The 56814-nt window shown below is 39.1% G+C and overlaps 2 protein-coding genes across 4 annotated transcripts; both read left to right on the top strand.

Moving 5' to 3' along the window:
* The first annotated feature begins 10211 nt into the window (after nt 1-10211).
* LOC149068340 (uncharacterized) lies at nt 10212-36447 on the top strand. Of its 3 annotated transcripts, XR_016195172.1 has the most exons (3): nt 10218-10322; nt 13116-13276; nt 14153-16437. XR_016195172.1 is itself a non-coding variant. In XM_089251463.1 (2 exons), exon 2 carries the CDS (start codon nt 33440-33442, stop codon nt 35741-35743), a length of 2304 nt encoding a protein of 767 aa, XP_089107589.1. In that variant the 5' UTR covers nt 10218-10322; nt 33268-33439; the 3' UTR covers nt 35744-36447. The 3 variants fall into 3 exon arrangements, 1 of the variants encoding a protein (XP_089107589.1); XR_016195171.1 differs by lacking the exon at nt 13116-13276 and having other exon boundaries at nt 10212-10322; XM_089251463.1 differs by lacking the exons at nt 13116-13276; nt 14153-16437 and adding an exon at nt 33268-36447.
* A 7576-nt stretch (nt 36448-44023) lies between these two features.
* On the top strand, nt 44024-54462 carry LOC149068339 (uncharacterized). The gene is made up of 2 exons (XM_089251845.1): nt 44024-44218; nt 50859-54462. The coding sequence occupies exon 2, from the start codon at nt 51552-51554 to the stop codon at nt 52812-52814; it is 1263 nt and encodes a 420-aa protein (XP_089107971.1). The 5' UTR covers nt 44024-44218; nt 50859-51551; the 3' UTR covers nt 52815-54462.
* The last annotated feature ends 2352 nt before the right edge of the window (nt 54463-56814 follow it).

Here is a 56814-nt window from a genome sequence, read left to right as displayed (position 1 = left end):
GGTATAGGTAGTGCTCGCGACTGAAAGGAAGGTTGATACACAAGGATTCACTGGATTCATCCAGAACATCTTAGAGATAGAAGGCCTCCACACGCTGCTTGTGACGTCAGTAAGTAGTCCATTTTTCCTCAGGATATTCCAGGGTAAAAATTCCCTGTTCGTGCTAGTATCATCGTTATGTGGAAAAGAAATGATCGGGCTCAGAATTGGTGATTTCGATGGCCTATTATATTTGTGAGCCAATCAGGAACATTCTACGCCAAAATAAGAAGAAACGAAATAGGATGCTGTGTTTCAAAATATGGCAAACTTTCTAGGTGGTCTGAATGACGTGTATGGCAATCCGTGCGGAGGCCTTCTAAGCGAACTCAATATTTTGAAAATCGAGAATTCAGTTCAATTTTAAAAATTATTGGTGTAGCGGAAAACCCATTTTTACGGTTAAAATTGGCAATTTTAACATTGATTTCTATGGAGATCATCCTGTGTCTGTCCCTCAAAACGATGCTGATGATGATTATGACGTCTATTCAAAAAGCCTCATTGTTTGGGAACCCCGGCAACCAAAGTAAACATTCCGAAAGTCATTGTTGAGACCCCACGAACCATTGTTGCTCCACAATGGTTTTTCGCCCATTTCGGGCATTTTCCCTTCTCTCGCGAACTTTTAGCCTGTCCTTCAAGTCCGATCCCGTTTAGTATACATGCGAAATTTGGCGACGATCGATTAAAAATTGTATATTTTTATGGAGAACATGCACACACAGACAGAAAACCAATTTTATTTATATAGATACCACCTGCACATATCAGTGACACTAAAAAAAACCTTCGATTAACGCCAATTCGTGAATTAAATGGGCTGACCATATTTCCTCGAGGAAAATACGGTTGATTTGGTTCGCTGCTGTGGTGGTCGAGTGGTCATAGTGATGGACTCGCATCGCGAGGACCCGGGTTCAAATCCCACCGTCGCCATAGTGGTGGTCGGCTGAAGTTTGTTTCTGTGGTTGTGGTTTTCCCAACTTCAAGGCGCGGATGCGAGCCGATCTCCCCGTTTAAAAGTCTCGCCACAGACCTACAAAGATACAATTATTCAATCAAAGATATACGGAAGACTGGATGTTGTGAAGATATTTATTATTTGAGATGTTAATTTTTTAAGGAAGGAAAAAATTCATCTCTGCCTCTACCGGGAGTCGAACCCGGGTCCCTCGCTTGCCGGACGAGTGCTCTGACCACTAAGCTACAGAGGAGATAGAGATTTTCCTTCGCTAGAGCGTATAATTATTCAATCATTACACACCAGTCATAGTTAGAAAAAACTGGTGGCAGATGGCAGCACTACACATAATCACTTTGACTCAGATCGTCAGCGACGCACGGGAAATATGAAGCATCTTAATGGAAATAGCTATAGTAGTGGCAAAAACTATAGACGGCAGGCAAATTATGATAATGGCAGATCTTGCCAAGAAGCTGATCGTTTCCGATTCGGTGCCCAACTCTATCAATATAACTTCCCGTCGATCCTCGATTTCAGGAGAGAAGGAAAGGACCGATGTGTGGAGTGCTGTTTCCAAAACCTAGCACATGGCACAAATCTCGATGTCTATCACCGTGCCAATGATCGTATGTGCACCAGTTTTCTTCTTATCAAGGGTAGACGAAATATCATGAAATAGATTGTGTAATGGCCAATAATAGTTTACTGAGTAAAGAGCAGGGAATTAGATTACTTCAGATTAACTTAGATCACTGTAAAGCGGCTACTTATCAATTGGAAAAAACTGCCAACGAAATGAACGTGGACATAGTACTGGCCCAAGAGCCCTGGGTCTGGTCCACAGCGCAAGGTCCGGAACTCAAGGGTCTCCCCTTGACTTGGTCACGCTGGACATCAAATAATGGGAAGGCTGCGATCATGATCCGCAACAGAGCACTTCATGGAGCTGTGCTGTCGGTTATGAATAACTCGGTGGCGGTGCAACTGCATGTAGACGGAAGGGAGCTGATCGTGGCTAGCTCATATTCCTCTCCATACAAGGACATAAAAGAAGCCATCCAGGAGATTGAGGAGATCGTGGTAAAGAATGGAAGGCACGGGATCATTATTGCCGTAGACTGGAATGGACACAACTCTCTATGGGGTTATTCCGATAATAATGAAAGAGGTGAAGACATCCTAGACTTCCTTATGTCCAAAGACCTCTTCCTTTTGAATGGCGACAACAGCACACCGACCTATGGACACACTGGATCCTTCGGCTGGCCGGATCTATCTATATGCAATCACGTGTCTCTAGCAAATGCCATACAATGGTCTGTGGGAGAGGAATATTCGGCAAGTAGTCACTCCTATATTCACATGGTGATATGTGACTCATCTCCATCAACTAGAACCCCTTGTTTCAAAACAACGCAGCGTAAGCTCTTCAATTTTATTCGTATCCTCAGAAGTACAACACCAGTCCTGATAAGGCAGATTCGTGAGTGCCGAACGTATGATCAACTTCAGCATATTACAAAAACTGTGCATCAAGTAATAGAAGAGGCAGGCAATAGGTCGTTGCTTCCTGGGAGCAACGGATCGCAGATGCCAGTTAAATCCAAAAGCACATGGTGGACAACTGAACTGGAAGTGTCACGCAAGAAGCTCAGAGCTCTGAAAAGACGATATATACGAGCAAAAGATCAGGATGACAAAATTCGCCTGCGCATGACATTTAATAAATATCAGGCTCAGTACCGTAAAGAGATTCGTAAAACAAAATTATCTGCCTGGCGTGCACTATGTGAAAAAACAGCCTCTGAATTTGGTACCGTATATCGTGCTTCTATGTCCCGCAAAACGAAGCCGCAGCTGACTATGAGCCAATTTGGTGACGAAACAATTTTGCAGGCGGGGGAAAGACACCTTAATGACATTTACCCCGATGTTGACTCCGATGACTATGGTCCTCCTTATATGAGCTCTGGTATGTACTTCGAGCCGGATTTGAATATGAGAGCAGTATCTAAGCAAGAGATAAAAAGAATCGTTGACCAGCTTAATATGCGGAAAGCCCCGGGTCTAGACCGGGTGAACAACAGGATGGTCAAGGCGATAAATAAAGCATTTCCAGATCTTTTACATTCCCTATACAATAAGTGCCTGCAACTGGGATGTTTTCCAAATCATTTCAAAGAAGGTAAGCTACTCCTTTTATTGAAGAAAGGAAGACGTCCAGGAGACCCAAAAGCTTACCGCCCTATCTCTTTACTCTCTGGCTTCGGGAAGGTACTGGAGAAAATTTTGGTACAACGAGTCATGTTTTACACGGAGAGGCAAGGATTCTGGCATGCCAACCAGTACGGATTCCGACAAGGTCGTTCAGCAGAAATGGCGCTTGCAGACATGATGGAAGAGGTTAAGACGCAAAGAAATCGAGGTAATGACGTAGCCATCATATCCCTGGATATAGAAGGGGCGTTCGATAACCTCAGATACTCGTCTATACGCCGCCGTCTAGCAATAGCGCCCATACCACAACAGCTCAAGGTAATTTTATCGGATCTTCTGTACCACCGTCGAGCGGTGTTGGTCACGGATGCGGGAAAAGCTGTGAAAGAGCTTCAAAAGGGTGCACCTCAGGGCTCATGTTCCGGCCCCTTGTTATGGAATCTTGTTCTGGATGAGTTGTTGAAAATTAATTGGCCCTCAAACGTCAAAGTTCAGGCTTATGCTGATGACCTTTTAGTAATTGCATCGGCCCCTACTGTCAAGGGATCAGGTGATCTAGCAGAAGAAGCCCTTAGAACAGTGTCAAATTGGCTGCACATGCATAAGCTCACTCTCTCTATCGCTAAGACAAAATTCTTGTGGATATCAAAGAAAAGGCCTCCCACCATCTGGTTCCAAGGGAAAACCATCAAGAAAACGGACGTGCTATGTTATTTAGGCGTTTTTATCGATAAGCAACTTAGCTGGGACGATCACATCAAAGAACAGAAGAGAAAGGCGTCACGTGTTCTTCAGAAGATGCGCCTGATGGCTGGACCACAGTGGGGACTGACACGGGCTCTGAGGAGATCCCTCTACTTGACAGTGGTTGAGCCTATGATAGCTTATGGAGCTTCAATATGGCATTCTCCCAAGGTCCAGATGTTCAGACGGCTCGATTCTATACAAAGACCCTTCCTTCTATATATCTCTGGTGCGTATAGAACTACACCTACGAATGCTCTTCAGGTGATCTTGGGGCTCCCGCCATTATCTCTCAAGATAGAATTCCTGGCACGAGTCACACGTCTTCTAAAGCTTCACAAGCCATGTCCATTGTTAGAGGAAACATTAGTCCCGGACGCCTTCGAGCAAAAAACTATAGGCTGGACCTCGCATCCTGCAGAATCTCTGCAGGCCAATCAAGTATTCCTAGAATCTTCGGAGGATGATACACCTGAGGAGAAATCCGTCGTATATTACACGGATGGCTCTAAACTGGAATCAGGTACAGGAGCTGCCTGTATAAAAACCGTGGGAACGGAGATCGTGCGTAAATGGGCTGCTAAACTAAAAGAAAATAATTCAGTATATCAAGCTGAGATGCTCGCTATATTTACAGCAGCTCTGGATGCAGCTACAAACAGGAGGCAGACTGTAATAAGATCGGATAGCCGTTCAAGTCTCCAAGCCATTCTAAACCCGCTCTCTGAAAACGCAATGGCGAGAAAGATAAGGAGTATACTTGTATCTCACCCATCAATACGCATCTCCTGGGTAAAAGCCCACAACGGCCAGTGGGGAAACGAGCTTGCGGATGCGGCGGCCAAAGAAGCGACCAATACCGGAGTCTTTTACGACGAACTCTTATACCCAGCTTCTCACGCAAAATCACTCCTCTGGAGGGACATGATAGCAAATTGGCAATTGCATTGGGATATGCCGGAGGCGTCAGGAAGATCAACTCACGAAGTTATAAAGAAAGTAGATACTAGGAGCAGGGGCTGGTCACGAGAGCTCATCTTATTTGTCACCGGTCATGGGCCTTTCCCAGCAACCTTACATCGCTTTAAAGTGATTGCCAGCGATAAATGCTCTTGTCTTGAGCCTGGCACGCCCCTGCACTACGCCACATGCTGTCCAGAAACGACGCCCTTTCACTTCTGTTCGCCGGCTGCCCATTTACACAGACCATGGATGCTTGGCATACTACGTCGAGAAGAATCAAAGGAAAAGATAAGAAAAATGGTGAAATTCCTTGAGGAACATCCCGAGAAGATAAGGGATCCGTCTCCTCCAGCTCCTGCAACTCCGGTACCAGCGCCGGTAAGGAGATCGCCGCGTCTTCACCCTGACAGTGCGCTGGTGGCACTGTTTGCGAGCGAGGAGCAGGATGAATCCCAAACCTAATTAATGACGTCTCGGAGAAATTAGACTGACTGTATTGAACTGCCGGAGTGCAATGAGATGCTCTGCCCTTCTTGTCATTTGATTCAATCCTTGATCACTCAAATTTCTGATTGCGCCTTTTGCGATACGATTTTTATACAACTTTCCATGACTATTTATTATCCGTGCCCGTTGCACTTTACTTTAACTTGATTAATTTGATTCTTCGATTTACATAATTTTTGATTTCCTTTCACTATATGTAATCTTTGACGAATCAATAAATTTTGGTTTTACCGGAGATGCCCTGTTCCCCCCCCCTCGGGGGGGGGGGGGGCAAAGTGCTTGCGTTGCTTCTTGCGACAGAGCCTGGGTGTCTCGCGGTTTCTCCAGTTCTCCAGCACTACACATAACAAGCATTACACAGAAACAAACTTCACGTCAGGTTTCACTACACGTACACGCACATTTCCAACATGTACCAATTCGTTAGAGGTTCAGCAGAGGAATATGGACGAGGTACATGTATGGTTTAGTAGTGGTTGATTTGGTTCACGAATACGGGAAAATAATACGATTGTTACCAAATTACAGTGAAACTGCTGATTATAACATAAAACTGGTTAAAATACCATAAACATCTGTTTTCAACAATCTCCAAGTTTGAAAATGTTTTCAGAATTAGAGTTCTTTTGTGGTGATTTTCGAGCTTTTTGAATAGACGTCATAATCAGCATCGCGTTGAGGGACGGGCACAGGATGATTCCCCATAGAAATCAATGTTACAACTGCCAATTTTACCGTATAAATGCGGAAATTTAGTGGGGTTTTCCGTCACTTCAATCATTTTGAAAATTGAATTGAATTCTCGATTTTCGAAACATTGAGTTCGCTTAGAAATATGAAGCCCAGAACTTAAATATAAAATAATTAGCCGGACCTATACTTTTGAGTTGGATACGCATGCAATAACATTGATTTCTTTTATTTATATCTTCTGAAGCACGAAAATGAAAATTAATGTCTCCGTTTGTCATATTATATCCAACTACATCTCAATCTATATAGTTTAGGATGTTTTGAAATTAAGTATGGGTCCATAAATTACATTGAAGAAATTTCGCAGCTTTAATCAAGCATTTTTTCGAAGCAATAACAGGCAGATCGATAACTTGAGCTTCAAGAAAATTTTCGAAATATCTAGAACCCATCAAAAAGAAGAAGAAAAAATATTCATTTCTACGTTTCTCTAATTTAGGTTTGTGTCTTACATGTCTAGCCGCTGTGGTGGTCGAGTGGTTATAGTGCGGACTCGTGATGCGAGGATCCGGGTTCGAACCCCACAGTGGTGGTCGGCTGAAGTTGGTTTTCTGTGGTTCCCAACTTCAAGGCGCAAATGCGAGCCGATCTCCCGTTAAAAAGTCTCGCCACAGAGAGCAACAGTCCTACAACGGTAAATCATTCAACCATAACACTTCACTCATAGTTAGAAAAACTGGGGGCAGATGACAGCACTACACATAACAAGCATTACACAGAAACAAAACTTTACGTCAGGTTGCACTACACGTACACGCACATTCCCGCATGTACCGATTCGTTGGGGGGGTTCCGCGGGGGGGGGGTGCATTTGGGGGTGTAGCAGTAGTGGGTAGGGCCTCCAAAAAATGGCTCGGGGATCCATGATGTTCTTAAGTCAGCCACCTCGTTGGGCAATTTGCCTGTTGTGGCGTCGTATTTGTATTTGTATTTGTATTGGTTACCTTGGAAGTCGCCATATTGGTTACCTTGGCTACGGGTTGTATGTCCCTCAGAAGAAATATCACGGCTTTTTGGAATGTTTGGTTTTCTCATTAATTGATTAATATCTTGTTTCTCATTAATCGATTCAAATTCATTTTTTTTTCATTTTACACCCAACCTTTTCATCCACAAGTGAAGGAAAAAGACTGCTACCAGAATATTTCCATATTTATTTACATTTTTACTTTGTGCTCTGAATGTATTTTCTCTGCAAAATACTGCATACAAATAAAAAAAAGTTCGGTGAAATTCGCAAGCTATGTGATTGCATAACCACATAGCCTGTGCGAACTAGCCTCAAAACCGAGTATAGCATCAGGATATGGGAGCCATGGTTGCCTGACTTGCCGTTCCGTATATATGGTATTGAAGGGGGTAAGCCATGAAAGGTGACATCCGTTATGTTATATACTCATAAATTTCTGTGGGGGGTGGGGGGGGGGGTAACTTAAATACTCATAGTCTCATAATATTGTTGTGTTTACGCTTCTACGAACAGTCGACCCTCGTTTTACGAACTTACAAATTCGTTCCGGATGTCCGTTCTTAAACCGAACTAATTTGTTCCCTACAGGAATCTATGTAAAATTGATTAATTCGTTCTCTAAGGAATATAAATATTTTCAGTATGAACTTTCACAGAAGTGCTTTACGCTCAAGTGGCAACGTAAAACCGATTGAAATCATTACACTAATACTGGAAACGATTTTCCCAAGATAATATAATTCTAACCTTACGAGATAAAAGGCATCCTATAACATCCCCTGTCGGATGTCAAGGAGGGGCTATGTCTGGTTTCTTTAACACATCATCTATAATCTCAGTGTCAAAGCCCTCGAAATTTCTGCCTGCAATATGACCACAATTGCTTCAAAATTTCTTTCATTTCTAAACGGGCCTGCAATGGGAATAAAATGCCAAGCAAGTTTATATTCACCAAACACTACCTTCATTCAAGCCACAATATTGCACATGTAAATGGGGCTAAAATGTTTCAAAACTTGTTCGGCGTCTTTTGGTTTCATAAAATATTAACATGGCAAAAATATAACAGTGGAATAATAAATTTATAGCATAATATTTAACCTAGGTAAAATGGTAAAAATATTCAAAATAATGCTATAGCATTGTGCAAGCGAAACCGAGACAAACAGGCATCCCGAAAGCCTTTTTCGGGACAGCGCAGAAAATAGCGAAAAACCGGGACATCTGGCCACCCTAGTTTACAATTATTGAGTCATAAAAATTACCGGTATTAACGTTTTTGATAAAAATAACAAAAGTTCAAGAAAACCCTGACAAAAAGACGGATATTTTTAGAAAAAAGTTGGGATAACCCGAAAAAACAGAAAGAATAGGCTGACCATATTTGCTCGAGAAATTTACGGGGAATTGAGCTTCGAAATACGGAAAATACGGGCCATTGCCAATTATCGCCAAAAAGTAACTTGTACTAAAATCGCACAAAAGTCACCAATCGTGGCTACATGAAGCGCCACTTCAATTGCAGTGATTTAAAAAGAAAAAAACGACAAATATGTGAGATGAATGTTCTTATTCGTAGTTGTAATTATCGTAATGTAATTTTTGAGTTGAAAAAAGAATTTTAATCGTTAATTTTAAGAATAAAAAGTCAACTTGGCTTCATTGAAAATACGTAAAAAACCAGGATATTTTGCAAAATAGTCGGGACCAGCCAGAAAAACAAAAAAAACAGGGAAATACGGGATGTATGATCATCCTAAGAACCGTCACCGTGCCGATAAATACAGAACGTATGGTCACGGTAGTTGATTGAAAAGAAAAAAAAAGCAATAACTAGTAAAAATGTTTGAGGACTTATTTTGAAAAGTAGATGGTAGCACATTCACCGTAGATGTTACTTCTGGAATGAGGTTGCCTCAGGGTGACCATACATCCCGTATTTCCTGGGACAGTCCCGGTATTTTCTGTTTTCTTGGTTGTCCCGACTTTTTGTCCCGGTGTACGGGTTCCCGGTTTTTCCCATATTTTACCGGAAGCTTACTTGAATTTTTATTTTTTATTGAAGTCAAAGACTGGCATTATTTTTCAATTCATAAATTATTTTATGATAATTACAACTATACATGAGAATATTAATCTCCCAAATATGTCTCGGTGAAGGTTTTTTTTTTTCGTGAAATTCATTTTAATCCACTGCAATTTGCAGTAATGGTTCATTTCCCACCATTGCGATTTTTCCTAGGCTGACCATATTTCCTCGAGAGAAATACGGGACATTGGGATTTCAAATACGGGAAAATACGGGACATTACCAATTATCGCCAAAAATGACGCTAAAACCGAAAAAAGTCGCCAAATATTGTTGAAATAACGGAGAAATCACAATGGCGGGAAATGCAGCATTACTGCTAATTGCAGTGGATTAAAATGAATTCCACGAAAAAAAAATTTCACTAAGACAAATGTGGGAGATTCATATATAGTTGCAGTTATCATAATATAATTTATAAGTTGAAAATAATTTCAATCTTTGACTTCAATAAAGAATAAAAATTCAAGTAGGCTTCGTGCAAAATACGGGAAAAACCGGGACACTTTTGCTAAAAAGTCGGGACAGCCAAAAAAACAGAAAATACCGGAACTGTCCCGGGAAATACGGGACGTATAATCACCCTAATTTTTCCGTAATTTCAACAATATTCGGCAACTTTGTTTGGTTTTGGCGTAATTTTTGGCGATAATTGGCGGTGTCCCGTATTTCGAATCCCAATTTCCCGTATTTCTCTCGAAAAAATATGGTCAGCCTAGCTTTCCTGATCTTTCTTAAGAAGAGGAGACGAGAGAGTGTTCGGATATCTATGTTTTCCTTGTATATGTTTTTTTTCTGCAAGTATAACGTTCTATAAAAAAACCTATAGAAAACTTTCTACAAAACTTTTTCTATCAAAACTTGTGTGTTTAGTATTTTTTTTTTCTTTTTCAAACAGGGGATGGCCCTTGGGCATAAAGCCCTGTATAATTAAAGAAAAAGAGGAGGTTGTGCCTGAGGCTGCTGTTTAGTGTTTACAAAACTCTTCTAATGGACGTCTTTGGTAGATTATAGAATTAGGTGTGTGTGTAATTATGTGGTTATTATGAAAATTAATTCAAAGTGACATGGAGGTGAGCAACTCTTTTTATCGTATCAATTATGTTGTCACAAAAGCGTGAGGGGATGAAAGTAAAACGTAGGATGCGGAGGAACAAACCCTGGCCAGACCAGGTCCTGGACCACATCTTCCCTCGTTGACTTGGTGGCTCGGGTGAGCCCTCCGCCGTGACCAGGGCAGGTCCTGGACCATGTCTTCCCTCGTTGGCTTGTAGGCTCGGGTGAGCCCTCAGATTTCTTTTTGGGCCACTTCCTTTCAGCTTTTTGTTGGCAATGCTGTGGCTAATGTTATATAACTAAGCATTTTAAATCTGCAAAACAAAACGACTAAAATCATGATTTGAATTAATGAGAAATTTTATAAAAAAAAAATTGGCAACTTAGTTATTTTAATGAAAAGGAATTGGCTTTGGTTGGGAAATAACCAATTTTTGTAGCCATAGCCGAAAGCAAGCGCGCGGAGCTCCTGTGACGTCACGTGATTGAGCACGTGACTTTTCCCGGTGAAATGTTGGGAATTGTTTTGAGGCCGGTTTTTTTTTTTGGCTGGTATTACACTATAAAAGTTTGATAAAAATTCTTTTATAAAACTTGAAAAATTTAACCAATAAGCAGATCTGTTATGTTCGAGCGAACTTAACTGATCCGCGTATTGGTTGCATTTTTCAAGTTTTATAAACCACTTTTATCAAACCTTCATAGTGTAAGGCTGATATTACACTATAAAAGTTTCATAAAATCTCTTTTATACAAAAAATTCAACCAATAAAGCTCATAGGTTACGTTCGAGCAAATGCAACCAATAATCTTATTGGTTGAATTTTTCAAGTTCTATAAAAGGACTTTTAGGAAACTTTTATATATAGTTTAATACACCTGCCTTAGGCCGGTATTACACTATAAAAGTTTGATAAAATCCCTTTTATAAAACTTGAAAAATCTAACCAATAAGGTTATTTGTTACATTCTAGAAAATGTAACCATTGACCTTATTGGCTGCATTTTTCAAGTTTTATAATAGGACTTTTATCAAACTTTTATAGTGTAATACCGGCCTTAGACTGTAAAAGTTTGACAAAAGATCTTTTACGTAGCTTGAAAAAATAACTAATAAACCTTTTGGTTACATTCGCTCAGATATAACCGATACACTTATTGATTGCATTTTTTAAGTTTTGTCAAATAACTTTTGTAATCCCTCATCTTGTTCTTCAATAACCCGCGAGCATATCAATACAGTACAGTGTACAAAGTAGTAAAACCACTTTTTCAAGGTCGCGCGATCATGATACATGGTGAAAAGAAGGGAAAAAAAGTGTTGGCGAGGTTTTCCTCTCTACTTTTTCTTCTTTGAACTAGGAGGATGCGTGAACAAAGTTTTTATGTTGCCCTTTTCTGAAATTCTGGGTATTTGATGCATTATAGTGTGTCAGTGGCATCTCTGAACAATTGTAAAAGTGTTTAACAATTGTTAAAATTGTAAAAGTTTACCTAAATGTGTAATTTCTTAATAAACGCCCTATGTACCTAAATGTGTAATTTCTTAGTAAACGCCCTATGATGGCGACATATGAAACTAATCTCCCTCTCCCCCCCCCCCCCCCCCCCCCCACAATCCTGCCAAAACAAAGTCCCATTACTTCATGAAGTCTTCCACAAAAAATTTCACAATTTTCTGATTGGTTTTACCTGTAGTCTACTTCAAAATATGGTCCTTTAATTATGAGCGGCGTGCGTGTATAATATATATTAAAGTAGGCTGTAAGTCAAATACATGAATGTTGAACTTAACTCTAAAGTTGAATATAGTTGTCGAATCACATCAATACCAGTGCCGTAGGCAGCTGGAAGTGTGATACATATATATATATATATATATTATATTTATGCTTGAATTTGATATAAACACCTGATATAGCAGAAAGTAAAATTGATAATAACATAATACTGATTAGAATCAGTACATAGCCAATAGTAAAACCAACGATGATGACAGTAAAAATTTTGAATGCAAAAATTTTCCAAGTAATATTCATAAACAGAACATGTAGGTCCACAAAGTTTAAAATCAAAGCCCCTGGACTCTTCATCGAGGGAGGGAAGGGGAGACACCCAACACCATTTATAGAAGTTCTCAGCACGGGTTACCATTCTTTCTTATGACATTAAAGAAGGCCTTATCTGGGTTGTCAAAATTAAACAAACTCTCTTTTCAATATGAACTTGGCAGGAACACCAATGGATTTTGGCAACATAAAACTAGTACATTCACCTGCTCTTGGCACTATCTGGCAAAAAGAATGTGGTATCATTTAGCGCCGCACCTTCCCTCGTTGGCTTGTAGGCTCGGGTGAGCCCTCCGATTTCTTTTTGGGCCACTTCCTTTCAACTTGGGGGTCTTCGATAATTCAAGACCCCTCAGCTTTTTGTTGGGTGCCTCGCAGTTTAATCACTGAACATCAGGACTTTGTTTCTTAGTTTCTTCCTCACTGGATCATCCTATTTGATTCAGAGTCAAATTGGAACATGTTGGATGTGCGTGCACATGTTGTGAACCTAACATGCACTTGTTATGTGCAGTTCTACCATCAATTTTTCTATGACGGAAGTGTGGCGATTGAATGAATAATTGAATCATTGTATGCCTGTTGCTCTCCGTGGTGAGACTTTTTAACAAAGAGATCGGCCTGCATTTGCGCCTTGAAGTTGGGAACCGCCATAACAGCCGGGAAAATGTAGTTGCCGTTTGCAAAGATTTACAATTCGCATAAACCGATATTTTCTAATAGATTTTAATTGAATTTTAGAAGAATATACAATTCAAGTGTTCTGCTTTTGGCTGCAAAGGCAATTACAAGAATGGCCCGAAAAAGTGGCTCGTTTTAAATTTCCTGAAGACAAGCGATTGTGGGGAAAATGGCTGCGGGCTATCTCTCGAGTTGATTCTGCTTTAACATCAAGCTCAAGAGTGAGTACTTTATGATTTTTTTCATTTTGATGTACAGTGGAATCTCGATATAACGTTGCTGCAGACCAAGAAGGAATAACGTTGTGGAACCCAAACATTTTGTTTTAGTGCTTACCACTCCTTGTTAGAAAATTTTTAACCCCCCCCCCCCCACCCCCAACGATTCAAGCCAATGGATTGCCCACTTTGGGAAACACAGTTGTAGAGATATTGTTATATCGATCACAGCTGTTTAACATTAAATCAGGGCTGGATAAATCACAATAAAAATCAGATGCCAAAAAACTTTTACCCAAAGAAAAAGGTCCAAAATAATGCTTCTTTTGACTTTTCAGGACATAGTGACTCTTTCATTTTGGCAGCTGTACAGTTTAGTAATTGCACAAAGAAAATTTTGGGCATGAATACCAGTTTTTTAGTCACCATGGTGACCTGGCGTCTGGGATTTATCCAGCCCTGCGTTCAGCTACAGTCATTTCCAAACAAGATGTAAAAAAATATTGTAGAGGGATTCCTGTTGTTATATCGAGTACCATTGTGTAAGGCAGCAGTTCTCAACCTTTTTTGACTTGCGGAGCCCTTATCAGTATATAATTTCTATGGTGGATTCCTGTTTGACTAGAGGAGCCCTTTTTGTATATAATTTTTATGGGGGACACTTTTTTTTAATTTATGTATCAAATTTACTGATTTATTTTATTTTCCTCGAGTCGCAGCGGAGCCCCTGGGAAATGCACATGGATCCCCAAGGGCTCCGTGGAGCACCGGTTGAGAACTGCTGGTGTAAGGTTTCATTGTTTTTCTATATCTTTGCATGTGATCAGTTGCTATCATTATGTATCTTTTAATTTTGGTCAATTTTTTAAAATTTCACAGGTTTACGAGCAGCACTTTCCTGATGACCAAATTGTTCGTGAAACAGTCATCTACAGTTCTGCAACGGGAGAGGAAACTAGAATTCTCTGTTATTGCACCCGAGACCAAAAGAAAGAACAGTGCCTTCCATTTTTGAGGGTTATCCTTCATACATGACAGAAAAGGGATATGTTGTCTAAGCTGTGAAGAAAAGAACGTGTAAATAATATATTATTGAGTAGAGCTATTTAGTAAAGTCTGGAAGCCAAAGCAGAATATGGCGAGAGGCATTCCTTGATTGAACTGAAGATATTGGATAAAACGGTGATTGATTCAGCACGTACAATCAAGTATAATCCTAATAGCATATATTTTCTTAATGTGTCTTTACATTCATTTCCAAAAATTAATACATCTCGTACAGTAGATATGAATTTGAATATCTCTGTGCATGTGTGAAAGGTGGGGAAATTAACAATGTCCTAAAATACAGTAAAACCTGTCTTCAATGGAATCGCAAGGGACCGAGATTTTTTTTCTATTGTACACAGGTTTCCACTTAATAGAGGTTCAATTGGCATACTGTGTAAAGTTATGTAACAATGTCAAAAAAAATCGAGATAAAATAAAATAAAGTGATTATAATAATTATTATTAAATACTTATTGCGTGATATGATGAATTATTTATTTTAAATACATATATACTGCATTTACTTCAATGTTACACTATATACAGCCCATTACATGCATTAACTATTCGCATCGCCAAATAGTGAGTAAAAAATTAAAAACAGTAGGCCTGTAGTAGTAGTAGTACTGTAAATTAATTTTTATTTTTCCCCATTCGTCAACAATAGAGTTTTCTGTATGCAGTTCACACCCTTTGTTGCCTGACTTTCAGTAAACAGGTTTGTTTTAGAAATCATACAAAAAATGCTCGAGTCGTTATGTTACAAAGCAAAATTTCTACAGTTCTTTGAAGGTTTCGGACAGCTTCTGCATAAAACTTCAAAGAACTGTAGAAATTTTGCTTTGTAACATAACGACGCTTTTACACTGTTTTTTTTTAAATGACAACATTCATCTCATCTTCATCCTCTTCTTTTTTTAGGCTACTTTCTCTAAAATTTCCAATGAGAGTGCCTATATTTGTCGCGTAAGATTCAGTTGTTGTGTATGTTTATGCAGTCCTCAGCACCGCAATCACGGAAAGCAGCTTGCATGCGATTTTGTAAGTCCTGCATATATCATTTGGAAATTCAACCTTTGCATTGATTGTTCCCATTAAAAAAAGCCTGCTTTTCCGAAAGATTTCGTAACAATTTCAGGAAGTAACTGCCTTACTACATATGACTTATCAGTCACTGCATCAAGTACGGAAACAGTTTTTGCTAATGTAGGGGTGGATGATGCAGAACTCACATTGGCAAGCACAGAGATTGCATAAAAAAAATTCAGTAGAGCACTTCAACATTTTGTGTGAGTCCCTTGGCCTATTGGTTTAGGAAACATTCATAGTGTTTGTATGAAAATTTCCGTTAAGAGCATACAATTTTCCTTTCTGTTTCCTCGTTAGACAAATTCTGTTCAATCCAAGTTTTTTAGTATGTATTTTGGTATTGAAATCATGGGGACAATTTTTTCCATTGAAGACAGGTTTCCACTTAATACAGGTTCCGTTAAAGACAGATTTTACTGTACAAATTACCTATGATAGTCCATGATATTAGTATTTTATTTAAAATCCTTGAAAGTGTCATGCAATTTAATACGGATAATAATATGTCTTGCAAATCACAAAAATTACGCTGCTTGCAGACTTGTTGATCAGCTTGAAGGAATGTGCACCTGAGAATAAAATATCTGTGATCGATTTCTTGATACAGCAAATATCAATGTTACTGAAAAAAAATTTACTCGGATACAGTTCTCAATTACTGGTGCATTCATGGTTTTGCAGTCTTTGGGCTAAACAAATTTCACTACCTTTCTCCTATCCTAGTCCTTTCCTCGAATTTGCCACCCTGTGCTACAACTTGCTTGTCCCCTCCCACAAGTACACCAGTGTCTCTAAGTTACTCTTTTGGTGAATTCTTTTGATCTTTCAAATCATTCCCTTGGTTATTACTGCATTCACACACTCTCTAAGTCACTCTTTTAGTCATTCATATGTGTGCTTGCACACTGTTTTGGTTACTCACATGCTGCTCTAGGTCACTCTTTTGATCATTAACACATACTTGCAAGTGCTCTAGGCAAGGGCGTAGCCAGGGGGGGGGGACTTGGGGGTCTGGTCCCCCCCCCCCCCCGAAATGTGAGAAAATGACCGAAAAAAGGGAAAAAGATGGCCAAATCCATTGTTCTGTCACTTTGGTCCCCCCCCCCCGAACGAAATTTCTGGCTACGCCCCTGGCTCTAGGTCAGTGGTTCTCAACCTGGAGCCATATGCCCCCCCCCCCCCTGTGGTTGTGGGATGTTCTAAGAGGGCTACAGGTGAAAATCAGATAGAAGGGAAGCCATGGCAGGTGGGTGACGGGAAGGGAGCACAGAGAGCTGAGAAATAAAGCTATTAAATAAAATAAATACGGACAGGGAAAATGTGACTATATATACTTTCAGAATTCATCAGAGCTGTGCACAGAGCCTGGGCCATCTTAGCCCACGGCCATGGGGGGGGGGGGGTACACGATGAGATGTGGTACTATGAATGTAAGTATGTTAATATGTGTAAACTGTTACTTTCAGCTAAGTGTGAGGGGCCCCAGAACATCACTTTTACTGAGGACCTACTATCTTGAGATGGCCATGTGTAAACCCCTACAAGAAACTAGCCCTATCCCGAAAAGGCTTTCAGGATGCCTGTTTGTCCCGGCTTTTGCTTGTCCAATGAAATATAATTACTTTCAATATTTTTCCCATTTTAACTTTTAGATACGTTAGATTCTATGATAGGAATTAATTATTTCACTGCCGTATTTCTGCAATGTTAATATTTTATGTAACAAAAGGACACCAAACCCATTTTGAATCATTGTAGCCATCATTGTTTTCAACTGTGCAATATTGTGGCTTGAATGGAGGTAGTTTGGTGAGTATAAACCTGCTCAGCATTTGTTTCCCTATTGTAGCTCCGTTTAGAAATGAATGAAATGAAAAATGAATCAAGTTTTGAAGGAATTGTGGCCAGATTGGAGGCAGAAATTTCTAGGGTTTTGACACTGAGATTATAGATGATGTATTAAACCAACCAGACATAGCCCAGCCTTTGCTCCAATTTGGGATCGACCTTTTATCTCCTAAGGTTAGGATTACCTCTTCTAAAAGCATTTTCAGTATTAGTGTAATGATTCCAATTCGTTTTTCATTACACACTTTAGCGTAAAGCACTACTGTAAAAGTTCACTCTGAAAATATTCGAAATCCTTGGACCCCAGATTAATAAATTTTACATTCATTGCTATGGGGGGAAACTATTTTAGTTTTTGAACAATTCGGTTTGCAAACAGACATCCAGAGCCAATTAGCAAGTTTGTAAACTGAGCGTCAGCTGTTCGTAGAAGCATAAATGTTACAATATGACAACTGAGAGTACTTAAGTTACCCTTCCACATAATTTATTAATATATAATGTAACACATCTCACCCTTCATGGCACACACCCTTCAATCATGTATACGAGACGGGACGTCTGGCCACCATGGCTCCCATATCCTGATGTTTTACTTGTATTTGCGTCTCTGTGTAGAAGTAGTGTGATGATATTTTTGTAATATAAATTTTTAGTGTGCAATTTTATACTGTAATGCTCACCAAATGAGAGTTTTTAAAATGTCCCGGTTCCCTCCCAGTTATTATAAATACATGTCCTGTTTTTAACAGGATTTCCGTGTTTTTGTTTTGCAGACATCTTATCTGGTCACCCTATCCCAATAGTAATAATGTGACATTAAGACATGTATTTAAATGTCAAAATAAACTGCGTCTGCTGAGTATTGCCTCTTTCAAGCTTAAATATTTTCATTTAGGTGAACTTGGTGTCTCGTTTCCAGATTGTTATGAGCCTAATAGAACTACAGACAAATTAAATTTGTTAAATTAGGACATTAATGTTGATGATTCAATTCCTCTAGTTTGTAAGTTGCCAGTATTGGCATACATCGCTAGATATTGTTGCCATACGTTTATAAAGGCTGAACAATGCAATATTTGCAAGATATATTTGACTCTAGAGGATGTAGATGAGGAATTTAGTGATACTAATAATGGAAATAGTTATTTGGGGGGGGGGGGTTGGTATATCCCAAAAGTGATGTATTGAATGTGTTGTTACGTACTCTTGCGTAGTAATCCAAAAATTAGTATCAGAAAAAAATAAAATTGTGTTCTCATGTTGCAATAATCAAAGAGCTCTTGCCATGAAATTGATAATTAATATTTAGAACAAAGGGAACTTTGCTAAGTTTTTAACTATTACTATGTTTATTGTGAAGTGTTCAGTAAACACTTTCTTTAAAAACTATTGTAAAGAAAAGAAAAAGAACAATGAGTGTATATCAAAGAAGCAAATGAAATGTTAAAAAGTGTCTGAAAAAAAGAGAAAGTTGAAAACATTACGAAAATGATTATTTTGTGAATTTCTGTTCATGCTCATATAGATGTAAATTAAATGTTGATTATGAATTCACTCCATTTCTTTTTTTATTCGTGTTTGAAAATTTCAAGTGAATTTTGTGTATTAATGTTGTTTACGATTTAGGAACATTACAATTGCACTTTCAATTCAAAAAAAATTTAAAATATACTGGGTAAGTCAAAATTAATACCGGGATTTCAAAGCTATACTATGCAAAATGTAATTAATGTATTTATTCAAAAGATATATGTAGAGGTATTGTAATCAAGTTTTTTGAATGTAGTTCTTACAATTGTTTAATATGCACTCTTTTTGTTACACCACATACATCAAGTCGGTAATGCAATTCTTGGTAAACTTTATGTAGCATGTCTGAGTCTATGCTGGCGATAGCAGCGGTGACACAGTCTTTCAAATCAGTCATGGTCGTTGGACCTGGAGTCACATACACGAGATCCTTTACAAACCCCCACACACACAAAAAAATTGCAAGGGGTAAGATCCAGGGATCGTGGTAGCCAAGGTAACAGTGCTTTGTCTAGGACAGATACGCGACCAATCCACTGTTGTGATAATGTGTTATTGAGGTGGTTCTGTACTTCAGTGGTGGTGTACCATTCTGTTGCAGAATAAAGCTTGGCAGGTCGTCTTGTAGCTGCGACAGAAGCCATAATTGGAACATATCGTGGGACACAATTCCCGTCACGTAACAAAAGGAGTGCATATTGAACATTTGTGAGGACTGCATTCAAAACTTGATTATAATACCTCTACATATATTTATCTTTTGAATAAATATATTAATTGAATTTTGTGTAGTATTGCTTTGAAATCCCTGCATTTATTTTGACTTACCCTGTATATTTGAGTCTGCATACTCATGTTTGGTATAAATAAAAATACTTGAATAAACATAATATAACGTGTGATTGAAATGAAAATACTGTGATGCTTTTTTCCCCATTTTAAGAATGGTATTTTCAAAATTTTGAACTAATTTCTTGATTAGGTTAGTCTTTCAGAAAATTTAGTTTATGAAATTCAAAATTCTATTAACATTTAAAGGATTCCTAATGATTTTGAATACTTTTTTTTGGGTGTTGCAGTTTTTGGAACCATTGCTAAACAGTGCCGATGAAAACCAGTCTTTAGCGCCAAGTTTGATGGTTTTCTTTATTGATTGGCAATTTGGTTTCTAGTTCCTCTATTTTTTCTGAAACCTGCTTGCTCTATTGTCAATTCTTTTCCTATGATAGTTTTGAGTCTTTTCTGAACAATTTTTAGTAGAATCTTTCGGACATGTGGTATTAGGGAGATTGTCCTGTAATTGGAGCATTCTCTAAGACCGCCTTTATTGTGAATGGGTGTGAATATAGATCTTTTCCAGTCTTTGGGCCACTGTTATTTCTCCCCCACCCCCAGATTTGTTGACATAGTGTTGTTAGTGCATTGATAATATTTTTATCTACCTTTTTTTCAGACCAAAATTCAAACTTAGGGATGGTGTGCGTGTTTTTGTGAATTTTGTCATGGGGTGGGCGTTTTCAAATGCTATAAGAGGAGTTTCTGGATCACCTAGTATTTGTATATAATTTTTGGGAAAATGAAAGTGTATTTGCATGGCCTATTTAGAATATATGAGATATCTTTCTGTCAGTTAAACATATCTGTGCATTCTGTTACAATAATGTCCACTCTGTTACGGGAAGCATTTTTGCGGTTCACAGACAGAAAAATTTAGGAACACTTCAAACTAAGACGTTAAATTATAAATTACCAACCCTTTCTTTGTCTGTCAGAAATAAAAAGTTTTGATTTTAAGTAGCTAAATATATGTAAGAAATAAACTTTTCCTTGTGCTATTTCAAAAAAATCATGAAAAAAAAAAACCATCAAAACTACAGAAAAAAATGTCAAAATTTTTTTAAACTGCTTTTTTTTAGCATATGTGTAAGAAATAAGCTGATTTCATTATTTTAAGAGAGAAAAACAGCAGAAATATTTTTTTTTAGAGCGATATTTATTTTCGTAACACAGTGGACAAAATCCATGATTTCTAGTCATAAAACCCATTGGCTATAATTTGAGATCAATTTCATTTTGAAAATTCAATTTTGAATTTTTCATTTCAAAAATGTGGAATGTACACTTTTTTTGGGAATGATCCATATAATAAATATTTGAATAAAAATATTCAATCTCCTGATAAAGATTATAGCGTGAATGCAGTCCAAGAAACAGAATACTGATGCAGAAATTGAAAATACATACCATGTGAGGTTTAGACTTAGTGGAACTGGTCTATCCAAGAATAAATTTTCACCTGATGGAGCCTCTCATCAGGACTTGAATATAGTCCTGTTCTGGAAATTCCAACATCCAAAAGTACTCAAAATCATTGGGAATTGTTTAAATGTTGATAAAGTTTGCCACCTGGCAGTTCAGTGATTAGGGAGCTATAGCCTCTGACTGTGCAGGCCAGGGTTTGAGTCCCAGTTTGGGCATGGATGTCCAGTAACACTCTCTGGACAGATCTTCCAGATCTATTGAGAATACGTGAGGGTAATTTAAATATTAGTAGTGAGGAAGTAGTAGGTTAGAGGAGGTACGAAGAAAACTGTTGCGAACTGAAAAATTGTTTTAAAGATTAATTAATGTATTTATATAGATAATACTTAGTATATTGCAAATATTTTTAATGCGAGAAAGTTGAGAAAATATATTTTTAAGAATCTTTTTCATTAATATTAGAATTGTAATTGGTTAAACATTAAAATTAAAATCATTTCTTTTGTCGTAAATACCTGTTAAGACCATATTGTTAGCAACATTTATTTTTAAGTCATGTGATCATTTTTGTGGCACCACTGTCATTTTCTGCACATGAGGGCTAATTAGACTGGGACCTACAATTTATTGCTGATTCCGAATGGCAATTTTTTTTACTCGCAGAAAGGTTTGTGCGCTAACCCCTCAATGTGGGACTCCCTGTGGTAGCAATATTTTTCCCCATGGTCATGCCACCTTTTCTGTTGTACCTCTGCATCAGGTAAGTTTCTGACAAGGATGAACCGGGTATCAAACTCGCTGCACCTCTAAACATCCTTTGGTACTTTAGGCGAGTATCTTATCGACCTGAGCTAATTGTAATATTACAGGTTTAACAGGTTACGCACCCTTATTAAGTCTAAGAAATCAGTTTGATTGCTATCATAATTAGTTTTTTAAGATTTAATGAATTAGGGCAGGGGTTCTCCGACCTTTGTCAGGGGTGCCATGGAGTGGAAGCTCTGACAAAGGTTTATCAACGAGATTCTTTGTTAAACAGCTGTGGGTAGCTGTAGATAAGCATTGGATAGTGAAATGAGTGCAGCGAGTGGAAAATATTTGTGAACCCCTGAATTAGGGTATATTTGTTTACTAACTTCGAGGAAGTTGTTATAATTGTAAATTTTTAAAGCATCAATATATCTGAAACCTGTAATATTATGAAAAATTAAACTTTTGTTTTCATTGTGGTGTAAAAAAATATTAGCAAAAGCACTTGAAGAGTTAGTGCCCATAGTGATACTAGTGGTTTGTGTAAATAAATAACCATCAAATAACCATTAAATAAATAGTTTTCAAAAATACAGAATTTGGCCAGTTTAATACATTCGTTTTTTTTTCCTATTTTCATGCAAAGTTTTTGTTTAAAAATTTACAGATATTTAAAGGTACCACAGTAAAATATTATTTGGTATGTTGGAATAAAAGGCAATGATAGAACACGCCGCAGCTCAAATAAAATCTAACATTCACAATGGACTTTTGGTTCCTGCCAGTGACCATTTCTCAATCCTTCGAGAAGTGATGCATCGCTGTTGCCAGCATCATTGGATTAACCGAATAAGTAATAAATTACATGCCATTAAGCCTGCACTCGGCCATTGGTGTTCCAGATGCAGGACCAACCGCTGGGAGGAAGTCGTGCAGTTGCACATAGGATACAGTTGCCTCACCTAATCATATGGATGGGTCGAAGTGGTGTAAGTCAATAATCCTCATTTTGAGGAAAAGAAGGTTTTACTAGAATTGTTGTCATAGGTTCCCCTGTTGAAAAATTTGTGGTTTTACAATTTAGAGGTGAGCTATCGAAGCTGTGACAGTTCATTTTTTCTCTTAAAAGTTTCAATATCTTTAAGTATGTGAAATTTCCATTCCATAAAGTCTTCCATAGGCTAAACATATTTACAGGATAATTTAGATATAGATTTATTTCATTAGAAAACCTATTAGTAGTGCATTTTAAAAATTTTCTTACTTAATCTGAATTTAGTACCCGAAGACTTAGGATGTCAGTAAATGCTGAGAATCAATGATAGACAATGTAATAATATGCTTATATTGTATTCTTTATCAATATATGGTTTATAAACAGTTTCGTTACTATACCAGTGTTCATTTTCTATTTCATTAAGATTTTTGCTAAAATAATTATAATTACAAACAGTACTTTTAATAGGTTTTGCATATTTATATGCAGTTAAGGGCACATATTTTATCAAGAGGGAAAAGATCTTTGTATAAAATGGAAGGCTTATACATTTTATCAAGGCAAGTGACGATGAGGAATTCAATATCCTGTTTGAGCTGAACATTAAATAATTCATCAAAATGATTAATTTTTAATTCAGGGTAATTGGCAAACCCAGTTTTTAAATTTAATTGATTTGAATCACGGAATTTAAATTTCATTTTTCCTTTATTTAACTTCAATGATATTGAAGTAAAAGTAACCAATGTAATTTAAATTACAAGTGATGTTGATGCAATAGTATATCTTCAGTCTGAATGTCTTACTTGAAATGTCAAAGTAAGCAATATAAGTGGTAGTAGTGGCGCTGTGACCATTTGAAGCTGCTGCTCTATATATAAGGCCGGGATTACACTATAAAAGTTTGGTAAAAGTCCTTTTATAAAACTAGAAAAGGGCAGCCAGTAAGGTCACCGGTTGCATTTTCTAGAATGTAACGAATAACCTCATTGGTTGGATTTTTCAAGTTTTATAATAGGACTTTTATCAAACTTTTATAGTGTAATACCGGCCTAAGACAAACATAGGTTAAAAGAAAAGAGTGCAGTCTTTTAATATTCATCCCAAGTACAGACAGGCAAAAAAAAAAACTGAGAAGAGAATAGTAACGTCGTCAACTACATTCCACATATATACTGATTGTCAACTGTCCTTCACAAATTCCACTTGTACACATCAGTCACAACACCCTCAAAAATATGCTGTGCTTCATGGAAAATTCCTTGTAATGATGAGCTGAGTACGTCCCTGGTCTATTTCTCAAAGATTATTTTCAGAAAATCTTGAAGTTCCAGTCAGTTCAGTCGGGAGACTTAGATTTTTCATTGTAATGACCAAGGCCCGGATGATGTTCGAAAATTCTTGAAAAATAACTTAAAAAATGCCCTAAAAATTGGGAAAAAAAAAATGCCATCAAAATAATAAAACACAGTTCTCTTGAAAAACCGGTTACGTTCGAATGTCGAAAGAGAAAATTTTGACAGCATCACAATCATATGTGAATTTTTCTCTCTCTTGCGTTTAGATTTCATCAAACAACAATTTTTCTAATAACAGAGTTATAATTCGTGAATCAGTTAGGAACACTGGTGTTATGTGTGTGTGTGGGGCCCATACAATGGTGGGGCTGACAAGGCTCCGGTTTGGGTCCCAAGATTCTTATTTTTTGTTTTTTCACAAGAAATTCACTATTGTAAGGATCGTGAAGAATCTGATTGGAAGGCTCTGTTTTGCAAAGTGGGGGGGGGGGCCGTGACTGGCGTAGGAGAAAGAGGGTTTTTACAGTAGAAAACAAAAATTAATGCCTATGGTTAAGAAGCCAAAAAGCATCTTTCATTTAACTTCCAAGAAATTCAAGCATATTTTTTCATAAGTGCTCAATGCAATCAGTATTTGTATAAATTTTTTCAATCTTTATTGTCAAAAATTTTAAAAAGGGAAAAAATATTGGGAAAATACCCCAACAGTATAAAAAAATGCTAATGTCATCAACATCTTGGCCCTGGTAATGACATTAAAAAAAAAAAAAAAAAAACTGCGAATGAGGTTTTTATGGAGTAAGTTCGTTTTAACGGAAGAGATAATACTGTTACTTTATTTACCACAGGACTTTCACTTTATCGATATTTATTGTAATAATATAATAAGATGCTGATTTAAGAGTGCTGCAAACAGTAATTTATATAAACCCAAGGAAAATTCAGTTTTTCAGTAAAGAAGTTATCGTAAGATTCTCATAAAAGATAAGTTGAGTATAATTGACAGAGAGAAATAGGAAAAAATGTTTGAAAACCGAAAAAACTCTTTTTACTTTTTTGCAGATTTTTACCAATGCTGCCAAATGAATGTCAACTCACTCACAGCAAAAGGTTGTGCAAAATTGATGAATTCAGTTAGAATTATTAAAAGGTTATGAAGATGCTATTTTGTGCTCTCGATAATATGAGAATAAGCAAAACAGATACAGTCAATTGCAATGATACTTCGGCACTGACAAAATTGCCTTCGCCAGAACAAGTATCATCTGATGATGCAAAAGCATCATTAGCATGATGCAAAAGAAATTAAGTTTGTTTTTTTTGACGAACCACTGTATCCAAATTGATCATGAAAGTTTCAAGGGATTGAGCCTTGAGAATAAGCATCCCTTGTAAAAACCTCAAGAACGTGGTATTTGCCGCAAGATATTCTCATCAAGCTCTCCGTCATGTGAATGCAAAATACTTCACTCCGAAGAAATGTCCAATGAGGAGAGTTCCCACTTAGGTGGTCAAGATAGCATTCGTATCAAGCCAGAACCACACAACTCTGATTTGTCTGGTGAACAGTCTGCATGCAGCTCGGAATTGGTCAGCCATGAAAAAATCCACGCCAAAGAAAAACCATATAACTGTGATATTTGCGATAAGAATTTCTCCAAAGCATCGGGTTTAAAGAGACATATGAAAACTCACTCTGGAGAAAAGCCACATGAGTGCACAATTTGCGGTAGAAAGTTTCTTTTTTCATATAATTTGAAGACACACAAAAATCTCCACAGTAAAGGAAAGCTTTATGTGTGTGAGATATGCGGAAAAACTTTTTATTATCCATCGAGTTTGAAGAATCACGCTATCCTCCATATTGGAGAAAAATCACACTTTTGCGATTTTTGTGGTAAGGGATTTCTTACTAAATACCAGTTACAGCGACATAGAGAAATCCATGCAGAAGAGAAGCCACATGCGTGTGATGTTTGTGGTAAAACTTTTGCTACCAGGTCTCGGTTAAGTATGCACAGAGGAACCCATGATGGAGAAAAAGCATATACCTGTGATATTTGCGATAAGAACTTTGTCTGTACATCTAGTTTGAACCAACACGTGAAAACTCACACCGGAGAAAAGCCATTCGAGTGCCCAGTTTGTGGTAAAAAGTTTCTCACTTCCTCTCAATTGAAGACACACGTAAGTTTCCACAGTGGGGAAAGGCCTTACGTGTGCGAGTTATGTGGTAAAAGGTATACAAAGAGTTCGGCTTTAAAGGATCACAGAAGAGTCCATACTGGAGAGAGACCTTATCAGTGTGAGATATGTGGAAAGCATTTTTCCTGTTCCACCGGCTTAAGTGGCCATAAAATTGTGCACTCTAATGAAAAGCCGCGCGAGTGTGAAATCTGTGGTAAAAGTTTCAAAGTATTGCAAAGTTTGAACAAACACAAACTACTACACAGTAGAAAAAGTTTACACGACTGTGAGTTTTGCGGTAAAACGTTTTTGCATTCATCTACCTTGGAAAATCACAAAAGAATCCACACTGGTGAAAAGCCTTTTGTGTGCAAAAGTTGCGGTGAAGCGTTCCGACTAGAAGGTACTTTGAGAATCCATGCAAAAAAACATTCGTTCAAAATCCAAAGTCCACCAGTTATGAAAAATCCAATCTATTTGGTACCATATGTGGTCATGTATAAACCCGCTATTTTACAACTGCTACCAATCCCCTCCACTCCCACTTGATATACTGTATGTTCCACGAATATATTACGATTGCTGGTCTTTTTTTGATAAAATGTTTTCTATAAATAGTTTTTGGTTAGTTATTTTATCCTGTATACAAGATGTGTCAAAAGTATTCTTTAACTTTCAAATGAAATAACTGAGAAACAATGGTACGTTTAATGTGCATACCTGGAATTTTAAATACACATATTCGTAAAGTTAATCGACTTTGGCCAATAGATGGCTCCATAGTTTCGGTGAAGTACCCATCAAACATTGGGTGAAATCACATTACGATGGATTCGTAGTACAGTCGAATCCCGTTATAACGAACTCCAGTAACGAAGTTCTAGGTAAGCTTACCTGGAGGATTAGAAAAGTGTTCGTTAAAACGAGATTTTTCGCTATAATGGGATTCGACTAGTCGTCATGCTTAGCAATGACAAACAGAAGTAAAGAATGGAACGTTTCTACTGAACAATTTAACTGTACATGCACCTCGTACTCATTCCTCGGCGGTTCTAACGAATCGGTAGATGCTGGTACGTGAGTGTATATTGCACGTGATGTTACTTTTCATTTATTTATTTTTACCTATGCTGCTTACCAGAACATTAGAGATTTTAAAGGCAGAATTAAAATTTTAACTACCACGCATTTGAAAACATTTTGTGATGGAGGAATTTGGTTTTGTTAATCGGAGTAAAATTTTGGTACATCGATTGTTGCTAGATCTTTAATTTGGCTGTTGTTATCTACATTTTATGATTGTATAAGGGTCATTCAAGTATTACGTCAGCATCGAGGTGGGGCATCCGATTTGATGACGTGGGGGGGGGGGGGGGGGTTGAAGGTTGCTTATGTCATCAACCACCCTTTTTGAAGATATGAAATATTCTAAGCTGCTAACGAAATTTTGCTGACAAAGGGGGTCAAAAATGGCTACAAATCTGCTGACGTAATACTTGAATGGCCCCATATTTCCCTTCATAGTAAACACAACTCGGGAAATCATCAGTTAATTTTATTTGTCTTCTAAAATTGTCTTCTTACCGAGACAGTCTTGGAAGGGTTTTGTCTTTTGGACTGTACTTCTCGTAGTTATTTTTGAAATGCTGTTGACAGAGGCGATGTCTGAAGCATCACGGTCAGCATGATTATATATCTGCGTCGCTCACATTTGGTTGGTTTCGTGTTTTTCAGCTCATTTTGTTATCTTGGAGAATTAAGTAAACGTTGTGTGCTAAAACTTCTGTATCTGCAGGACTAATGGATTTTCTTGAGTTTCCTCTGTCTTCTTACTGATACTTCAGAGCTCATAAAACTGTTCGTGAAACAGTTTAAAGAACTGATTATATCGTAAGATTGTAATAGAAGACAAGTAAGAAATGATTTATAAACACTTTTTTGAAAACGAAAAAGCCTATTTATTTTGCTTTTCTTGCAAATGTTACCATTGCCACCATCAAAAATGAATGCCTACTCATTCAAAGCGAAATTTTGTCGAATAGTTACAGAATCCGATTAGAAAAATTCCGAAACATGAGTGAAAAAGCGCTCACGATTGGAATTTACTTTTTAATCTGATAAGTAACTAAGGTGGTCTCGTAAAATTACCATTTATGGGAATGAGCAAAATTGATAGAGATGAATACAATTCCAAGACTACTTCGTCATCGACAACATGCTTGTCATCAGAACAACCATCATCTGCTCAGAAACTGGATATCTTCAGTGAGAGGTCCGAATCAAACTCTACGTTGAGCGAACAGGAAATGAATCACTCTGAGGAGCTGCCCAACGAGAATAGTTCCAACTCAGAAGCGCAAAGGACGTGGTAGCCCAGGTCGATAAGATACTCGCCTAAAGTACCATAAGGATGTTTAGAGGTGTCGCGAGTTCGATACCCGGTTCGTCCTTGTCAGAAAACTTTCCTGACACGGGTACAACAGAAACGGCGACATTACCACAGAAAAAGTTGCTACCGCAGGGAGTCCCCCATTGAGGGGTAAGTGCACCAACCTCTCGATGAGTATAAAAAACAAGCCTGTCGTTTGGAATCGGCAATAAATTGTAGGTCTCGGTCTAATTAGCCCTCGTGTGCAGAAAATTACCATGGCCCGACAAAAATGATCAGAAGCGCAAAATAGCATTCGTGTCAAGAAAAAACCAATCGATCGTGTTTTTTTTTCTGGTGAAAAGTTCTCGAATAGTTACCATATTCACTTGGTAAGCCATGAAAGATTTCACAAATGAGAGAATCCATGTAAGTGTGATGTATGCGGGAAATATTTTCTATGAAGTTTAGTGTAAAGCGTCGTTAAAGAAGAATCCATATCGGGGAAAGACCTTATCGGTGTGGTGTTTGTAGAGCGATGGCTATTCCACAAACAATGAGTTAAAAAACATAGATTAGTCCATAGCGTAGAAAAAACATATACGTGTGAACTCTGCGGAAAAACTTTTCGTTGTCCCGTCAATTTGGAGATTCACGCTGCCGTCCACGGTGGAGAAAAACCATACGTTTGTGAATTGTGTAATAAGGGATTTGCGACTAAATATGAATAGAAGAAGCACAAAAGAATCCACACTGGAGAAAAGCCACATGCATATGATGTATGCGGCGAAACTTTTGTGACCAGCTTCCAGTTAAATAGTCACAGAGGGATTCACGGTATAGTAAAGCAATATAATTGCAGTAATAAAGATTTCGCCTGTAGATTCTGTTTAAAAAGACATGTAAAGGCTCATACTGGAGAAAGACCGTTTGATTGCACGATTTGTGGCAAAAGTTTCTTTTTCTGACATCTTTAAACGTCCACAAAAATGTGCACGACAAAAAAAGGCCTCATGCGTGTGAGATATACGGGAAAGCTTTTTATCATTCATCCTGTTTGAATACTCATACTAAAGTTCACAGCGAAACGAAGCCTTATGTATGTGAGATATGTGGTAAAGGCTATACAAAGAACTCTTCATTAATAAATCATAGACGGGTCCATACCGGAGAGATGCCGTACGAGTGCGAGCTTTGTGATAAAATATTTCTCTTTTGCGTAATTATAGAATCGTGTATTCTGGAGAAAAGCCACATGAGTGCATAACCTGTGGTAAAAGTTTTGCGACACTGCACAAAAATGAAAAAACACCTAGTAGTTCACACTGGAGAAAAGTTACACGAGTGTGGTGTCTGTGACAAAACGTTTTTGCAGTCATCTTGAAAAATCACGAAAGAATTCACACTGGTGAAAAATCCTATGAATGTGAATATTGCGATCGAAAGTTTTTCCATTTTTTTCTCTTGGAAAATCACAAGAAAATTCACACTGGTGAAAAGCGGTATGTGTGTGAATTTAGCGGTAAAACGTTCTCAATCGAATCTGCTTTAAAAAGGCATGCAGAAATCCACTCGAAAAAACTTTAAGCGCAGTAGTTTTGTAAAATATAATACAGGAGTGGAAAATCTGCTACAGACTGCTACAATTTCTGACGTCTGCTGCATTCTGCTACAATTTTCCCCAATTTGCTACATGTTACTACCAGAACTATAGATCTACAGTTTATAGCCGATTCCAAAACAGACGCAGTTCCAGAGGATGGTGATCGCCCCTTCCAAGATCTGAATACTATGAGAAACATTGGTCTGTATCATAAAATATGAGATAATCTTACAAACCTATGAAATAAATTGCCCTGGACCTATCATTTTTTTTAACGGTCATCCCGTTAAAAAAAATCCAACAGGCTGCAGTGCTTTTAGATAGAGCAGTTATACCGACAGCCAGGGGCTTCCACATCTGGTAATGTGGTTTGCCTAGGTTGTTATTTTCTATGGACACCCAGGTCACAATTCTTCACAAGTCCTTTTATTAAAAAAATATATAATAGCCCCTGTGCAATCATGTGAAGGAGCAGGGAAGGCTTGAGACAAAATTCGCACCTGTGCAAGACATCATTCTGGTGCCCCTCTGGCATGTAAGCCGCATGACTAAAATTATTTGCGGGAAACTCGCAGTTTTTTGTATATGATATGAGCAATATGGTGAGAGATCAGGGGCGGATCTAGAGCTCGCTGTTAGGAGGGGTGTTTCCCCCTTACATTGTTGTGGATGGGGGTGACCATACGTCTTGTATTTTCTGACCAGTCATGGTTTTCTTTCCCTACTTTTTTTGAGAAAAATGCCCTGGTATATAATAGAAACCCCCCCCCCCCCAATATTTTAGTTTAGTCCAAGTTTCCTTGAATTTGTTATTTAATCAAAAATATTGATGCGAGTAATTTTCAACGGATTTATCGAATGCAATATTATCATATTCACCTTTCGCTTGGGGGTTGGTCACCCTGATCACCCCCTCCCCATAGGTCCGCACCTGTGAGATAACATAGGCAGTTTGGTCATTAAAGTTCTTATTCTGGTCTTTATATTCACTTACTTCGTAAACGTAAAAATATTCATTGTACACTATCTGAGTTGTGTTCCAGCTAGATGAAATGAATCAGAAATTGCAATGGTTTCTGAAAATTATTCCATCCAAAACAGTCATAGTTTGAAATTTGCAGAAAAGATTTTCATTCTTATTTTTGATTTGGAAGATAGATCGTAGATCGCAACACTTGAACACATAACAACACTCACCTGAATTATCTCTTCGTTCCTTTGAAACCAACAGCGACCATGGTCTAGACAAAGTAATTTTAATTAATGCCCATCTGTTATGTGTAGTGCTGTCATCTGCCACCAGTTTTTCTAACTATGAGTGAAGTGTTATGATTGAATGATTTATCGTTGTAGGACTGTTGCTCTCTGTGGCGAGACTTTTTAACGGGGAGATCGGCTCGCATTTGCGCCTAGAGGTTGGGAACCACAGAAAACCAACTTCAGCCGACCACCACTGTGGGGTTCGAACCCGGATCCTCGCATCGCGAGTCCGTCACTATAACCACTCGACCACCACAGCGGCCGTAACTTAAGTACCGTTTTGAAATTCTGGAGCTGCGGTTGGCATCCTGCACACGCGCGCTGAGTACCTACATGTGTTGGCAAACCACAGACGCCATTACGGAAACATTCGACCATGTTTAAGTTTGTGAGTATTTAAAATGCCTCCGACTGTGAAATACGCACTGTGATTCGTTTTCTTAGTGCTAAATGGCGTGAAAGCGGCTGAAATTCATTTTGAGATCAGTGAAGTGTATGGGGGAAACATTATGAGCGATGGAATGGTACGGAAATGGGTCAGAGCTTTTAAAGATAGCCGCACAAATGTTCATAATGAGGAACGAAGTGGGTGACCCTCTGTCATTACTGAAGATTTGGTGCAGAAAGTTGTCAAAAATTGAGGGAGAACAGACGCTTTACGATTTTGTCATTATCTAATGAGTTTCCTCAAATTTCACAGAAGTGTTCTGTATGAAATTGTGACCGAACGCTTAAATTATCGAAAGTTGTTCAATTAAAAACAAAAGGCGTGGCATGTTGAGTAAGGGGGTCGTTGTGCCTCATGACAATGCCCGCTCACACGTGGCTAATCGAACCAAAGATCTCATCGCCGCATTTCGCTAGACCAACTTGGTCACCCTCCGTGCAGTCCCTATCTAGCACCCAGTGACTCCCACATGTTCCTGCATTTGAAGAAGCAAGGTCAAAATGGCCATGTTGCAGTGGTTGTCAAATCAGGGGCAGACTTCTATGAGGATGGGATTCAAAAGCTGGTTGTACGATACGATAAGTGCCTTAATATTGGTTTTTATTATGTCGAAAAAGTAGATTAAGTTACAGGCTTTCATGTAAAAAAAAATGTTAAAGAAAGTCAACGTGTTTTCTTTTTATTTCAAAACGGTACTTAAAAAACACGCTACGTATGTATATAAAAAACTTTATTTTACTTACTGCCAAAATTTTAAAGTGCTACAAAACTGATAAATGCTGCTACAAAAACAACAGTGTTTTGCTGCTACGAAAATAATTTTTCCTGCTACAAAAATCAAATTTTCATCTTCCACCCCTGTATAATATGCGTAGTACTGTTTATACTTGCATACGTATACCGCACATAGACTTTACTTATTCTATGAAATAACTGAATTGTACACTCTAACGGTAACATATATATATTATTATATGTAAGTTCGTTAATATACAACCGCTACATCCCACCTCCACTTGGCACCTTCCAAAAGACTTGCAATTGATGGAGCACTGATTACATGAATGTATATTTTTAAGGGTATGTGTTCTACAAAATGAGAGAAACGATGCTGATTGTGCAAAAAATTGTATTTTTTCCAATAAAATTTGTTTACTAATCTCTGGGTATGTTATTGAATATCTCGTATACATTTTATCGTGCATTTATACAGTATTGTAATTGGAATCGGTTTCATACTTAAAAAATACTAATATGGGTAAGTAGCCATTTTTGTGATGATGTTCCCATTTTTCTTGCAGGCAAATTAAGATCGTCATCAAAATTTCCAGGAGAAAATTACCTGTTCCGTAAGAGTGAGCGCAATCTTTGCAGTTTAATCGAGTCAGAAAAGAAGATATTTGTAGAGAAAAAAAGAAAGTCATTTTCTGCTTTTAATTTAATTTCTTGTTTGGCATTCATAGAAGCATAGGTATGGAGGGGTTATCTGCTTTGATAACACCCGTCTCAGATGGTGTAGGCGAAAACGATTCCGGTGACTTTCTCCCTATGACATCTTCGAGAAAAGCATTATCTGTTGACGAGTGTAATTTAAAGTCATCGTCCACCTTTGAAATAAGCCACACGATCGACATCAATAAGCTCCCACAAATTTCAAAATTGGAAGAGCACGAGGAGAATGAAACTGTAGAAAAGCCACAGAATATTGATGTTTGCAGCGAGTGCTTCCAGTCGAGCGTTCAAGCAAACGAGCACGTGATAGTCCACTCTAGGGTAGAATGTTTGGAGAATAGTTCCCAAGAAGATGCTCAAGATAACGTTAATATCAGTGTAAAGTGTCACTATTGCGGTGAGAAGCTCCTGGGTATGTCCAAGGAAGTCAGCTGTGAAAAAGAGAACTCTAGAGAAAAGCCATATGTGTGTGATGGCAACGATAAAGAATCTTCACTCGAGTCTGGTCTGAAGCGGCACGTAAAAGTTCTAAATGGAAAAAAGTCTCGTGAATGTGAAATTTGTGGGAAAAAGGTTACCCGTGTGTGTGATTTGATGCGTCATAAAGCGATCCACTCTGCAAATAAACAACTCGAGTGCAAGTTTTGTGCTAAGAAGTTTGTGCTGAAGCACAACTTCAACAGTCACATGAAGGTTCATAGTGAAGAGAGGCCATTTGAATGTGGGGTTTGTGGTAAAGGTTTCAAGCATAAATTCAACTTAAGCAGTCATGAAAAACGCCATAGTAGAGAAAAGGCATATGGTTGCAAAATTTGTGGCAAAAGGTTCTCGGACGTGTCCAATTTAATTCACCACAAAGTAGTTCACACCACAGAAAAGCCGTATGGGTGTGAGTTATGCGATAAGAAGTTTTCGAGAAAGTTTGAATTGAGCATGCACAGAAGAGTTCACTCTGGAGAAAAACCATATGAATGCGATTTATGCAGCAAAAGATTTGCGTTTCCGAAAAGTTTGAAAGATCATCACAAAAGATTGCACGAAGGAAAAAGAAAGACGTATGAGTGTGATGCTTGTGGCAAAAGGTTCGCGGGAAAGTCTAGTTTAAAGCGTCACAAAAAAGTACACACTGGACAAAAAACGCATGAATGTGAGTTTTGTGGTAGAAGTTTTGCAGAAAAGCATAATCTGCTTAAACACAGAAGGGTCCATACTGATGAAAAACCGTTCGAATGTGAATCTTGCGATAAGAAGTTCAAGACCGCATGCACTTTAAAAAGTCATAAAAAAATCCACACAGGAGAAAAGCCATATGAGTGCGTGTCTTGTTCTAAGACGTTTACGCGTATGCACGCATTAAAAAATCACGAAAAGGTTCATGCTGTAGAAAAGCCGTATAATTGTGAGGTTTGTGACAAAAATTTTAAGCAGAAGCGTAATTTAGACGCTCATAAAAAGGTCCACACTAAAGAGAAGCCTTACGAGTGCCAGTTTTGCGAGAAACGATTTTCTGTCAAATTTCATTTCAACAACCACGAAAATCTCCACACAGGAGAGAAGTCACACGAGTGTGAGTCTTGCAAAAAGAAATTTCCGGACATCTATAGATTAAGACTGCATAGAAGAGTCCACACAGGAGAGAAGCCGTATGAGTGTGAGTTTTGTAGTAAAAAGTTTTCACTTTATTCCAGTTTGAAAGTACACAAAAGAATTCACACAGGAGAACGGCCACATGAATGTGAGTTTTGCGGTAGAACGTTTTACGATCTCTCGCATATAATTAGACACAGAAGATTCCACACTGGAGAAAAGCCCTATCATTGTGAAATTTGCGATAAAAAGTTTGCTTGTAAATCTGGTTTAAACAGTCACACAAGGTTGCACAGTGGAGAAAAACCGTTCGAGTGTGAGTTATGCCACAAGAAGTTTAGTCGCAGTGGCACGTTAAAACAGCACAAAAGGGCTCACAGCGAAGAAAAGTTATTCGAATGTGAAGTTTGCGGCAAAAAATTCAAACATTACTCGGGTTTGTACAGACATAAAAATTCTCGCACTGGCGATAAGTCGCATGCCCGTACAGTTTGCGGTGAAACGTCCTCTCTCAAGGCTGATATAAGTATTCATTCCAGCTACCACACCAAAAAAAATTCGTACGAGTGTGACATTTGCAGGGAAAAGTTTGCGGAAGAATCTAATTTCAAGGAACACCAAAGAATCCACTCCGTAGAAATGCCGTATAAGTGTGATGTTTGCGGGAAGTCATTTTCAGTGAACTCCAGCTTGAAAACGCACGTGATGATACACTCTTTGGAGGATGTCCGCGATTGAGCTGACTTTTACTATAAAAGATTTTTCCTGAACGGATAGCGATTCTGATCGAAACTTTGTAAATGAGTCTCTGAAAACTTTTTTTAAAATGTAAAATACCAATTGTTTTTTCTGTAAAACGCTTACTAAATTCACTCATCTAAGACTGGTTGTTCACAAGAAACAGCAACACGCGGCGTCTGACGATATTCACTGAAAACGACCCGTACACGCTGCTCAGCTGCGCTACGTGCGGACGAGTGTGTTCGTTAATAACCTTGGAAAACATTGAAAAACTAAAGTTTTTTGAGAAATGTATCCAGATAATCCGTACTTTTATCAAGTCCATACTTATTGAGGAATCTGACACAAACTCGAAGGCGGCGTTCGTGTTATCGATTTAGGGCGGTATTCAGGTTTAAGCTATAGTCACAATTGTTTGATAAGAGATCGACACGGATTGGTTAAATTCAGTGTTTTAACCAATCTATGTTGATCTGTTATCCAAAAATTGTAACTACAGGTTTAAACCATGTCTGTGAATACGGCCCTTAATCTTATGATTAGAGCCCGGATTATATGCACTAAAAAAGTGGCAAAATATGCTATAAAAGTATGCACATATGCAGTTAAAAATGTGCACTTGAAATACCAAAATGTGCACTTAAAAGGCCAAAATATGCATTAAACACCCCCAGAATATGCATTTGAAATCTTAGTCAAAAATTCCGAAATATGTATAAAAAATGAGAAATATGCATTAAAAAAATCACCATGCAAAAAAAAGCAGATGTGTTTTTAAAATGCCTCTTTTTCTATTTCTTAGTGCATATGTATCCATTTACAAAAAAATATTCCCCCATATATATATAGTATATATAGTACAACGCATATGCAAATAACTTCTGCATATTTTTTATTCGGGCATTTTTTTAATTTTCTGTTTACTGTGGCTGCTCAATAACAAAAATAGGAGTAACAAAAGAATTTCGACGCTATTTCTGAAAAAAAAATTTAACACTTTGACGTATCTCTAGAAATAGCCTTACAATAAAACGGCTCATATTCGTAAAATACTTTATAAATATGTATTAATTCACTAAATTTTTCTCCTGCGGGAAAAAAAATCGATGTTATGAAAAATATGAACAATATTTATTTGGAAAATTATAAAAAAAATTGAGTGAGCTTAAATAAACCTTCAAAAATACGCACTTATACTGAAAATTCTTTGATTTTATGCATTTATATGCATCAATGCTAAAAAAGGCCAAAATATGCATATTCACATAATCCGGGCTCTAAGTAAGATTAATTCGTTACTACCTACCATTGCAACCCATCAACATTTTCATCTTCCATGTTCATGCGGAAAAGAAGGGGTGGGGGAAGGGACCAAAGGAGAAAAAAAAGCAAAAACCACACTGCGCCTGTGTGGAAATGGCAAGAGACATAAAATCCCAATTTCCCCGGATCTGTCGCACGTCTGCTGTTGTCACCGGAAGTCATTCAAGATCGTTTCTAGTTGGACGACGCTCTTTTACTTTCTCTACAATGGGAGCCGTCTTGCTAATACAGAAAACTACGAGCTACTTGTTTATTGCTTCCAGTGGATGACCGAAAAAAATGGTTTCCTAAGGTGTAATCAATTTTTTCCAAGTTATACATTTAGACTTCCTAAGTTGTAATCCATTACAGAGGGTCGAGATATCTAGTCTAAATCTATATGAAAGAAATATATTCGAGCTTTCTCTTCCTTCCTTTAGGCCTCTTTATTGGTGATCCTGAGAAAAAAAAATCTTTTTCTTTGTATCAGTGTGTTGAATGCTCCCACGGATACATAGGTCGGACAAAATTGTTATTGCAAATACGATTAAGGGAACAATATATCAGGTATATTAAGAATCAGGAATTTGGAAAATCTGTTAGCGCATCTCATTGCTCGAGTGAAAGTCATTCATTCAATTTCTCTGAAGCTAGGATCATCCAAAAAAATGAAATCGCCATCATATCTAGAATTCTGCGAAGGAAGTTTTATTCAAACAAAATGCGGGAAATATTTATTTAACGATGGAAAAGCAACACCAATGATTTCTTCGTCGTGTAATTGATTTCTTGTACCCAATTACTTCACCAATTCATATACCAATCAGTGAATTTACACAATTAAGGAAATGTCAACTAAGCGCTCGTTGTGCTTTTTTTTTTCTTCTTTCTTTTGGTGGCGTTCATCGTTCTGGTCTCATTCAAAGGTAATTTTTAATTAATTTTTTTATCCTTTCGAAACGGAACCCACTGTTTCGAAACGATCGTATGGATCTAGTTTTTATCACATCACTTAGTTTATATTTCATATTTGTCAAAAATCGTTGGATGTCATTGGTTTTAGGATCCCACTTTCTTGTTTTTTTGTTGTTTTTTTTCTTGAGGAAATATGCTCAGACAACATTTAATATCGGTTACGGTTATAACATAACCGTTTTGTTCGTATTATTAAATGTCTGAATATATTTACTTGAGAAAAAAACGAGAAAGTGAGATCCAAAACACGAGAAAATAAAAGACTTCGCCCACAACTTGTGGACTTTATATAGGCACACAGGCTGTAAAGGGTACCGATGAAACTCAGGTTGATTTTCTCCGCAAATACTAATCCATGTATAAGCCACTCCACTTCTAATATAGAAATGAGTTTTTGAACAAAATTATTCAGCTCATACGTGATAGTGGTTGAGTCTATGATAACTTATGGAGTTTGCATTCTGCCGAAGTCCAGATGTTTATACGGCTCGATTCAATAGAAAGACCCTTTCTCTCATATATCTCTGGCGCGTACAGATCTAAATGGGCTGCTAAACTGAAAAAAATAATTCGGTATACCAAGCTAGCCGAGATGCTCGCTATATTTACAGTAGCTCTGGACGCAGCTACACAAATGACTAATAAGATCGGATTTCCGTTCGAGTATCCAGGACATTCTAAACCCGCTCTCTGAAAACGCAATGGCCAGAATGAACAGGAGTATACTCTTATCGCACCCATCAATACGCATCTCCTGGATAAAAGCCCACAAGGCCGTTTGTGGGCTTTTACCGATGCGGTGGCCATACCGAAGTCTTTTGCGGCAAACTGTCATACTCAGTTTTTTACACCAAGTCACTCCTCTGGAGGGACATGATAGCAAATTTGCAACTGGACTGGGATATGCCGGAGGCGTCAGGAAGATCAATTCATGCAGTTATAAAGAAAGGTGAACACTAGAAGCAGGGGCTGGTTGCGGAAGCTCATCTCATTTTTCACCAGTCATGGGCCTTTCCCAGCAACCTTACATCGTCAAGAGAAAGGGAAAATTGATGAAAATCCTTGAGCAACATCTTGAGAAGATAAGGGATCCGACTCCTCGTGCTCCTGTAACTCCGGCACCAGCGCCCAGGAGATCACGGTGTTCTCACCCTGACAACATGCTTTGGTACTGTTTGCAAGCAAGGATCCTCGAAGGAACTCAAGGTCCTCAACAGAGCTCAAAAATGAACTAGACCGAGAGTAGATTTAACTGTCGGAGCGGAATGAGGTGCTCCGACCTTTTGTCCTACAATTCTTGATGGTATGGCAAAAGGACCTTGAGCCTCAGTCAATACTTCATAATTCTGATCGATTAAACTTCTGGTTGCCTTTTGCGGTATGATTTTATAGAAGTTTCTATAATTGTTTATTATCGGTGCCCGTTGCACTTTAACTTGATTCATTTGATTTGCATAATTTTAATTACGATGTTTAATCTTTGACTTATCAATACACTAAATCACCGGGCAAATTAAAATGTGTGCTAATTAATGCCAGGAGCTTGGGTAATAAAGTTTTTTTAGAAACTATGATAGTTGTGGAAGACCTGGATCTACAGCCATTACAGAATCTTGGGCAAACGATGGAGGTGAATCTTTCTTACACATCTCAGGATACGATACTTTTCTGAGGAATAGATCTGATAGAAAAGAGAGTGGAGTGTTGATATACGTGAAATCATGTTTAAAGGCTAGAGTGTAACGTGTAGAGAAGTGATATTGAAACCATACATGCTGAGCTTGAAAACAAAAGACATCTTGAACTTATTGTTGGGTTTTGTTAAAATCCACCGAATAGGGATCCAAACTACATCGCCGAATTTCATGATGAAATTTCCTGCATTTGTAAGCGTAAGAGGGTTGTCATACAAGAGGATTTCAATTATCCGGGTATAGATTGGGAGAATCTTTAAACTAGGGATCAATATGAAAGGGACTTTCTTAAGTTGGTGCTCGATAATTTTTTGTAGCGGCATGTATCAGAAACCACTAGGGGTACTGATATTTTGGATTTAGTTCTTACTAGTTCCAAGGATCTTGTAGGACATGTTTTGATTGGGAACGAGTTTTCTTCAGATGATCATCGTGTCGTCGGTTTTCACTGTAATTTTTCTTCGGATAAGGTTGATAACAAAAGACTGGTTTCTTGTTTTCGGATAACTAACTTTGATGTTTTGAGAGGAAGGTTAGCGGAAGTTTTCAAAGACCGGTTGGAATCAGTAGGGGTGGTAAGTCAATGAAAAGAATTTAGTACGAAGCTGTCCTCTGTTTTGCTCCACATCATACCCTTTGTTCGAAAAAAGCGTGTTTGTATATCGTGCCCTCTATGGTTTACGGATAGCGTAACCGTATTCTTTATCTTGAAAAGAAAAGAGCATTCAAAGAGTATAAAAGTGGATGAGGTGACTATCATTGTTTACTGATGAAAGAAGAGCGTTGAAGAAAGCGATAAAAGATAGTAAAAAAGGAAGTTGAATCTAGGTTGGCAGATAACATTAGCTCTAACCCAAAATAATTTTTTAGATACGTCAATAATGGATGTAAGGGGAGTGTGTTGGCCCAGCACCTCCTACAGATAGAAGGCCTTTGCAGTGTTTGCCATAAATGTCATTCAGACTACCTAGCAAGTTTGCCACACTTTGAAACACAGCAACCTATTTCATTTCTAATTTTGGCGTAGAATCTTCCTGATTACCTCACAAATACTACTACTAAACCAGACATGCACCTCGTCCATATTTCTCTGCGGAACTTCTAACGAATTGGTACATGTTGCAAGGTGTGTTTGTATAATGAACCTTCCGTGCAGTTTGTTTCTATGTAATGCTTCTTATGTGTAGTGCTGCCACCTGCAATCAATTTTTTAAGCCATGAGATATTTCTCAACTCATAGTGAGTGTAAATGTAATGAATGAATAATAGTAACGTTGTAGGCCTGTTGCTCTCTGCGGCGAGACTTTTTAACAGGGAGATCGGCTGGCATTCGCTCCTTGAAGTTGGGCTCACAAACACTGCATAGTGATTGGATGTGGGGCATAAAAATCGCCAATTCTGATCCCGATCATTTCTTTTCCTCACAACGATGATACTGGCACGAACAGAGAATTTTTCCCCTTAATATTCTGATGGAAAATGGACTACTTATTGACGTCACAAGCAGACTGCAGAGGCCTATCTCTAGGAGGTGCTGGTTGGCCCCCCTCTCGATAAGAGGGTCTAGTGTAGAGAGCAATGTACGCATGTGTAGTGCTTTCAATGACTTTTCGCGTTGGTTTTTAATGGAGATAAGGATATTCAATGTACGGGTGTTGCATGGGGTAATGAAATCCTCAACGATATTCAAGTAGAATACCTGGAGGTCCTAAATATTCTATAAAATGTATGTACAAGCAAAGCACCAGGACTAGATATCTATCCCAGGGTCCTCAGAGAATGTGCTAATGAATTGTTGGGGCAGTTTCACAGATATACAGGAGTATCGTTGCTGAGGGTATCGTCCCAAGGGATTGAAAACTTGTTAATGTTGTTCTGATATTTAAGAAGGGTAATAGAGAAGCTGTATCCAATTATCTTCCTGTGAATTTGACGAGCTCCCTCTCGAAAATTTTGGAAATTATCATCAAAAGGCAGTTTGTGAAGTGGATAGACGAGAATAATGTATTGTCGGATAATCAGCATGGGTTCAGGAAGGGGAAGTCATGTGTGATTGGCCTGCTTTGCTTCTATGATCACGTGACTAGCTTTGACTAAGGATAAAAAATGTAGATGGTGTTTACCTTGATTTCCAGAAGGCATTCGGTCGGGTCCAACATGGTAAACTCTTGAAGCGTTTACACGAGATTGGGATTGGATACTTGCTGAATTGGATAGAATCGTGTGTGTGATAGAATCGTATTAAAGTGTCAGTTATGTTCTCGTTCGTAATCGAAGTAGTCGCATTACTAAACAGTCACAAGTGGAGTTCCTCATGGAAGTGCCCTTGGATCCATACTTTTTCAATTTTTATCGATTATCTCGATCAGGGTATCGATGGGATTGCTAGCAAATTCGCAGATGACGTGAAGCTAATGGGGTTAATTGGGAATCAAAGTGATAGGGAGTTGCTTCAGAGCAACTTAAATGGGGTTGTAGCATGGGTAAATGAATGGAGCATGACGTTTAGGGTTGACAAGTGCATGGTCGCTCACTTTGGTTCGAACACAACCCACGGCTCTCTTACGAGTTGAATGGTGTCGCTGTCCCGGGTGCAGCAAATGTTCATTTGTATTCATTTTACCAACGAATAAAATGCAGGCCCCTCCACGCAATTACCCGTGACCGAATTCGCAAATTTTATGGGGCCACCAGACTGGATATATCTTGAGCTTCCACTTTCGCAAATTTTTCAATGTTAAAGCAGCAAGAAAACAATGAGATCCATCAAGGGCCCTGGAAATGAAACTGCCCTGGTGATATATGTACGAGTATATTATACATATACATACCTCTCGGCATGACCCCCACAAGGGCATGGCTGACCGGGGCCGGAACGATTCTTATCACTTCTTGATTTTTCACACCATAAATTAACCACAAAGGGGCTCGCCATCTATTCCAGCCTAGGGGCCCTGCTGTAGGATGTGGGAGCCTCTCGGTACATGCACATAACTTGGTCCCGATATATGCTAGAGTTAAATGAAAACTTGACCCAAAATCGTAACCGATTTCCGTAACACCCCCCCCCCCCCAGCCCTGATTTCATCATTCCTTTTTACAATTTTCTTGATCTTTTGACAGCTTCTTGCATTTCGTGAATTTTAATGTGAATACTTGAACGAAAAATCAGTGATACTTGTGCATCAGTTGCCACGATTAAAAAACCGTGGGTATTTATGGAATACTATTTGCACATAGCAGTGGAATATGGTAGCGCAAGTCAATAAGATGCTCGCGAACTGGACCACAAGATGTCGTGTGTTAAATACCCTGTTTTGTCCTTTCCAGTACCTTTTCCGATACAAGGAACAGTTCCATGGTGATCAAACAGCACATTGCTATTGAGAAAAGTTTGCACACCAAACGTTTGGCGTATGAACCTCTCGGTGAGAAACATGAAAAAAGCCGTTCGGAATCAGCTGGGAATTGTGTAAGTAACTGTCTAATTAAGCCTGTTGTGCAGAAAATGAAGATGGTGGAGAAAAAAAAAAGATGAGCATGTTTTTTTCGTTATCCGGAAGCTATGTATATAACTAGGATGACGAATAAAAAAAAATGGACATTTTTTTCATTGATCAATAGCTCATGTTGAAATAACGAATTCACTATTTAAAAATTTCAAAATTAGTTTTTTCAGCAAGCTTGACAACATCAACATTTTTATTAAAACGATGAAATAGCCGAATATTATAAAAAAAATAATTCTGTCCCGCAAAATATGGGTCATATATATTTTTTTTTTGACATTTTTATCCACTACAAATAAGCTTTATTGTTCTGCCGAGCGAATGCGGACTTTTAGAGCACCCTGTATATTGAAGAAATTTTCAAACATTGTTAAGGATTTGGTGGTCAAAATCTTGTATAACATTCTCCTGTACGACCGGGACAAAAAATTCCTGGAATTCGAGTAAATTTCCGAGATATTTTTTGACCCGACTAAGGATGGTTGCAGCTGATGATTGTACGGTTCAGTAATCCAGCCTGTAGACCCGGCTGTTGATATTATTTGCAGCTGATGAAAAGAATAGCCTCGTAATAATCGAGGGTTCCGCGCGAGCTTTCACGTTGGAAAACCCTTTGGTCTAAGCTCTCAAGTTTTTCGAGGGACTCTACATTCGTCTTGCCCTCCGGATGATCGCAAATCAGGACTGTGGCGTATGTTTGACGTCATCAAAAACGAGTCGAGTCCCTGAACCGTGGTGAAATGAGGTAGAGAAAGAAGACGTGACGTCACATATTCCGTTGAGGGGAAAGAATCGCTGGAAACAGCCGTAACATACACAATGAGGTGGTAGTTGTTCTTATAAACAAACAATGAAATTTAAGGGAAAAGATTAGCTGTCTTTAATCAGCGATATCTCTTTCCCTGTAATTGATCAGCGCACAAATGAATCTGTTTTTCATTAGTTAGTTTAGATCTGTGTTTTATAGGAGAATTCCGCTTAAGCACACAAAAGTAAGTCGTGAAAAAAAAAATTATTTTTCTTTAAATAACTTACTACAATTGTGATCACTATGGGAATTTCTGCTATCGAAGAGCTTGTTTTTTCAAAATTATTTTTCATTATTACTGTATCCATGTTCGTATATAAATTAATGTTAAACATACAGTATATTTATTATTATAGATCATAGACTTGGAAGTCTGGGGGGGGGGCGGACAGGATGAGTCAATTCATATACTGTCGAATCCCGTTACAACGAACGCCAAGAGACCGAAGGAATAACTTCGTTAAAACGAAATGTCGGAAAGGAATTCCAGGTTACCTAGCATTGTTCCTATGTAAACTTATTTGGGGGGATTAGAAAAATGTTCTTTAAAACGAGATTTTCGCTATAACGGTATTCGTAAAAACGGGATTCGACTCTATACGCAAATGCATTAGATCTGGCATCTTCGACCCGTTGCTGGCGAGCACCCAGAGTGCTCGATGATTGCGCCCGATTTCGTGCTCGCGAGCACTTCACCAGCATTCCAATTGAACAAACGCCTTGTACTAATTGCATTCGTTTGTCAAACTCGCCGTAAGGGTGCTCTTCTTTTGATGATGAGTATCGGCAGGCAGTGCACGCGACTAGAAAATGGTTGAAGACCACCTCTGCATTAGATCGATCGGCTTTACCTTTGACGCTGGGGGGGGGGGGGCGTCAAAGGTGGAGTCGACTGATCTACTGTACATGTGTATATATGAATTTACATTATCATCCTCGTGTCCCCCCCCCCATACTTTCAAGTCTATACCGCCTATGGGGGAAGCATGCCGCTTGTATCTCTGCCTATGTTATAGATGCAAAATTCATCGTACCATAATTTAGATATTCAGTGAAACCTTTGTATAACGATATTCTGCGGACTAAGAAAAAATATCGTTGTAGAGGGATAATCGTTGTATACCGAGAGGCAACATTATCATCACGTGCCATCAAATTTATGCTGATGGTGGCATCTTTTCTGAATCGGCGTTGATGCTGCCACCAAAAATGTGACTTGAGTATTCACGTAGTATATTCGCCGCAAAAAATTTTAATTGATAAAAAAAATAATTGAGTTAGATGTGTATTTGCCTTTGTAAATTGGATTATCGCAATTCACTTTGGTGCATCACACAAAAAGTAGCGATGCCGAAAACGTCACCAACTCTTTCAGTGATCAGGTCAGTGCCGTCTTAACGCATGGGCTCACCAAGGGAAGAGGGGCCTCACAAAAATTAGATTTGGTTGAAATTTTCTAGAATTTACCTGGTAGGGCTTCAGAAAAACCACTTGGCCCGGGGGGCCCCGATAGAGGGGGTTTAACTCAGTAAAGGACATCGTTGATCGAGAGGAGTTTAACTGTAGACTCTAGGTCAGGAGTCCTCAAACTGTGCGCCGCGGAGCGGTGACACTGATAAAGGTTTTTCGAAGAGATTCTTTTTTTGAAACAGCTCTGGGGAGCCGGCGAAGCTCGAGGATGAGCATCGAATAGGGGAAAGGGGCTCCCAGGGTGGAAGAATGTTTGAGAACCCCCCCCCCCCCCGCTCTAGGCATTTCCAAACAAGTTTTGAAAAATACCGTTGTAGAGGGATTTAGGGGGGGGCATTCAGTCATTACGTCAGCATCGATGGGGAGGGTAGTGTTCGGATTTGCTGACTTTTGATGAGAAGGGGGTTTGAATGATGCTTACGTCATCAACCACCCTTTTATGATAGGAACGTAATAATGCATCCAAACGCCAGTGGAATAAATTCAATCTCTAGGTGACTTTCCTCAACCTCTTTTTTCCTCATGGCAAAGGTTTATTGTAACTATATGGAGCAAAGTTATGTGCGCGTGTGTCCCCCCCCCCCCACACACACACACACACACACACACACACATTAACACCATCGTAATATCTCAACAAGGTAACCAGCACTGAGACATCAACGGTGGCTGTTCTTAACTTTTTTCCCCTCCTCGTTCTCATATCATCCCATTCCCCACACACACACACATATATAATGTATCTTTCTCAGAACTAATCCTTCCATTATACATACCATCATACATACATGCATTATACATACACCATTATACATACATGTATAATGATATAAATCAGTGGTTCTCAATCGGTGCTCCGTGGCGAGTCGAGTAAAATGAAACAAATCAGTAACTTTGATAGATAAATTAAAAACAGGAGGTCTACTACAGGGTTCCACCATAAACATTATATTCAAAAATGGCTCCGCCATAGAAATTATATACTGAAAAGGCAAGTCCAAACAGGTTGAGAACCGCTGATGTAAATGCATAAATAATATGATATGCGTAATAATTGCATAATAATATAAATGCATTTATGCTGTACATAGAAGTGAGAAAAAGAACAAGGGGGAAAAAAAACAAAACTACAAAAGAAGTTTGTAGGTGAAAGCGAAAAAAACGAGGCATTTTGTATTGCAGTCGAATCCCGTTTTAACGAAAATCTCGTTTTAATGAAACTTTTATAATCCGCCAAATAAGTTTACATAACAACAATGCTAGGTAACCTGGAATTTCTTTATAACAAAATTTCGTTTTAGCGAAGTGATTCCCCCGGTCTCTTGACGTTCGTTATAACGGGATTCAACTGTAATACTCTCTTATCTAATATATCTCTATATTGTTCCTCCCCGACTCGTATTTTTTTTCTTTCTTTCCTCCTTTTTTAAACGCGGAAAAGACCACATTTATCGTCTACGCGTCTAATACAGATCCAGACCTGCCAACTCTCCGGATTTTTCATCCTTCCTCCCGCTCTCCGGAATTTTAAAAATTTCTCCAGATTTTCGCATTGAAGATTTTCGCTTCGGGTTTCCCCCCCCCCCCCCCCCCCGAGCAGACGAAAATGTTGTCGTGTAATTTTCGAAAACATTCGAAAATGTTTTCGAATTTTTTTTTGATCGAGTCTATGAGTGCCGGCCCCCCCCCCTTCGGAAGAATCTCCGGATTTCTGAATTCCAAAAGTTGGCACGTCTGCGGATCATTCAAATTTATCGTCAACAGCTTGAACACGAAGCGGTTAATGGCATCGTTACTAGGAATGCGAAGACAAGGAAAACATTTCCCTAGTTTGTGGGCACCTGAACTAACATCCCTCCCTCCTATTGATAAATCCTCTCTAGACCTTCTCCTCTAGTTTAGACCTCAACGGACGCCACCACCCCCCAATTTCCTGTCTCACTTATAGGGGGAACGGGTGGCTAAACGCTTTTGTGGCCACTCAGAGTGCGTAACATGCGTTGTTCTTGAGTGATTTGCAGGACACCCGTACATAAGCGGATACATGCTCTTCGAACCGGGGGGAGGGGTTCACCGAGGGTGTGCATGGTGATCAGGGGGAAGGAGGAATTGTCTACTTTCGCCCTGCCGCCCTATGTATATTTTCGAAGAGAAATCCGAAGTGTACGTAGGATTCAGGGATCACAAAAGGGTTAAGGGGTGAGTCGTAACGAATTTCTTAAAGAGGAATTTTGAGTTCTTAACCTTTAAAAAGCATCGAAATTTACAAAAATTGATCATAATGTGTAAAGGTATTTTCTTCAGATATTTTAATTAAAAATACCACCTTCATCGTCGGGGAGGGGCATAGGGTGCTCGTGCCCCCCCCCTCCACTTCCCGAGTACGCCTCCGGTCCCAATTTGCGTTAGGAGATACGAGGGCGTTAGTTGACGAGGAGATCGAAAAAGGCTAAAAATTTGCTGACTTAATACCTGTGGTATTCATACCCAGGGGCGCACTTGAGATCGACTTTCGTAGGGGCACAAATTCTCTCCCTCCCCAAAAAAGCATGTAAATTAACAGAAATTGGTTAAAATAGCATTTAAAAGGTATTTTCTCTTACAATATTTTAATTTTTTACCGAAAATATATTTTTTTCTGCTTTTTAGTCGGCTTTTGGGGGGGGGGGGCACGGGTGCCCTCTGCTCATAACACCCCCCCCCCCTCCCTGGGGATGTCTGAGAAGCCAGTTTTAGTTGTGTTAAAAACAATCAGCAACTTGGGGAAAAAGGAATTAAAAATATAGCGAAACATTAATTATATATCACAATATAACAATATATGAGGAGGGGGGGGGTTGTGCATCAAAACAAAAACTGCCCCCCCCCCCCCGTTCCTTGAGAGCGATTTTATATAGATAGATGAAATTTTTTCATGCGGATTATACACCGCTGCGGACTGTATGATGCCTTAGTTTTCAAACTAGCGAAGTTTGCATCTGCGGAATATAAGCAGGAATATTCGGTAGGTTTTGTTTAATTCTTATTCAAGATTCACATCAAGGACAGAGAAAAACTGAACGGAATGAATTTCTCTAAGGTGATTAAAATTCTTACAAATTATTGAAATCTAATACAACAAAAATTAAAATCGAAAATTTCACTAGGAATCACCAGATTTTCATCTGATCGAATTTATATTGAGGTTTTTTGGGCCCTTTTTTCTTGAAAGTCAGTTGGCGTATCTTGTCAAGCAATCTCGGCATTGATTTGTGATTGCGACCTTTCCTGCATCCTTCGTTGGCTGACCCGGGGCAGCAACTGGGGGCGGTGGGCGTCTCGTGCCCCAGGCGCTGGGCCAGAGGGGGGCGCAAATTTTATTCTCAAACCTCTCTTTCAACATTACAAGGGGGGGGCGCCAAAATTCGCGCTTGCCCCCGGGTGACGAAGCATCTAGTTGCGGCCCTGGGCTGACTTACCACTCCGAAGCAAAGCTGTCACCAAAATATCCCCTCGAAACTATCGCCACCCCCACCCCCAATTTACGAATTTGAAGTGTCAACAGTGTCTCGCAACACGTATATACACACTATTGTTTTTTTAGATTTGAACAGCAATCAATGGCCCACAACCCCACTTGGAAAAGTCATAAAAAAACGGGGAAATAGAAATGTAAATTAAACGATTGTTATCTCCTAACTCGACAGACATAGCTGCGTCTAGCTTCCCATAGTATTGGTTCCACTGTTCCTCAAATCATAATACATAAGCCTACCTTGCAGTTGCAGGCAACTAGATTGATTAAGTTCACACAATGATTCAAATTCCCAAATACACTCGTGTGCAAAATTAAGAGAATTTGCACATTTTGTGTCTATTTTCACAAAAAAAAAAGTACTGAACCAAAGGTACTAATAATGCCAACGAAGAAGTATGCAAATATTCAGTGTCGAATACGTAAGCATACACGTGCTTGTGGACGGAGCTGTGACCACGGAAGGGGATGATAACGGCACGAGGCGTTTCCCACGATTCGTGTGGTCGTACTCCTCGGCGACATTCGCTGTGTTTCTCGCAAGAGTTTGGTAAATTTTATAAGCTATCAGGTAAAATGACGTCTTTACCAAGGCCTCCTAGATAGACCGAGCGCCCCTGCTTGCACTACTAGGAAATTCTGGAGATCGGGGGCGCCAAAGTGCATGGGTTTTCTCGTGTGTGTGAGATAGAGCACATTTTGGTTTGAACGAGGTTTAAAATTTTGGTTAACGAGAGCAAGTGTTTGCTCTAGTAATGTATATCTACCGTTTTTTCGGCGCCCCTTATCATTTGGTGCCTTGTGCAATTGCATCGGTCGCAGATCCCCGATGATCACCACTGTTCACGGACGAATATTTTTGTCCTCCCAGTGTCCACAAAAGAGAGGTTTTGATGTAATAATTTGAATGAAATCGTTCGTTAACATTTTTGTTTGTAATAAATAATAGTAAAGTCGTCATTTTTTTATGGTTCAATAGATCCGTCGTGTGTTGCTACGATGTATCAAATGCGGCTGATAGACGATTTTAACTGGGGCTTATTTTCTGAGAAACACGGTAGAGGTGAGGGGCCTCTTTGCCGGGAGGGGCGTCGTGTGGCGAACGGGAGGTATTAATATCCGCTGCTTTGAAGTAGTCATCCACATCGGCCGCACTATGCAATTTCCATAACAACCGTGTCTTTTTTTGTTGTTGTTGTGTATAACGCAAAGCGGCCGATTTTATGTAATGGTCCATTTTGCATCACACTCAAAAAACTGGTTTTGCGGTATTACAAATCGCTTAGCACGACCGATGTGGATTCGACTTGAGACTATTCTGGGAAACCGCGGAGGGGGGGGGGGGGGGGGGAGTTCCAGAACCACTGCACTATAACGTCTTGGGTGACGCTACACTGACGTGGGGTGATTTCACGTCATGTCAGAGACGTTGTGAATTCTGATTCGTGGAAATTCTGTGACGTTGGAATTCCACGTCACAGAATTTCCACGAATAAGATTTCACAAATTCAACATCATAGTGTGTTTCGGTCTTAATACATCACACCTGTGTGCACCACACCGTATAATGTCTGGTATGATCCCGCGCCATCTGACGTCACGTGGTTACACGTCACGTCATGGTAGTGTGTATCTGCCTTTACACGGAACGAAAGTCAAAGGTGATGGCAGGTTTACAGTCTAGTTGAACGAGCACTAGTAGGTCCAGCATCAGATAAACGATCGGGAACCGAAATTACCGCTTGCATTTTTCACGTTATCCTAATTTTTTGTGCATTGCAGCTGTATTTGTTTTCATTAATCACAGGCGATGTGGTAATAAATTTCGTTTTCTCTGCAGGCACTTGACGAACTTCGTCGGAACCGATAGTGTTGATGAAGGAATCTGCCACTCTTCGCAAATGGGCGATTGAATGACATCGTTTGGCTAATGGAGAACGCCTGTGTGTGATCTTCATTTGAAGAACAACAAGGCAAAGCCTTTTCGTATAGCATTTGTACCATCTGTAATTACGAACAAGCGCTTTAAGTAAGACGATTTGGTCTAAACATTCACACGGCTTCAGCGTTTTTTGTTCATTATCAGCGCCACACAGAAGAAAAATGCATGGTTTATCCCCGATCCACCTGTGAGACATAGGGTATAGATTCTGAGGATCTCTCGGTTGTAAAAGCAAGCGTGTTCAGAACAAGAGGCTGAGCAAAGATACGATTGACACCTTTATTTCCACAAAATTTCCACGCGACTGGTCACAAGGCGCTAGGGTCGAATTCACCAACCCCTAGGATGAGTTTGTTATTAAGAAGCGGTCGCGTCAGAAGGGTTGAAGTTATATAACGTCACCTACCCTTCTTTGTTTGGGTCAAACCAATAAGAGACTCCCTCCCTCCCAAAAGGACTAATCATCCCACTGTAAGGAACTGTATTAGTTTCTTTACCGGGGTGTTTATAAGAATTATATCCCGGCAACACATAATTGCCTGCTAGAAAAACCCACATGAGTGAGATTTGAGCGATAAAAAGCACGTGATCATGTCAAACGTGGAGATGCAAAAAAGAGCGAGCTCTGCGGTGAAGCCATATCAATGTGAAATATGCAGCAAAAGTTTCGCAAGTCGTTACAACTTGGATTGCCATAATCGAATGCACACTGGGGAGAAACCCCACGAGTGCGAAGTTTGCAATAAAGCATTTTCATGCATCTACGTTTTGAAGAAGCATATAAGGACACACACCGGAGAAAAGCCCTATGAGTGCGATCTGTGCGATAAGAAATTCACTACCGTGTCAAACCTAAAGATGCACAAAATGGTACACTCTGGAGAGAAGCCACATCAGTGTGACGTTTGCGGTAAAAGATTCACCCGTCCCATCTGCTTGGTTTCACATAGTCGTGTTCACACCCGAGAAAATCTACACGAGTGTGATATTTGCGCTAAGAAATTTTGGTCCACCTCAGCTTTGAAGCAGCACCGAACAGTACACACCGGAGAAAAATCACACGAATGTGATGTTTGTGGTGAAACGTTCACTTGGAAATCCGAGTTGGCAAACCATTTTAGAATCCACACTGGCGAAAAACCCTACGAGTGTGGTATTTGCGACGAAAAATATTCGACCAGCTCCGACTTACGGAAACACGAGAAGTCTCACTCCGGAGAGAAGCCGCACCAGTGTGACATCTGCATGAAAAACTTTTCTACCGGCTATACGTTACGATTGCACAAGATGATTCACTCCGGAGAAAAGCCGTATAAGTGCGATTTTTGTGACAAATGCTTCTCGCGTGCTCCAAACCTGACCGTTCATCTCCGCACCCACACCGGTGAGAAGCCACACGAGTGTAACATTTGCAATGAAAAATTCCGATACAATATAGAACTAGTCAAGCATCAAAACTCTCACAACGGGGAAAAGGCGTATGAATGTTACATTTGCAGCGAAGGGTTCGATCGGAAATCCGACCTGGTCGTCCACACTCGCGTCCACACTGGGGAAAAATCATACGAGTGCGACGTATGCGAGAAAAAACTTTCTTCCAGCTCCAATTTACGAAAGCACAAGATGACTCATTCCGGAGAGAAGCCGTATAAATGCGATACGTGCGGCAAAAGTTTCTTACAGCATTCTAGCTTGATTGCTCACATCCGGATACATACAGGAGAAAAGCCGTTTGAATGTCGTACCTGCGGTGAAAAATTCCGATACAGGTCGGTTTTGAACAACCACCTGCGATTACATGAGGAAGAAAACACAGACGAATGTGCCGTGATATCGGACGACGAAGATACATGAAAATCAAAACGCAAAATTTGAAAGCACTTCTGACGTTAAAGCCGGGCTTTCCTAGGAATAGGTTTCTTGCGCCGCGTGAACCGAATAAGACCATTTTGCGCCCGCAGAAACGTGTTACATAATCACGCTACAGCCGGGTTTTTACTTGGAGCAGGTTTCTACAGCATTTGCAGCGTGAAAACGCTGATTGGTCAAAAAAAAAAAAACCTGAATTTCAGTTTTTTAATCAATCAGCATTTTCACACTGCACACGGCGCAGAAATTTTACTCTTAGGAAAACCCAGCTTACGCGTTTGTGTTTTTCTAGCGTGGCGCATCAGAGGATGGCTGTATCATAGTATATGGCCTTGGCATCAGCTCAACACCTCCTAGAGATAGAAGACCTTTGCACTGTTTGCCATAAACGTCATTCAGATTACCTAGCAAGTTTGCCACATTTTGAAACATAGCATCCTATTTCGTTTCTCCTTATTTTGGCGTGGAATCTTCCTAATTGGTTAACAAATACCGCATAGTGATTGGATGTGGGACATAGAAATCGCCAATTCTGAGCCCGATCATTTCTTTTCCTGACAACGATGATACTGGCACGAGCAGGGAGTTTTTGTTCCCCTAAATATTCTGAGGGAAAATGGACTACTTACTGACGTCACAAGCAGACGGCGGAGGCCTTATATCTCTAGGAGGTGCTGATCAGCTACTCTGTGTCGTCTGCATGCTCCTGTTTGAAGGGAAAGAAAACACAACAGAAATGAAGAGAAGATCGGTAAAACGCGCGGCACCTGACGCTTTTGACTCCTCCAAAGAAGTAGTCCTCCAATTACGCACGACGTAAAACGCTGTCGTAAGCCGCGTTGCGCTCTGTAGGAAAACAGTCGTACTTCTTTTCTCATTGGTGAGTGGACGGCGTGTCGCGCTGGGCGATTCACGTTGCACGCGGCACAGAAAACCTACTCCTAGGAAAACCCGGCTTAACGTTGCGATTCGTATTTGAAGCTTTACCCATTATTCTCATATACAATTAACCAGACTCGAAACAAAGCAATTTAAACCACGTTATGGCAGTAATCATGTTAATTCATTGAAAAAAAAGCAAAAAAAAAAGAGCTTTCTCATAAAATACTCAAAATGAAATAATGCAAAATCCAACCAAAAGCCACTAAAAATACAGTTCACTCACAAGACTCTGCCTTCGGGAGCACTTCCATTTGATCATTTTTGTCGTAACCACGGTTATTTTTCCTGCGGTACTAGGACTGATTAGACCGAGACCTACAATTTATTGCCGATTCCAAACAGCAGCCTTTTTATTAACCCTCACCGGGAGGTTGGTCCGCTAACCCCTTTGTGTGAAACTCTCTGCAATAACAAGTTTTTTGGGAGCACTCCAATAGTATAGGCACATTCGTTTCATTTTATTTTAAGTTAGTTTCGAAAGAATTCGGATCGCGGTCCAGCCAGAAAGATTTCTCACCATTAGACGTTCCATTCAAAATACAATGATTTTGGAAATACCGTCCCATTTTTTTATGGGTTTTTTTTTTCTTCTTTTTGCAGAAATTCGAAGAATTCGAGTTCATATTTTAAAATCAAATGCATTTTTCCTTGTTCATAAACTGATAATAAAAATGATATTCGTTGCATGAAAGTCGATCGTTGTTCAGTTTCTTTCTGTTCATCTTTCCCCCCACGGAAAAAAAGTTATTAAAATTCTGTGTGTGATTGTTGCGAATTAAAACATGGCATCATAAAAGAAAATACTTCAGTTGTGCCGCATTTAAACCTTTGATTACATTTTCAGGCACTTCCATCATGTGAATTTATCAGACATTGAAAATTATTCACTAAAGAAACATGATATCGAACTCGAACATTTCTCGACACTCGCACAATAAAAATAGAAAATAAGAGAAAAATTTATCTCCCACTACCGAAGCCGCTTGGCAATAATATGGTCATTTTTACCGCGTACCCAGTGCCATGACCCCCCCCCCCACATCCTGTAGCGGGCCCCTCGATCAGACTTTTAACGGGCCCCTTCTGTAGTTAATTTATAGCGTGAAAAAGCAAAAAAATTATATATCCGTCCCGGGACCCAGGGCTAGAGCCCTGTCAGCCCCCCCCCCCCCCCATGTGGGGGCCATGCCCAGTGCCCTCGCACCTGAAAGGTATGTGGGAGCTGTACCTAATTCGACTTAAAACTCCTCTCATTGGTTGAGTGCAATCGCCGGACGAACAACAGCGTTCCTCATTGGTTCAAACAAAGGCTTTTTTCAGTCATATTTCTCACATTTCGGGGGGGGGGGGGGAGAAGGATCGGGGGTCTGGTCTCCTCCCCCACCCCGAAATGTGAGAAAATGACTGAAAAAAAAAGGGGAAAAAATTGCCAAATTTAATTGTTCTATCAATTTGGGCCCCTTTCGAACGAAATTTCTGGTGACGGGCCTGAACAACGGTTTACGAGAAAAATCATAAAAAGCACGTGTGTCGTGGAGTGACGTCTTTGGTCATCTGAACGATGATTGAGACGAACTGCGCCGTAGAAGAATTGTTATATCTGTTATGGTAAAATGAGTGCTTTGTAGAATTCCTAAAAGCGCGGGGGAAAACCCAGGGCATGTTAGCCTATTTTCTGATTTAAATATGCATCAAGTGGGATTTTTTTTTTTAGAACGAATGCCTTAAGGGGCAACTGCGATCATGACACGCCTACGGCAGTTGTTGCCATCTTATCCAGCTCAGCATCAATGGCAACTCCGATGCAGTGCCGTCTTAACGCATGGGCCCACCCGGGCACCTCAAGAGAAGAGGGGCCTCACAAAAATGAAATCCAGTTGAAATTTTCTAGGATTTACCAGATAGGGCCTCCGAAAAACCACTTGGCCCATGATACTCTTAAGACGGCCCTGCTCCGATGGATGGAAATAACATCCTATCGCATAATGAAAGTTAATACAACTAATGGCACTAAAATCTAATCACAATACTGCCAAAAGCTACGTTCAGAATTATGAACAACTTCGATATCGTTTGCCAATCCCAAATACCCGATATTTTGGAATCTGATTCCGTAATGAATGTGAAAACAGATTTTCTATTTCGTAATTGAAATGAAAACTGGTTAAAAACTATTACCAATCGATGAATATTACTATTAATAAAGAGGATGTGTGATTTATTAATGAGAGTTATAGAATTTATGAATTATATTTGTGTCTTAGTTTCATTTGATATTTTTGAATGCTTCTTTAACGAATAGAATTTGTAGAGAGAAATTTTTACCAAAAAATTACCGATTTCATTCATCCTATTTTCAAAGATTTTGAGAATTCGTGCCATTTTCAAAAAAAGAAAATAAAACTGGATTGTACCACATTCTCGATGCCACTTTGAAATATCGGTCCTCCATTGTCTCTATGTCGTGGCTAAATCGTTCACCTTCTTCTTCACTGGTATCGCCAAGAGATTTTCAGGCAAACGGCTGTGCAAGTAATGAACGATTGAGATCCTCGATTTTTCTGAATCGACGAAATGAGGATCATTTATGAGCTTTTTGATTTGAGGACCATGTAAAAAAATTCCAGCTTTAAATTTTTCTGCACTTGTTCTAGGCATTTCTTTTCCTATGAATGCAAAGCAAGGGCTATCTTGATCAATAGCGTCCATGGCTTCGTTTACCCTAGCTGTATATGTAGCGGACGAGATGGTTCTATCTCTTCCGACCAAGGATTCACGGATAACATTTCCTTTTTCGACGGATAACCATGTTCTCTCTCGTAGGCCACTCTTTTCTTATCCAGTGGTATGGTTGGGCTCTACACAAGAAGCAAGGCTATTTTGTGTGGCCTCATCGAGCATATATCACTGGAGAGAGTATGACGTCAGCGGTCTCCGCCTTGGCAGTGCTGAGAAGTAGAACCCCTTTATACACGGATATGAAGGCGTCTTACTGAGAACGGTGTCCCCAACATCATTCGTCGGAAGATCACGTGACTCGGTG

The sequence above is a fragment of the Pholcus phalangioides genome, unplaced genomic scaffold (assembly GCF_987345545.1).
Source record: "Pholcus phalangioides strain wild (caught in Gottingen) unplaced genomic scaffold, Ppha-v1.0 ptg000027l_1, whole genome shotgun sequence".
NCBI lineage: Eukaryota > Metazoa > Arthropoda > Arachnida > Araneae > Pholcidae > Pholcus > Pholcus phalangioides.
This window is presented reverse-complemented; position numbering and strand designations above follow the sequence as displayed.

Bases quoted from the DNA above. Each gene is read 5' to 3' on its own strand.
- LOC149068340 (XM_089251463.1), top strand. From the start codon at position 33,440: ATGGAGGGGTTATCTGCTTTGATAACACCCGTCTCAGATGGTGTAGGC.
- LOC149068339 (XM_089251845.1), top strand. From the start codon at position 51,552: ATGTCAAACGTGGAGATGCAAAAAAGAGCGAGCTCTGCGGTGAAGCCA.